General features: G+C 35.1%; 1 protein-coding gene and 1 pseudogene across 5 annotated transcripts; one reads left to right on the top strand and one right to left on the bottom strand.

Annotated features, from left to right (window-relative positions):
- Positions 1-26,404: 26,404 nt before the first annotated feature.
- LOC8278006 lies at positions 26,405-32,805 on the bottom strand (annotated as a pseudogene).
- A 7,781-nt stretch (positions 32,806-40,586) lies between these two features.
- LOC8259919 (65-kDa microtubule-associated protein 3) lies at positions 40,587-46,152 on the top strand. Of its 5 annotated transcripts, none has more exons than XM_002513233.3 (13): positions 40,587-40,854; positions 41,389-41,477; positions 41,586-41,792; positions 42,422-42,664; positions 42,747-42,956; positions 43,042-43,197; positions 43,307-43,466; positions 43,551-43,702; positions 43,795-43,882; positions 44,320-44,393; positions 44,470-44,544; positions 44,653-44,944; positions 45,472-46,152. In XM_002513233.3, exons 2-13 carry the CDS (start codon positions 41,406-41,408, stop codon positions 45,915-45,917), a joined length of 2,175 nt encoding a protein of 724 aa, XP_002513279.1. In that variant the 5' UTR covers positions 40,587-40,854; positions 41,389-41,405; the 3' UTR covers positions 45,918-46,152. The 5 variants fall into 5 exon arrangements, with proteins under 5 accessions (XP_002513279.1, XP_048233372.1, XP_048233371.1 ...); XM_048377415.1 differs by lacking the exon at positions 40,587-40,854 and adding an exon at positions 40,863-40,993 and having other exon boundaries at positions 45,592-46,152; XM_048377414.1 differs by lacking the exon at positions 40,587-40,854 and adding an exon at positions 40,865-40,993.
- Positions 46,153-56,888: the final 10,736 nt, after the last annotated feature.

Genomic DNA, 56,888 nt, shown 5'->3' with positions numbered 1-56,888 from the left:
TGGTTAACACTATGATATTCAATTGAGGCCTACACACTCCTTTGTGCATTTCTTCTATTACCACTTATGCTTCCTTTTTGGTCAAACATATGAGCTGAACATCTAAAGCCATCCTTCTGTAGAACACCCCATCGTGGCTGATATAGTTCCTAGCTTAGATTTGCAATGCATACCTATCCCTTGCAGACGCCTTTTCTAGATTTTCCTTATTTTCTACAAACCTCTATAAGTCGTAAACAAAGGCTTTTGTTCTGGTCCCATATGGACTTCTATTATTCAGTCTCTATAATAGCAAAGGACTCTAGACTTTATGATTACCAAGGGCTTCATCAAGAGCGGAGTGGGGTTGTCCCGTATAGATAAAAGGGTAGCCAACGCATCTGCCATCTGATTCTTATCTAGAGGCAAGTGTACATATGAACACTTGGAAAAGTTACAAGCCAAACTTTTAAGATAGCTAATGTATGGTTTTAACCTTTCCTTTTTTACTTCCCATTCTTTAATGGCTTGTTGAATCACTAATATGGAGTTCTTGTAGACCATCAACTGCTTCGCTCCCGCTACTATGGCCGCTTCTAATCCATATAAACATGCTTCATATTCCACCATGTTATTTGTTACCTTAAAGTCCAATTGCTTGGCCATTGGCAGCATTTCTCAATGAAGTGTGATCAAAACTACTCCTAACCCTACACCTCATGCATTTACTGCTCTATCGAAGTAATTCCATTCTTGAATCTCGATTGCCCTTAGATTTCCATCAGAAAACTCTAGATCCTAAAGGTTGTCTCCCTCGATCACACTCTGAGCTGAGAATTCTGGTACAACTCTTCTCTTGACTACCTTCTTTGTGCCATACTCGATGTCGAGTACAAACCATCTAGCCAGCTTTCTTGTAAAAGACGGAGCTTCAAACAGATACCTTAGCAGGTCTATCTTTAAAATTGCTTGAACCCTACAAGAATGCAAATAATGTCTTAATTTTCATGTAGCCCACATCATAGCCAAATAAGTCTTCTCTATGAGATTATGCTTCGACTCATAGGGCAGCAAACTTTTACTGAGATAATAGACTACATGTTCTACGTTATTAGGCCCACACTATGCCACAATTGCTCATATAGCTTCTTCCTCTAAGGCCAAGTAAAGAATCATAGCTAAACAAGTCTTCTTTATGAGATTATACTTCGACTCATAGGGCAACAACCTTTTATTGAGATAATAGACCACATGTTCTACGTTATTCGGCCCACACTATGCCACAATTGCTCCTATAGCTTCTTCCTCTAAGGCCAAGTAAAGAATCAATTGCTTACCATCCTTAAGCCTCTTCAATACCGATGCCTTCATCAAGTACTCTTTAATCATATCGAAGACTTTCTAAAAATGGTTACCCCACACAACAGTTTGATGTTTCCTTAAAAGCTTGAAGAAAGGATCATAAACCATCTGAGCTTACAGATAAACCTATTGATTTATTATAGGCATCCTAGAAACCCTCTAACCTCTTTTCTTTTTCTTTGGTGCTAAGATTTCCTGACTAGCCTTTACTTTGTTCGGATCTATCTCTATGCCTCGCTGACTCATTATATGCCTCAACAGTTTTTCTGATGTTACTCTGATTGCTCTCTTCTTTGGATTGAGCCTTTAGGTTATACTTTTCCACTCGTCCTAAAAACCTTTCAAGAGCCTGGAAGTGCCCTTCCCTTATTTCAACTTTTACCATCATATCATCCACATATACTTCCACCTCCTTACGAATCATGTCATAAAACAAGATAGTGCCTGCTCTCTAATAAGTTACCCCCACATTTTTTAGTCTAAAAAGCATAACCTTATATTATTATGTTCCCCATTCAATTATAAACGTTGACTTCAACTTATCTACTTCTGCCATCATGATCTAGTTGTATCCGAAGAACCTATCAGTAAATGAACACATTGCACTTTAGGGCAAGCCTTATTCAGGTCCCAATAATCCACACATCCATACTTTTTCATCCTTTTTCAAGATCGGGACAATGTTCACCAACCATTCATGATAGTCGACTACATCAAGAAAGTTAGCTTTTACCTGTTTAATGACCTTTTCTCGAATTTTCTTTGCAATTTCAATCTTAGCCTTCTTATCTTCTGCTTGATAGGCTTGATGTGCGGATAAGTCGGAATATGGTGCTCTGCTACTTTTCTGTCTAACCCTGGCATGTCATCATATGACCAAGAAAATACTGATTTTCTCTTTTTTATTTGTGCCTAAATTAAATGAATCAATTTGGGATTTATATCAAACGTGCACATGTTATGATTATTAAAATGCACACTACCATTAGGAAAGCCATCACACAAGTAAGCAAAATCATAGTTCATATTATTGATCTTAGAAGCAAAATAATCATCATCCTCATAATAATCAGATGTTATTACATCAGTTTCTTTTGCGGACTTAGATTCTCTAACAGGTAGATAAACTCTTCCAGCTTCAGCTCTTCAACCTTGGTTGTGACCTTCTTTTGGACATCCTTGATGCTAAGCTCTAACATCCTATCGATGATCAAATTCTTGAAAATCTCAAACCCTGGCACCTCAGTCTCAGCTATAGTAACAAGTTTGGGGTCTCCAAAATATGGCTTGTACTCCTGGACAAAAACATCTTTTAGAGTCTTACCCTTTGGTTTTCCCTCATCCTCATCCTTGTTGTATCCCAAGTCATGTCAAGTCTTTTGTCCCTTGAAGTCCGACAGCTCTACAATCCTTTGTTGATTCTTTTTCAGTCCCATTTTAGGCTTAAAGTTCATCTTCTTGAACATACTCGCTACTTCAAGATCCATAAAGTCCTTGTAGAAGATATCAACTTAAAATTCTTTTGGGGCTTAAGCTTCTTGAATAGCCGAGACGACCTTATCACCTTCAGCATTGATGGTGATTATCACTCCTTTGTGAGGAAATTTGTGTAACACCCGGAATTGTTATATATTTAATAATGAGTTTTTATTTAAGTTAATTTTAGCTTCATTATTATTGGGTTTAATTTGAAATGATTTAATGAAAAATTTAATATTAATCAAATAAATGAGTTATTTTCTATACGCAATTAATTTGAAATTTTAAGAAATTATACAAGTAAATTATTTGAGAAATGATTATATTTTGGTTATTCAAATTTTCCCAAATGCATATTTATATAAATAAAATTATATATTGGAAAATTATGATAGAAATTGTAAGGGATGTTTTTATAAAAGAATTTTGAGAAAATTGGTATTTTAATTGATTAGTAGTATTAAATTTTGAGTTGGAAATTGATTATTTAATTTAATTGTGTATAGGATTTAATTGGAGGATTATTTTGGAATAAGGATTAAAAGTATAATTTTATTTTTGTGAGGGTTTAATGGAAATTTGTGAGTTTGGTATTTTCATAAATAAATATGTCGGTCAGGGGTATTTTTGTAATTGTGTATTTTCAATAATTCCGATTTGGCCCAAATTAAATAGTTAGGGGCTTAATTGAAAGGCTAAAAAGAAGTTTGGGGGTCAAATTGGAATTCTGCAGGATGAAATTGTAAGTAAATAAGAAAGTTGAGGGACCCAATTGTAATAAGAAAAAGTTCAGGGGTCAAATGTCGATATTGAAGGGAAAGAAATCGGGGAAGAAGAAAGGGGGAGAGAGAGAGTCGTGGGGGAAGAGAGAGTGAGGGGCCGCAGTCGGTGGCGGCCGTCGGGCGTGGGCCGGCCGAAGCCAGGCGGTGTCTTGTTGTGCCAAAAGCCTTGGCTTCAGGCGTGTTCAGCCGTTCCGTTGTTGGCGGCGAGTTGGGTGGCGATCGGCTCCTCTCGGCGAGGCTCTCTTCCGGCGTGGCGGCGCTTTGGGGTGGCCGGAGTTGTAAGATCCGGCAAAGTGAAACTTAGAGTGGCGGTAGCGTTTTGGGCTTTTCCGTGAAGCTCCGTGGGAGGATGGATGATCGGAGGGCGTATCCAGACTTTCCTCTGCTCAAGCTTCGCGATGGCACCGGTTTGGTGGCGTTCGGGCTTCGTTTGCGAATCGACGGTCGAGATCGTCCGCAAATTTCTCCGGATGATCGGGTGTCAGATCGGAAAATCGGAAGCGGGGATCGTCATCAGCGCGTCGTTGTGAGTCCGATGGTGTGTTCGGATCGTCGATCGGACTCCGTGGTGGGCGAGTCAACCGGCGATCGGCGTCTCGATCATGCATTTGGCTCGCTCCAACCGAGGCACCGGAGCAGAGCTAATAGGTCGCCCAATCCTGTGAGTTAAAGTCATTTAATCTTTGCGCTATTGCTAGTCTGATTTTAATATGCTATTTAGAATTTGTGCTTAATATGATTATTAGTATCGCAAGATAAATGATTTCACTTGATTATTAATATTTGAAATAATATAAATATTATTATTAGTATGTTATAATAAGATAAACGTTATTATTTTTCCCCTCACAAATTGCACGTTGTTTTACCTTAAATCTTTAATCTTTATTTCGATATGTGTTGGTTGAGTTCATCAGATAATGATATTTATTATATGTGATGATTGTGTCTTGGAAAACGTGGCTTGTAGAACATGCCGTCTGATGGGTTACATCGGGACCGTGTACACCGGTAATGATCATGGACATGTAATAAGATTTTCATGGGTTTGCCACGGTCGAGCATGGCTCTGCAGGGCTGATTGTGTAAATTCTGGGAGGTAAAGTCCCTGGTCGAGCATTGCTCTCGGGGCGGCTTATTTGGATACTTAAGTGACCCGGTGGAGGTAAGGTCCCCGGTCGAGCATTGCTCTCGGGGCGCCCGATCTTATTGGATTAAGAGAGCCGAATGGCTACTAGATTTCTTATTTGGATACTTAAGTGACCAGACTGGAGGTAAGGTCCCTGGTCGAGCATTGCTCTCGGGGCGCCAGTCTTATTGGATTAAGAGAGCCGAATGGCTACTAGATTTTGGGGTTTAGGGTTCTACTGAGCCACTCGTCCCGTAAAAGTAAAAATATATTTTTATTTATTCATTTATTTATTTATTATGGTATGATTATAATATGGATTGTATTTACGTGCATGGTTGATATTTTGATTCGAATGATTAATATTTTATGTGAAGGAAATAGTAGGGTATGATTATAGTATGGTTTGATATCTTGATTTGAATAATCTATGTTTTCCGAGAAGAATGCAATAGTCCCCAGGGTTATTTGACTTTAACTCACTCTCGGTGACGGTCTCCATTTATATTTTGATTCGTGACTGTTAGTTCTCCGCGACTCTTATTGACCCGACTCCTTCATCATCGGGTGATGTATTTGATTTGGTATGTAAATTGGTAAATCTTAGATTCTCCGTGAGTAGTAATAGTAAATGTATCAGTTGTAAATTTTCTGAGCTTCGGGTCTCGCCTAGTTTTTCTGGTAGACCGAAGTAATTTTGTAAAGTGTAACTATTAAGATAATTTGTGGTTTTAATAATATTAATTTGAGATGAGATTTGTTTAAATCAGTGAGTGTCAGGCTTACTACGGGTTTCGGTGGCCTTAAGCCTACCCATTCCCTAGTGCCGGTCACGGGCCCACGGGTGGGGTCATGACAATTTGAATTTTTAGTGCACGATGAAAGGGACTCCTCCTAGGGCATGAAACCATGACCTACCTAATAATAGAGAAAAGGTTATTAGGATGTCTAAGAAAATGAATTCAAACTAAGATTTTATGAGACCCATTTTTGCCAGCACAAAAAATGTCCCTCGATACGAAGTACCTCACAAGCACAACTCAAATAGTCCACTACCTCTTAGGTAATCAAATCACCGCCTTTTAGGCCAAATTCACAAAATTAATCATTCATTCCCACTAACCCAAGCCTAAGATACCACTTTTGAGGCCAAGTTTTCTTTGTTCAATTTTACTTTGTTCACTCTCCAAAGCAAGAGGGCAAAGCCACGCGCTACCCACAAATTCATCATCCATAAGCAATTAACAAAAGGCGAGATGGTGTCTCTCGTAATAAGTGCAAAGAGTGAGGTGGTGCCTCTTATTCTACCAAGCAACTCGAGCAAATAGCGAAGTAATACCTCTTATCCTAGGAGCAAGATGGTGTCCTCTCTATAAGGGCTCCTCTATCAATGCAGCAAAGTGATGCTTATTGCCTCAACAAGTAACGAGATGGTGTCTTCTACAACTTCAACAAATCAGTGAGATGGTGTCTCCCATAACTTTAACAGATGGTGAGATGGTGTCTCCCAGAATTCATTTAGGTAGCGAAGTGGTGCTTTTTTTCCTACCACTCAATCAAGGTAGCGAGATGGTGTCTTTTGCAACTTCAATAAACGGTGGGATGGTGTTTTTCGAAATTCTTTTAGGCAGCAAGGTGGCACCTCCTGTCCTACTAACTAATCAAAGTGGCAAGATGGTGTCTTCCACAAAAAAGTAGTTCTTTTTATAACATGCACAAGATAGAGAGGTGGTGCCTCCTACCTCGAGGGTAAGATGGTGTCTTCCTTATAAAACAACATTCATTACAATAGTGAAGTGGTACTTCTTGCTGTAGTAAACGAGACTTCAAATCCAAAGCTCATTATCAGGTAATATCTAACTCATTATTGATTTGATTCAAACTTAGTTTTTAATAATTGATTTTACATGTAAAACCAATTTTTAAAGAAATCATTTTCCAAGTAGCGGGAAATTATTATTACCTAACTTTTGCTCATTCGTTATGTAAGCCCAATGACAATACTAGAACAAGTTTGATAGAGTGAACCACGAGTAGTGAGGGGAAGAAAGCTCTAAAGAGGCACCTAAAGACATTGGGAACCTCCGACATGGACTATCGCGATAGAAAAAATCCTTAGAAACCCTTAAAACACAAAACTGGAGCCTAAAAGCCTCACTTGGCTCAAAACCCTAAGTCACTTACCTCAAATCCACAAGTTGAGCTAAGCCCACATACTAAGCCCACGTGGAGTAAGCTAAGCCCATATGGGTTAAGCTAAGCCTAGATGGAGTGAGACTAAGCCCATGTGGGTTTAGGCTCTAGAATGCTATCAACCTCAAATTTAGTGCCTTTGACGATGAGAATCCACCTAAGGATGCATGCCATTATCCAAAAACACCTCTCAACTCTTAAAAATTCATCCTTCACCATTCATCTTTCTAATGAATCAAAAACACACATTCAAAACCCTAAAAAACCCCAAGTTTTCCATTTAAATTCATATTTTTCCTAAATAAACCTTAGCCACAACTAGCCACAATTACTCTCAATCGAAAGAGCATAAACCCTACACTATAATAACAACTCCAGCCACCCTTCTCCTTCCTCAACATAAGAAAAACCCTAAAACACCAACTTTGATCTTCTTTACAATATTAAAACACCTTTTCACCTACCCATCTTAAACTAACATCAAGACTACTATAAACAAACCACTTGACCTTCATCAAAGCTTCTCTGTGCTAGGAGTGAGCTCGCGCGGGGTCAAGGTTGTCATCGAGCAAGTTCAAACATATCCTTGCACCAGCTTAAACTGTCCTCATGTGAGGTCAAGGCTAAGCTTGCGCAAGATGAGAAGGGCCCCAACAGCCTATATAAAAGCTTGACATTACCATCATATGTCATATTCACTTTGCTCTTAGCATCTCCTTTTGTCTCACTTTCTAATACTTCCTTAGGTACTTACTTTGTGAAGATTTTCAAAAGAAAATTATGCGTAAAGCTCAAGACGCTAATAAGCTTCTTGTGGGTAAGGGCCTCGAGTTGACAACTATCAAGGTCATGCGGGCATCTAGTGGTTATCCTAGGAAAGCTGATTGTGATACGATTAGAGCACGATTGTTAGTTCCCTCATGATTGGATGGAGACTTTAATTATGGCGACCCCGTCTACGCACTATAGTGCGAAAATGTAGGGCCATGTACGCTTTTAATTTTTTATGCTTTTACTTGAATATAAGATAGCTAGTAAATATATGCATGTCTGTAGGATAAAACTTAGCAATATTGGGAAGCCCTAGAATTTATAGTAAATTATAAGAAAGCATGTGATAGAATTTTAGAAGATATAGGGAAATATTTTCGAAAAAATATAGTAGATCATCTAAAAAATGTATGAGAATATTTTAAAAAAATATGTGAGAACATTTTTACTTCAGTAAAATTTGTAAAGTGCCTGAATGATAGTTTAGGTTAGAAACATACCTAGTTCTAACCTGAGGATCTTGGCAAGAGGACACATTGTTCCACGTTGACTGGCAACATCACTGGCTTATCAGAGTAGTAGGTGTGCATTCCGTCCCGAGTGAGAGACCTCGTGGAGGCGACCATCTTCCATTTGTTCTTGGGCATCCTACCAAGATTCAAGCTTAGAAATGATGCCACCGCACTAATGGTGTTGCTAAAAAGGTGGTCTGACACTACCCATGCCTTCATGCTTCCCTTCGAAGATATGACCATCACTCCTCTAGACTTCACATCTCTAACAAGGATCCGGTTCGGCGAGGTGCTAATGCCCATGGATGATAGACCTACCTACAACTTGGCCCTCGTCGCTCAACCGCTTGGTTTCTCGCCCTTTATTAAGGATGAGAAGAAGCTATGGTACAGGGACTTGAAGACGCACTAAGTCGAGGCATGAGACAGCTGCAGCACTATTCACGGATGATGAGGTGGACCAATATACTAGGAGCTTCCTAATCTTCTTGTCTGGGGCCAGCATTTTTGCAGACGCTGAGTCGACCATTCACTTGAGCTTCATATGATCCTGGTAGACCTGAATGTCATGGGCTCATTCACTTAGGGTTGGGTGGCTCTTTGTCAACTCTACCATTTTATGGACCGTGGCTGCCGGGGTGGTGCAAAGGTTTGTGGCTTTGCCCACTTACTACATGTGAGTTCTTTAGTGTGATGTTGTTACCTTCCTATAACCTTTTTACGACCTATTACTGATATTGTCTATTGTGTTTCCTTTGTAGATCTGGGCACATGAGGACCAATTGCTGAGGATCGGTGCTCTAGCTAGCACTATGGATACCTGTCTTTAGATTGCTAGGTGGATTCGCGATTGGAGTTTGAGAGTTCGCATCACCTGGATCAGCATCGCTAGAGGCTGAATAAAGTCGCCTGGCTAGAGCTAAAAAGAAAGTTAGTTATTTTTCATTTGTATTATACTTTATATGTACTTATATGTCTGAATTGCAATGCTACATAGGTGATGGTGGACTTATAGGGGGGAGTTTGCCTCGCGGTCCACTAGTATGGTTGATGCAGCGGCATTTGACGAGTGTCGGTTCCTAATGGAGAGATCTATGTACCGATGGTGGTACTTTAGCGATAGAATTAAGGACTGGAGAGCTGGTCTGGCTATGCACCCCATCCCACATACAGTACCACTCCAAGGAGACTGGCTGAAGAGGAGCTGGAGAAGGCCCATACAGTGACATTCTTTGAGAGTGCGGGGAGCCAAGCACTCTCCTGTGCTGAGTACATAGTTGCTTTGCCCCTGAGATGGGTTGGCCTAGGTGGTGGGGCCCTAGTTGATATACTGATTCGATCCGAGATCTCTTATTGATCGAGGCCTCCGTAGGGAGGTCGTAAGAGGGCCCGAGGCCTGAATGGCAGCTCATCCTCACCTCTGAGTGCTTAGTTAGAGGGCATGTGTCACGACTCTATCTGCAGGCCTGTGAACGACACTAGGAAATGGGTAAGAGTAAGGCCACTGAATCCTGTAGTGAGCCTAACCAATGTTAAGAACCTCCAAGGATTAGAACCACGAACCCTAATGATTATGAACCCGTGAATTACTATCTTAGAAACCCAAGAACAAATTGAGTTTCAAAACCCAAGAACCGCTTAAATCAGATTGCAAGGAATGGTTGATCAAGATCGGAACCTAAAGAAAACTAAGTTCTTTAAACCCTAACCCTTAACACGCCACAAGGATAGATCAATTCCTTGATAAGTGGTTTATGCATTCAACAAGAATTCAAGAATTCAAGGAAATATGCAAAGGAAATAACTACTATATTTTTTATCAAAATTCAAATTTTCCAAAACACAACTTAATGGGCGTTTTTATAGCCACCTAACATAATAAACCCTAGTAAAACTATTAACCCTAGCTGCCACATAAGAAAAATAGGCAATAACATTGTTCTGAACTTAAAGAAGAGATTTCAAATTTGAAATATTAGCCCACATTAGTCTTCATGTATTTGGACTTGCAAAACATTAAATAAAGCCCATTCAGATGTGTCTTTCCTTGGGCCTATCCTAGCATGACCAATTGGGCTTCCTTGACTAGCCCGATCTTGCATATAGCCAATTAAGGCTTCTTGTAGCTTCTTGGACCTTGACCTTGTAATTGGGCCTTGTAGCATGCTCAATGGATCCTTAGCTTTATCTTTGGTTTTCTTGTTGTCCTCTCCATCAAGTCCATCTTTAAGCTTGGCCATGTCCATATCATTCCCTCCTTCTTTAGGATGATTCGTCCTCGAATCAAGTTGATCACCTTGCACTCTCTCATTTTCATGCATTTGTCATGGGTATTAGGTAGTTGGCACATTATTACCTCCACTAGAACCACTTGACATGCCGCAATAAAAGTTAGTATGCAATAATAATAAAAAAAATAAATCGAAGGAAATTAAGGACCTCACCAACACTCCCTCACGTGTTTACTCTCAATTAATGGGGATGGTCACTCGTGTTTCGCCTGATCAACAATGATCACACAAGGCTGAAAACTCACACCACTCGACTTGTTTTCAAGGATTCTTATGTGAATCAATAACCACACATCAAGTTATTTCACTATGCTTGTAATGCACCAAGAATTATGATCTAAAAAGCTTAGTTGAGGAAAAACGCAAAAGTCAAGAAAATTAAACAATTAGTCACGCTTTCAATAAAATTAGGATCGCAAACAAGCGAAAACATCAAACGGATGCAAATGACATATGAAGAAACAATCTAGATGTAAGAAACAAGAAAGATGCAGGGAACAGTTTAGGAAGCAAAAATCATAAAGAAGGTTGATCAAGAAAGAAGTTTACCTCTTTATGCTTTAAATGTGTCAAATCCGCCCCAAACTCAAAAGACACACAAAGAGGACAAAAACGAATTTAGAGCTCGAATCAATTCAAATAAGATGGTATGTATAGGGCTCAGTCATTGGAATTTAATGTCCCTTTGAATCTTCCCCGAGCCCACTAAATCCTTATTTATGTAGGATTGTGAAAATCTCCCTAAACCTTTTAACAACCCTAATATCTATGTAATCACCCCAAGAACAATGATTTCAACACCAAATACGTTATTTCCACTAACAAAGACAATCAAACCAATCAGACCTATTCCTTTTTTTTTCTTTTTTTGCTAATTCGGATCTGATATTTTTCTTTTCTTGTTTCGTTTTTTTTTTGAATTAGAATAAAAAACTACAAGAATCAAGAACTAAACAATGTAGATCTCAAGAATACCAAGAATACTTCAAGAACAATATCAAGAACTCAAGGAAAACAAACAATAACTTAAAGAAAAGGGATAAATAACCTGATTTAAGAGCCAAAGCTCTGATACCAAATGTTAAGAACCTCCAAGGATTAGAACCACGAACCCTAATGATTATGAACCCGTGAATTACTATCTTAGAAACCCAAGAACAAATTGAGTTTCAAAACCCAAGAACCGCTTAAATCAGATTGCAAGGAATGGTTGATCAAGATCAGAACCTAAAGAAAACTAAGTTCTTTAAACCCTAACCCTTAACACGCCACAAGGATAGATCAATTCCTTGATAAGTGGTTTATGCATTCAACAAGAATTCAAGAATTCAAGCAAATATGCAAAGGAAACAACTACTATATTTTTTATCAAAATTCAAATTTTCCAAAACACAACTTAATGGGCGTTTTTATAGCCACCTAACATAATAAACCCTAGTAAAACTATTAACCCTAGCTGCCACATAAGAAAAATAGGCAATAACATTGTTCTGAACTTAAAGAAGAGATTTCAAATTGAAATATTAGCCCACATTAGTCTTCATGTATTTGGACTTGCAAAACATTAAATAAAGCCCATTCAGATGTGTCTTTCCTTGGGCCTATCCTAGCATGACCAATTGGGCTTCCTTGACTAGCCCGATCTTGCATATAGCCAATTAAGGCTTCTTGTAGCTTCTTGGACCTTGACCTTGTAATTGGGCCTTGTAGCATGCTCAATGGATCCTTAGCTTTATCTTTGGTTTTCTTATTATCCTCTCCATCAAGTCCATCTTTAAGCTTGGCCATGTCCATATCACTAACCATTCACTAACTTAATCAAATTCCTATCCAATAGCACTAATCTACAATTAACCTTACCCGCCAAGTTCCACATATTTAGAATTTAGACTGCCAGCATGAATAAACAAGATCAGAATTTACATGAAATTACAAAAGGATAAATCTGAAATTTCTACTGCAAAGATTCTAGAATTATAAAAGTCAACATACCAATAAAATATCAATTACATTAACCCAAAGATGAAAGAATCGGGCTGCTAGATGAAAAGAACTGCAGAAAAACTAATCGCGCCTGAAAAATAGTTAAATTGAGACTATCAGTCTCGGGTATATCCAAAAATAATTACAAACACTTCAATAACACATTTACTTAATTTAAAATAAAATATTAAGTCATGCAAAAATATACGTGTCATGTCATGCTTCTATAAAATAAATTTCACATACTACGGGATGGAATACTTCAGTAGAACCCTAATCCCCATTATTAAACAGTCTTAGCCCTTCGGCTCTCTCGTTCTAACAGAACTGGTGCCCAGAGAGCGAAGGTCGACCAAGGTCCTTAAATCCAATCTGGTCACTTAACTTTCCAACTAAGCCAGCGCCTAGAGAGCAATGCTCGACTATGGACCTTTACTCTGACAACTCACTCTACTAAGCCCAGAGAGTTAAACTCGACCAGGGCAAATCCTATTACCTGACTCAAATTCATACCAGTACGCACGCGGTCCTGATGCAACCCATCAGGTGGCATGTTCTACTGCCGTCTCATCCCGAGTCAACATGCACTTACAATAACATTATGCAGAAAACTATACATATATGAATAGTAATTAAATGAATAATTTAAGTCTAAAATCAATTAATCACAATTGCTATTTAAAATCTGCACATGACACATGTAAACAGATATATGATTTTAACTCACAGTTCTGACGACCTCCTAGCCCTGCTCCGATGCCTTGGGTGGAGCGAGCCTAACTGACGGGTTTATCTAATCACGGGAACAATCAAGTCAGAAAAAGTAAAACATTTAATAATTAACCCTAGGCCTAGACTCCTAGAATTAACTATCTAAGAATCTCGTCTCGAAAGAATTCTATCGAAAATTCTGCAGAAATTTCCCTAGATTACGGACATTTACCCCCTGTATAACGGGTTCAGGACCTGCCAGAAAACACTTCAAATATATAATGGTTAAATAACGGGAGTCAGGCCACCAAAACTGTATTATCTTTCCCGACTTCGCAACACAATAAAAAACACGATTATTGGCAGACAGTCTGACAATTTTTTATTTTAACTCACAATAGTTTTCTAATACTCAACACAATTAATTAAATACATAATTTATCAATGAACTATAAAATCAACGGCTAGAAATATTACCCAAATGCTTGATCTCTCGGTCGACTCGCCTTCCACCGCCGGAGTCAGATTGACAATCCGAACGTGCCTACTAACTCGAAACAATGCGCTGATGATGATCCCAGCACCCGATCTTCCGATCCAATCCCCGATCATGAGGAAAAATTACGGACGATCTCGGCCATCGATTTTCAAATGGAGTCTGATCGCCGCGAAACCGGTGCCATTGAAAAGCTTGAGCTGAGGAGAGTCTAAATATGTCATCCAATCAACCAAAGCTCGCCGAAACACGCTGGAAAAGCCCAAAAACTCCGGCTGCCCCCCAATTCTCTCTCCACCGTGAACTTCCAACTCTAGTCACCATTTGCGTCGCCGCTGCTCCCAAAAGGAAGTCCACACTCAGGTGAGTCGATCGCCATCTGACTCGGCGAACGCCACGCACGGCGTTGACAGCCGGCGCCACTCTCTGTTTTTTTATTTTGTTTCTACTGCACTCCGCCGCCCTAGACGGCCAGCCACGGACGCCGATCCTCCCTCTCCTTCTTCTTCTCCTCCTTCCCCGATTTTCCTTCTTCCTCCTTCCTTTCTTCCTTCTTTCTTTTCTTTACTTTTCTTCTCCATATTGACTTTTGGCCCCTGAACTTTTAATCCCTCAACTTCTTAAATTACAACAATCACCCTCCGAAATTTCTGATTAATCCTTAAACTTTTCTTTAGCTTTTCAATTAAGCCCCTAACTATCTAATTTGTGCCAAATTAGAATTATTGAAAATATAGAATTACTTATTTACCCTTGCTTTTTAAATGTAAAATTACCAAAATGCCCTTACCGGCACATTTAATTATAAAAATACCAACCATACAAATTTTCATTTAAAATCCAAATTAAAATAATTATATTTTCAATCGTTATTCCAAAATTAATTGCCAATTTAATCCTAACACTTAATTAACTTAATTAATCAATTTACTAATTATTTTTCAATTAAATCAACACCATTAACTAATTAAAATTCATCATTCTTAAATAAATTCTTTTATAAAATATTATTTATTAATTCTTTCATAACTCCCAAATATAAAATTTTAATTCATATATTCATATTGGGGAGAAAATTAAATAACCAAAAACATAATTTATTGCCCAAGGAATTTACTTAATTAATTTCTTGAAAATCAAACTAATTTGATATAGAAAAATAACTCTCTTATTTTTTTTTCTAGCATTGAAATTCTATTTTAAATCATCCCAATTAAATTAATTAAAAATAAAGTAATATTAATTTAAATAAAAACTCATTATTAATTATTACTAATATTATTATTATTAAAAAAGAAAAATTTTGGGTATTACAGCATGGTGATCGAGGACTTCGCTACCCCTCCTTCGGTGATCATGTATGTGACTTGTGACGGGCATATTCCCTCAAGGATGGCCCCAATAGACCCAGACCTCATGTCATATCCTACAGCCCTACGGGGACTGCTCATGTATGTCTTTTACTTATTGAGTTCTTTCGTTGCACTTTTGGACTTTCCTAACTTTTATCTTTTATATGCAGGTGCTTCAAGCGTTTGTAGACCAATTGTACTAGATCATTAAGGATTTTCGTGCACTTGTTTTAGGACGGCATACAGACTAGCTAGTATGTATGCGTGTTGTGAATATTATTTATGCATGCTTTGGTGCATACATATTTCATTAATTCTTATACATGTTGTGAATGTTATGTATGCATGCTTTGATGCAGAAAAATTTCATTAATTCCTTTTGCTTTGGGTTAGGCGGAGCGTCAGCGTAGGGAGGAGATGGACGTGGAGAGCGCTCAGATTATTGAGATGTGGCGGATGATCCTTCACAAATAAGAACCTGTTCGAGGCGCCTAATCCACCACCAGCCGATCCTATTGCCCTTTGTCCCAGTCACCACTAAGCCCGCTGCTTATTCATCTTGTCTTTTTCTGCCTTGCATGGCAGTTATTTTATTTTCCTAACCTTAAATATAGTTTTTAATTATTTTGCATAGTTTGGTACAGTTTGGTTTTTTTCCTTTAAGGTTTCATACAATTTGTTTTCCATTATTTTTTAGATCTATTGTACTTATTATTGCTTTCTTTCATTGAGTTATTTCTTTTACTTTTGCATGTCACTTTGGATTTTTTAGAAGAGAGACTAATTTGTGAGAAAATAAAAACATATAAAATTATAGAATAATGACTTTGAGAAAGAATAAATTAAAAGAAAGCCATACACCTAGGCCACCATCACGACCACACTAATATGAGAAAATGTTGATCCAGGTCGGGCACCTACTGATCACAAGGCTATTCTATCGGGTCATATCGAGACTTGCTTTTACTTTTGGGTCCACCGTTCCAAGTCATGGCTGAACTAAACTCGTGCAAGATCAGCCTAAGCTCGTGTGAGTAGAGGGTGAGCTCACACGAGGATAGGGATGACCTAGCGTGAGATCTGACATGATGCCCTCTCCTCTATTTAACCCAAGGTGACCATTCTTTATTTGCTCAAATACCAACTATCCTATCACCATCACGAGTGAAACCATTAGAGGCGTCTTGCAGCCCTTAGTGAAGTAGATTAAGATGAGCTCCTAGGCTTTATTGGAGCCACCTTTGACCAGTCTGAGGTACCTCTGAGATGTCAGCATAGATCCTCCATTTCTTAATACGGCCGTTAGCTTTTGGGATCCTGAGGCTCACATGTTTCGATTTAGGACCTCTTAGGTATGCCCTTTGTTTGAAGAGTTCTTGTCCATCCTCGATTTCTGCCCGAAGTAAACTAATAGGCTTATCTTGGCCCCTCTAGAGTTCTCTTTATTACATGATGTCTCTAGTTTATTTGACTTGGGGATGCCTGTCATCCAGAGCCATATCAAAAGACCCAGTCTCGACCTCTCATCTTTTGCCGGTCTTCTAAACCGGTTTCCCCCCAATTCTTGCACCTGGCTTTAAATTTTGCAATTTTTCCTAATGGACAAGTTTCTCTTTGTTCAGGAGAGTGCACTTGGGGACCTGAAGTTAGTTTTGCTCCTCTCCTAGATATGTGCTTTTACAACCATTGTTCCACTTATCATGGCAAACACATTGACTACGCTGGACTGGGTTAAAAGACGTGAGATAATCAGCTTAGCGGCGGTCTAGCCGTCTTGTAGGTTAGTAACAACACCTTCCATTTTTTCTTTTATTTTTTATTGCTCTAATTTTTGCTTGAATTGCCCTTTTCATTTTTCAGTTCAACGAGTGAATTATGCGTTGATAGTGGCCTAAGCCGCCTTGTTAGAGGTTTTCAACTTAGTAGGCCAACCTTAACTTTTACCTAAGCCGCCCTTTTCGGGTTTTCAACTTAGCAGGTCTTCTTTCCTTTTTGTATTTTATTTTCATTTTATTGTTTCTTTTACGAACATGTGGCTATAAGATAGGTTGAAACTATTGGCTGTGTCGGGCGTTCCTCTAAGATAGTATGGTTCCCAACACCTTCTTAGTCGAGCCCATTCCAAAACCCATAAATTCTTACATTGAGTGGTAAGAGGTCTTGAGTGTTCGGGACATTGACATACATTCCTTACATAGTCTTGCTCGATCTCTATCTCTGCTCTCTCTACTATCTTGCGTAGGTGACCCGCCAGTATGATCTTCCTCAAAGGCTTTCCTAGATTCTAATTGATTTCGGCCCCGACCCGATCTTTGCCAGGTTGGTTGAGAAGATTGCAACCACTTGGCCCTGTCGCCTTCTTCACTAGGATGTCCATTTTGAGGGTAACTTCTCCGCTGATGACGAATACCACTAATGGGTTACCAATCAATAACCTGGAGTACATTCTATTTCCTCCTAATGTAGCAAAAGAAATTATTAGCAACTAGAAAGCATCAAATTATTTGAGTAATAAATGATTCTAGCTCGCTTGCATTTTAATTCTATCTTTTAGCAATTATGCAATTTGAGAACCATCGTGCATACATTTCATTATTTATGGAATGCCATTTACACAATTTAGGCTTAACTGACTCTCTGCAGGATCTAAGACTAGATTCTTGTTGATGTTCGTCCCTTTTGGGTTTCCTGACTAGCCATTTTCTCTCATTAAGACCCTTATTTTTACCTAGACGACCATTTACAGATATTTTAACTAGCGGGTCGCCCTAATTTCTACATAGGCTGCCCTTTATGGGTTTTCAACTTGTCAGGCCATTTTTCTTTTTATTATTATTTTTACTTTCAGACATAATATAGCTTTAGCCTGTAGCGATTAATAGGTTGGGTGAACTCATTCCCGTTTAGATCAGAGATCTTTATTGCCTCTCGGGAGAATAGCTTAGTGATGATGTATGGTCCTTCTTGTTATCCCTTGGAACCAAGAAGGGAGTTGAATTGGTGACCTCAAATCACAAAAATAAATGGAGATAGGAAATACACAAGGACTTCTAAGATGAATAAAGGGAATTTAGAAGAGATTTAAGGTTAAAGAGATTCACACAAAGGTTTATAGTGGTTCGGGAGAAATCCTCCCTATATCCAGTCCTCAACATCACACTTGAGTATTCCATTATAATCTTCAAGATTATAACCTTTGGATTTTTCAAGTTCACCCAACAATTTGGTATTTTTCAAGGCTAATACTAACCCTCTTCCCTTAGTGAACCAATCCTCACTAAGTCCATTAACCCTTGAGTATTAAGTGGTTACTCAACAACCAATTCCTTATATTTTGATACCTATGCTCACTCAATAACCTTTTAGAACAATTGAATATAGAAATTAAACTTAATACACATTAAAAAGAAGAGAATTAAGTGTAATGAGATGAGAAATAAAATTGCAAGAGTTTGGGTATATTAAAATTCACACACACTTATGTCTTGAGTCTTTATGAAGGGTATATATACACTTACCGACCTCTTAGAGACGTTATAATACTCACAAAGTTCATTAAATGCAAATTGGGTGACTTGGCAGGAAGTGGCCTATAGTCATGAAAAGCGCTCCCCCCCTTTATAAAAAGAGTCGTTGAGACTCCAACGGCTCTAGACACATGGCTCTGACTTGGTGCTCAAGTTGCGACAGTCACTAACATTACATTAAATGCAGGCTTCGTGCCCATAAGTCATGCTCACACTTGTCAAGGGCACGCTCAAAAGTGCCTTCGTGCTTCTCATCGTGTAACTGCCTGCCATGTTTGAGCTTTTGCCTCCAATTAAGCCGCCTAGCGCTTTGAAGGACCCTAGTGCTTTTGGAGGGGTTAACTTATTGACTGCCAGGTATCTCTTCATCCTTGGAGGTTTGCCAGAAGGTCTTCTCTTCAGGCTAATTAACTTTGACCATATGAAAAGTGTCATCGGACTTTTCAGGTCTTTTTGTAAATCTTACTTGAGAGCTTAAGGAAACCTTGCCTTATGAATGAACCCTTAATATACTATCACATAGACACTCAAACATGATACTAGTCACATTCAATTTGGATGTTAAGATCAAATAGAGATCATTTGACCCTCAGGTCAACACTTTCCAGTTTGGTTGAAACTTGCCTGTGACGTTTGAGTGGGTTGCCTTGACTTCTTTCAGAAGTAAGTCCCCTTCTCTTAGTGGCCAATCCTTTACCCCTTTATTGAACACCCTGGTAACCAACGAAATTCTAAAACAACCCAGAAATTCCAGATTTCATGCTTTTGATATAACAACAATCATGAAGTCATTTATGATTAAGTTAATTAATGGATGCTCTAATACCACTATTAAGAATTGATTTGAAACATCAAAGAGGCAACATAAGCAATTTTAATTTTTTTCTCAATTCCTAAGATGGATCTCATTGATTTAGATAATGATAATATACAAAACAAGCACATAAAAAGAGATCCTTACAATGGGTATATCAGCCATGATTTGATCTCTTTTGATTTCTTGTTTGTTGATCTTGGCAAGGTTGATATAGACACCAAAGCTACTTAAATGATTGACCTCTAATGATAATCCATACAAGCTTCAAAGTTAGAATCTCCTATGAACAATCCTTCATAAGAGAGAGAGTGGAGATGATGAGGAGTGAATACTAGTTTCAAGCTAGGTTGAATCTTAATTAACTAATCAATTAAGTGTTAATGGCATTTTTAATTAACCCTAGCAGTCCATTATGCTCCTTTATATATACATGGGACTTAACCTAGTCTCTTAACAAGCGAGGTCTTACTCTTAAGTTGGGCCTTAATTAAGCTTGTTTAGATTAAGTTAACTTAAATAATACATGAGCATAGTTATAGGGCCCTCATAGCCGAATATCATAGCCTAATATGTGTTAAACTAACTAAATTTTAATTAAGCCCAATATATATAAGCGTAAGCCCAATCTTAAGCCTTATTTTAATCTCAACTTTAAGCTTATTTATGTGTGATCCAAAAGGTTCCTAACATATTGGCAATGAATTGTGAATTATGAATTAAACCCTTTTAATTCAATGTTAATTCTCTAATTAACTTAATTCATATTTTATAGATCAAGATTGGCATCTGGCAATGCATCATGACTACCCAAATATGTAGAAAGGATTAGTGCCAACTAATCAACCCTATTGTAAACGATTTTTCCAATGTAATTCAATCCTTTCATTATCTTTATATCCCAATTAGATTATAGAGTATGATTTCAAGTGTCAACTCTATATTTGATCCAATCATATTTGTTCTTTGATACAATGCCATTAACTTGTGAACTTGATCTGTGAATCCCAATTCATAATCAATATGTTCAACTACCTTGCGTAAGGATTTGTATAAGTTAATGCATCGTAAAGAAACTATAGGAGATGATCCCATGTAATAATTACCTTAGGTAATGAATCCTTTGTTGATAATCTCATTATCTCCATATGACTCTTATTATATCCAATTACTATCCCTTAAGGACCTCATGTTCATGGCAGCTGGTCAAATTCATTTAAAAGAAAGAAAAGAGAAAAAGGGGGGCAGCTAGGGTTAGAACGTCCAAAACTCATCTTTTTCTCTGTCTAAGGGTTTTCTAAGTTGAAACTAAGAGAAAAGGAGACTTGGATCAAGGTTTCACTTAGATTCTCTTCGAAGATCAAAGATTGGCGAGGATTGTCGATTGGTTTCAATCCGAGTAAGAGGAACAAGAATCGATCCAAAATTGAGCACGAGGAATTGGAGCTATTTACTCTCATCCAATAGTGTATTCGGGTTCTTCTACCTTTACTCATTTTTTCTAATTGAATTCTTGTTGGTTGTGATTATGAACATGATTAGCTAAACTTATAACCCATTGGGGTTCTTTATCTAGGGATTTTTGTACTTCAATTTTGAATTGAATGTATTGATTGTCAATATTGGTTTGCAATGGAAGTATTTATTGATTTGTTCTTCATATCTTGTTGAATGATTTTTGAAATTTGAATGATCTTGAGAAAGACGTTTAGGTTTGGATTGTCCTTTGCAACCTAGAATTGAATTCGCCTAGAGATAGGGTGTTCGTTCTACTGGATTGAGAATTAACAACTCTCAATAGTGTTAAATGGTACATAATGCTAATTTGGGTAATTATAGTTAGGAAGAGATTTCAACCTAATTAATCTAAGTTAAGATGTTAGTGTCCTTGAGAAAGGCATTAATTGTGTAGAGATTTTCCCACGGAAATTGGATTCAATCAATCAATTCCACCCTTAGTTTCCATTCCTTAGAGACAAGAATTCCCAAAGGGTTATTCCTTTACTTGAATTAATCATTCCCTAGTATATGTAGTTCGACAACAATTAGAGTAGCTATTAGTTAATTTAGGAATTATTCATTAACACCAATTATTTTCTGTGATTAGATAACAGAGAAGATTAAGTAGATTTAGGTTCACACGTTCTTTGGGGAATACAACACTTGGTACTCGCCGTTAGCTATACTCCACTGATAGGTACACTGCCTTAGGTCATAGTCTTGCTTGACTTAGCAAACATCAGTAGCATTAAAGTATAATAGTCATCACATGAGATTAATAGATTATCTCAAGTCTAAGGATCATAGCTTACATAATCGTTTACTGGAGTAGTTATCCATAGACACATGGGTAATGGCTTTTGTATGGATTACTCTAGAGGGGTCTTATTCAATGTACTTATTCTTGTAACAAGCATCCACATGTTTTATCTCAGTATCCCTATACTTCAGTCATATGAGATCGATTGCTTACTTACAAAGTAAGATGATAAATCTATTGTGGTACTCTGAAGTGTTTGATTAATATCCACATGATCAGGATCAATATCTTGATCAAACTTTAACTATGAACTAGTTTTAGGAACAAGAATTTGTTATGATGAGAATCTTACAATCATAACCACTTTATGATTTCTTTTACATCGTATTATGCATTCCATGGAATTCATATCTATTAGTTTAAGTATACAAGTACAAGAAAACATATAGATTTGAACAAATGCTTTTAGTAAATAGAAGGTATGCCAACACAATTTGTATAGACTATCATAGATAAACCAAAACAACATATTGTCTTTAGGGCATACACTAACAATCTCCCACTTGCACCAAAGCACACTACAACCAATCTCCATGATACTTCACATTGAATCCTATCATATATTAATCATGTTTCTGTTAAGATAATGGCTTAGTAAAAGGATCTGTAAGATTATCCTCCGTGGGTACTTGTTCTATCTTTATTTCTTTTATCTGTATGAATTCTCTTACTAAGTGGTAGCACCTCAATGCATGTATAGATTGTTGATGAGACCTTAGATCCTTTGCTTGTGCAATAGCTCCATTATTATCACATACAAAGTAATAAGATCAACAATGCTAGGAACCACACCTAGTTCAGTAATGAACTTCTTGATCCAAACTGCCTCTTTCGCCGCCTCGGATGCAGAGATATATTAAGCTTCATTTATGGAATCGGTAGTAGTGCTCTTTTTGGAAATTTTCCAGCTAATTGCCCCACCATTAAGAATAAAAAAAAATCCTACTTGCAATTTGCAGTCATCCTTATATGATTGAAAACCAGCGTCATAATAACCTTGAAGTATAAGTTCTTTTCCTCCATAAACTAGAAAAATACCGTTAGTCCTTCTTAAGCACTTAATGATATTTTTAACAACCTTCTGGTGACCATCACCTGGATTGGCTTAGTATTTGCTCGTAACACTTAGAGCATAAGATATATTTGGTCTAGTACATAACATGGCATACATGATATAACCTATTGCAGATGCTTAAGGAATTCTATCCATCTTGTCTTTCTCAATTTTTATCTTAGGACATATTTATTTGGAAAGAGTTATCCCATGTAACTAGATTGGGATATTCCAAGCAGTCTTTTAGATGTATCTTTATTGATCTTTATTCCTAGAATATAGAATGCTTCTTCCAAACCTTTGATGGAGAAATTCTTGGATAACCAAGCCTTTATAAACTCTAATGAAGGTATGTCATTTCATATTAACAAAATGCCATCGATATAAAGTATTAGGAAAGCAATTGCACTCCCACTAACCTTCTTGTACACCAAGGTTCATCCGAATTTTTGATGAAATTAAACTCTTTAATTATCTTATCAAAATGAATGTTCCAACTTCGAGAGGCTTGCTTTAATCCATAAATGGATCTTTGTAGTTTGCATACTTAATTGGAATTTGTGAATTCAAAACCTTTGGGTTGTATCATATACACATCCTTAGCCAAATTTCCATTAAGGAAAGTCATTTTGACATCCATCTGCCAAATCTCATAATCATAGTAAGCAGCTGTGGCAAGTAGAATCCTAATGCACTTAAGCATGGCAATATGAGAGAAGGTCTCATTAAAGTCAATGCCTTGTCTTTAGTTGAAACCTTATGCCACTAGCCTAGCCTTGTATGTTTGTACATTGCCATCCATGTTGGTTTTTCTCTTAAAAACCCATTTACACCCTCTAGGTCTAATACCTTCGGGTGGGTCCACCAAAGTCCATACTTAGTTTCATACATGGAGTCCATTTCATATTTCATAGCTTCTTGCCATCTCTTAGAATTAATTTCCGACATTGCTTCTTAATATATAGTAGGCTTATCACTTATGAGACATACTTCATTATCCACAAGAAATCCATATTTCTTAAGGATATGACATATCCAACTAGATCTACGAAGTTTTGGTGTACTTTGAGCTTCCGATTGTGCATCCAATCCATCTGCCTCTTGCTCTTGTTCCATCTCAATATTAGTTTGTGTTTCTTGAACTTCTTCAAGTTTTATCTTACTCCAATTGCTTCTTTTAATCAAAAACTCTTTTTTTAGAAAGACAGTATGTCTTAAAACAAACACCTTTTGTTCAAGAGTATGATAAAATTAATATCTGATTGTTTCCTTTGGAAATCTAAAAAACTTACATTTTTCGAATTTCGCTTCTAGCTTATCTGATGAAATGCACTTCACATAAGTATCACATCCCTAAATCATGATATGGGTGTTTTTTGGTGTATGACTGTCCATATCTCATATGGTGTTTTATCAACTCATTTGGATAGAACACTGCTAAGGATGTATGTTGCAGTTTCAAGTGCATATCCCTAAAAGGATATTGGAAGACTTGCATCACACATCATATATCGAACGATGCCCAACAAAGTTCAGTTTCATCTTTTAGAAATGCTATTATGTTGAGGTGTTGCTGGTAGCGTCCATTGAGAAAGAATTCCATTGCTTATTAGATAATTTTGAAACTCCTGGCTTAAGTATTCACCAGCTCAATCAAATCTTAGTGTTTTAATACTTTTTCTAGTTCTGCTTTTCAACCCCTTGTCTAATTCTTTGAAAGTTTCAAAAGATTCAGACTTGTATTTCATTAAATATGTATAACCGTATCTCGAATTGTCATTAGTGAAAGTGATGAAATAAGAATATCCACCTTTAGCATGAGTTATCATAGGTCCACATACATCTGAATGTACTATTCCTAATAACTCATTGGCACGGTCACCTTTTCCTTTAAAAAGGCGATTTGGTCATCTTACCAAGTAAACAAGATTCATAAGTTGCATATGATTCATAATCACAAGAATCAAGAAATCCTAATTTATATAACTTGTTGATTCTAATATCATTGATATGACCTAATCTACAATGCCATAAAAAGGTGGATTTAAGGTTATCTAATTTAGCCCTTTTCGAATTGACATTGAGAATTGGTTTTCCTAAATCTAGGATATATAAATCATTTGCATACTCTCCAAAAGCATAATAAACATCATTTAATGAAAAGGAACAACTTTTTCCTTTAAGCTGTTCATGCGCATGGCATAGATTTCGAACGCCCAAACCCTAATCAAATGAGATCTAAAAATTTTGAAACTTTTCAGATCATAACTTCTACCCCTTAGGGTTCATATGCAATAAGAATCACTCAAAAAATTGAATTATAGATATGGCAACGAATGAAATTTCTAAAACAACGTAGAGATTCTATATTTTCATGCTTTTGATCTAACAACAATTATGCAATCCTTTATGATTAAATTAATTAATGGAGGCTCTGATACCATTATTAGGAATTTATTTAAAAATATCACAGAGGCAATGGAATCAATATAAAATTTTTTTCTCAAGTCCTAAGATGGATCTCATTGATTTAGATAACCATAATACACAAAACAAGCAAATAAAGAGAGATCCTTACAATGGGTGTGTCGACCATGATATGATCCTTTTTGATTCCTTGTTTGTTGATCCTGGCAAGGTTGATATGGGTACCAAAGCTACTCAATGACTAGCCTCTAATGGTAATCCATACAAGCTTCAAAATTGAAATCTCCTATGAACAATCCTTCACAAGAGGGAGAGTGGAGATGATGAGGAGTGAATGCTAGTTCCAAGCTAGGTTGAAACTTAATTAATCTAATTAATTAAGTGTTGATGACATTCTCCATTAACTTAGCCGCCCATCATGCTTCTTTCTTTATACATGAGATTCAACCTAGTCTCTTAACAAACAAGGGTTTACTTACTCTTAAGTTGGGCCTTAATTGGGCTTGTTTAAACTAAGTTAACTTAAGAGAAATTTACATGATAAAAGTTTTTCTTTATAATGTTTACTTTTATATCATACCTTTTAAAATTTTCCTTTTTTGCTAATCCTTCTTTTCTTTTTTACGCTTTCTGAACCTTTATTTTTCATTTCTACTTTTGGGCGTGGTTTTGGAGCTTTGTATTTGATTTTGAACTTTTCATCGCTTTTTTTTACTATTTGTTCTTTCTTCTTTGATTTATTTTTAGAATAGCTCTTAACTATCATTTTCTCTCTCTTGTTTGCATTACTACTTGCAAACATGATCAACCTCCTTTAGTTGATCATTAATAATGAAAATTCACAAAATTCAACTTAAGACAATTCTTGATCCAAACTCTTAAAAGATTGCAACAAATCTAACAACTATCTCATTAATAATTCATAAATTAACATCATGAAATAAAAAAGGAAGAAGGCTCAAATTAGCCTCTAAATTTTAACCTCAGGTACAGATTGACCTTCTATGTAATTTTTTAGCCAATTATACACAATATCTCGCTAAATTAGCTACTTAAGCCCTTATTTAGAACGGAGTTGAAGAATGGAAGAAACTTCTGTTAAATGCAACAGAGATGGCAAATGAAGTGGGATCTACAACCAACAGTAACTATATAATAACTACTCTCTACCACCATCTCCTCTTCTCTTTCATCACTTTCCTTTTCATACAACACAGGAACCCTAATTAACGATGAGGAGAATAGCATTATGCACTGCTTCAAGGATAAAATTGCCAACAATGAACTCTATGACAAAAAGTAGAATAAGTGACCACAATATTGGCTTTGGTTTTTGAAAGAAAACTCTGTCAAGCATGTACGAGTAGTGAGGGTGAGGAATGTCATAGCTTGATTGTAAACAATAGTAGAGCCTAGAATTTTCATCGACCACATAGATTCTAGAGGACCAGATACCTTCTGGGGAGCGCCAGATGAATTTAGTGGACCTAAAGAGATAGGTCTAGATGTAATGAGGCCAGTTGCAGGAAGAACATGTGGAAGGGGACCAGAGTTCTGGCGGCTAATGTAATACTCGGAAATTCTCTTTAAAAATGATTTTATTAACAATAATTAATAAATGAGATTTTATTTAAATCAATTTTATTTTATTTTTATTTGGCTTAATTTAGAATGATTAATGGAAATTTTAATGTTAGACAAATAAATGAGTTATTTTCCATATCCAATTAGTTTGATTTTTAAGGAGTTAATTAAGTAAATTATTTGAGGAATAAATTATATTTTGGTTATTAAATTTTTTTCAAATGAATATATTTAATTAAATTATATATTGGAGAATTATGGAAGAGTTTGTAAAGAATATTTTTATAAAAGAATTATTGGGGAAAAGGATATTTTAATTAGTTAATGGTGTTAAATTTAATTGGAAAAATATTTAGCAATTTAATTAATTAAATTAATTGTGTTAGGATTTAATTAAAAATTTATTTTGGGGTGAGGATTAAAAGTATACTTTTATTATTATGGGGTTTTAATGAAAATTTGTATGTTTGGTATTTTTGTAAATAAATGTGTCAGCAGGGGTATATATGTAATTGTGTATTTTCAATAATTCTAATTTGGTCCAAATTAAGTATTTAGGGGCTCAATTGAAAGGCTAAAATGGGGGTTAATTGGAATTTTTGTAGGGCGAAATTGTAGTAATTAAAAAAGTTGAAGGACCAAAAGGTAAGAAAGAAAACTTCAGGGGCCTAATGTTGATATGGAGAAGAAGAAAGAAGAAAAGAAATCGAGAGAGAGAGAGAGAAGGGGGGAAGAAGAAGAAGAAGAAGAAGGCGTCCGTCGATGGCGGCATGGTCGATGCCTAAAGTAGTTCTTGGCGTTGGCGAGGAAGCTAGCGGCCAGGAAGGAAAGGGGCAACAGCTTTCGGACGCTATTTTTGCCATTTCCGGTGGCCTTGTCGGCTGATCTCGGTGGCAATCGGCTCCCTTCGGAGAGAGCTTCCTTTTGGCTGTAGCGGCGTTGACTTTAGTGGCCGGAGGAGGGAGTTCCGGTGAAGTGGTGGCAGCGGCATTTTTGAGCTTTTTCGGTGAGCTCTGGCGAGCTATGGACGATCGAAGGGCATATCCCGACTCTCATCAGCTCAAGCTTCACAATGGCACCGGTTTCGTAGCAATCGAACTTCGTTTGTAAATTGACGGTTGAGATCATCCGCAAATCTCTTCGGATGATCGAGGGTCAGATCGTAAAATCAGAATCGAGGATCGTCATCAGCGCATCGTTTCGAGTCTGATGGTGTGTTCGGATCGTCGATCAGACTCCGGCGGCTAGAGGCGAGTCGACCGAGCGATCAAACGTCTCGGTAATTTTCTCTGACCCATTGATTTAAGAATTCTTTGATTTAATTTATGCTTATTGATTTGTATTGAGTATTATATGATATCTGTGAGTCAAAATTAATAGTTTGTCGGACTGCCTGCCGTAGTCATGATTTTTGTGCTATGTGGTAGAGTTAGGAAAATAGTGAAGTCTTGGGGACCCGACTCCCGTTGTATGAATTGTTGGATATTTGTAGTGTTTTTTTGGCAGGTCCTGGACCTATTTTACGGGAGGTAAACGTCCGTGTTATAGGGGAGGTTCTACCGAATTTTCGATAGAATTTACCCGAGTCAAGATTCTTAGACAGTCAGTCCTAGAAATCTAGACCTAGGGTCAATTGTAAATTGTTCAGCATTATTGATAAATTGTTTTCCGTGATTAGATAATTTATCTATTCGGCTCGCTCCAACCGAGGCACCAGAGCAAAGCTAGGAGGTCGCCAAAGCTGTGAGTTAAAGTCATATTTCGATTATGCACGTGTCATGCATAAATTTTTGATTTGCAATTATTCATTTAATTATCATTCATTTGTATCATGCTTTTGATTACTATTCATTTATATATCATTTCCTTTATCATTGATTTTATTATTGCATGATGACACGGGATGGGACGACAGTAGAACACATTAGGTTGGTGAGTGTACCCGTATATGTCCGAGAGTGATGGAAAAGGGTAAATAGGTAAATTTGAAAAGTAAAGATTAGGACTTGCCCTGGTCGAGCATCGCTCTCTAGGCTTAATAGAGTGTGGATGCCAGAGTAAAGGTCCCTAGTCGAGCATTGCTATCTGGGCGCCGGCTTATTTGGAAATTTAAGTGACCAGACTAGAGGTAAGGTCCCTAGTCGAGCTTTGCTCTCTGGGCGCCAGTCTTATTGGAATAAGAGAGCCGAAAGGCTAAGGCTGATAGTGAACATTAAGTGACCGGACTGGAGTTAAGGACCCTGGTCAAGCTTTGCTCTCTAGGCGCCAGTCCTATTGGAATGAGATTAGTCGGGATGTTAGAGTTGAGATTAGTGGAGATGTCAGTATGGAGATTGATCAAGATGTTTGTGTTGGGATTAGGGTTCTACTGGAGTACTCCGTCCCGTAGCGTGTGAAAGTTATTTTATTTAATTTAAGCATGACATGACACGTTTATTTTTGCATGACTTATTATTTATTTCAAATTAAATAAATGTGTTATTGAGATGTTTATAACTATTTTTAGATATATGATTTTAACTCACTTTCGAGACTGACAGTCTCATTTTCACTATTTTTCAGATCCGTGACTATTAGTCTGCCCGTGACTCTTATCTAGTAACCCGACTCCTTCCTCATCGGGTGATGTAATTTGATTTGGTATGTTAATTTATAAAATCTTAGATTCTCCGCAGTAGAAATAGTAGATGTATCAGTTGTAATACTTTATAGTTTCGGGTCTAGCATAATTCTTTTGGCAGACTGAATTAATTGTGTAAAATTTAATGGTTATCAAATTTTGGAATCAGTAAAATGAGATTGAGATTTATTTAAGTCAGTGAGTGTCAGGCTTATTATGGGATTCGATGGCCTTACGCCTACCCATTCCCTAGTGCCGGTCATGGGCCCACAGATGGAGTCGTGACAGCTAGAGGGCGTTATAGCACCAGACTGAGGTCCATATGACTTCTTTATAGGATCTCCATGTCTATTTAAGGGTCCAGAATTTGATTTTTTTTAATGAAGCTGAACTAGAGACACCTCTAGAAGATGCAGTAGATGATGTGGTGTATGCAGCCCGAGCGATTGCATTAGGCATGATTGGTCCTGAATGTGAAACGGCACCTCCAAATGATCTTGTCCTTGAAGGAGCACCAATTATAGGTTCGGATTTTCTAGACTTTGAGCCATCCACAGGGATATCAAATATTTTACCCAGTTCTCCTAACTTCTTGATATCACCACCAGTGTATGGCATGGCCACCGAGCTCATTGTTAGAGGTCTTTCCTTTGGCTGCTCAGGTCGGCTTGAGACATAAAGGCCATTGCTGAGCTGATAGATGGGGATCGAGAACCCATTTAGCTATTTTTAGAGGCTGCAGGAGGTAATATTCAAGAAAGCTACTATGTAAGATGAAGCAGTGGTCAAAGCCCTCTTAACAACAGAAAAGAGCTCAACATTTAGATAAATGCTCAACACGAAACAAAAACCAAATTATGCAATTATATTATCTAAAATCAGTCTTGATATAAGATTAGACTAAGAAAGGAATCTAGCATTGCACACAAGCATGAGAAGCAAAGAACTTCTAGAACTTTAGTAGCTTGTGTCATCTTAAATTTTAGAATAAGCTAAGATAAAAACACCATGAGTTCAATAATTGGTTATACTGAAATCTGAGAAATAGTCTTGCAAGTTGTGAATAGAAAAAACAATACACACTTCTAGTGAAAATGGGTGCGTACAATTCTTAGTGACTTTCTTTGGTTCATCAATACTGTATTGTAAATTTCAGTGAAGTTGAGCTATAAAGAACGAAGACTCTTGGATTTCTTTTCGCTCCTAGGAATTGTTGCAAAGAGAATTCAATCTGAAACCCATTTCAAAGATAGACTCTAAAAATAGTAGATCCAAAACACCCAAGACTGCTAAAAATCAATGAAAGAAAAATACTTAACCACGCACAACTTCATATCATCAAATCAAATCAGCTAGAGCTCGAATGAAACATCGAAAGCACCAGGAATCAATTGGATAATTTAGGATTTATGTGTTGTATGAAAAGGAAAGTGATGAAAGAGAAGAGAAAATGGTGGTGGAGAGTAGTTATTATATTATTACCGTTGGTTGTAGGTCCCACTTTATTTGCCACCTCAGTTGCATTTAACAGAAGTTTCTTCCATTTTTCAACTCCGTTCTAAACAAGGGCTTAAGAAGCTCATTTGGCGAGATATTGCATGTAACTAGCTAAACAATTACATAGAAGGCCAATCTGTACCTGAGTTTAAACTTTAAGGGCTAATTTGGGCCTTTTTCCAATAAAAAAAACTAAAGATCATAAACTTTTTGAAGATAAATTCATTAGTTCTTTAATTTTAAGTCTAATTTCAAACTTTTATTTAGTTGATCTTGTGTTATTTTAAATTTTAATATATTAAAATGCTTTAAAAACTATCACATTATATGATTTATTAAATATTTTAAAGTTATAAAAGATGAATATTGAATTTCAAAACTCAGATCTATAGATTACTAAGTACTTAGATCTATTTTGCAGAAAATCCAAAAAATATTATATATCGAGTATATATAAGTATAGCATAAGTATATATTTTTAAAATTTAGTAAATTTGTGTTTATATTATATGTGCTTGATATATTATAAAATTTTTGTATATCGACTATTATATGATATAGATAAATAAAAGGAATAAATTATTTTTACATTATATAGAAAAGAATTATTTTTCTAGAAATATAAAATAATTTTTTAAGTATACAGTGAAAAGTATATATTAAGTATACAACGAGTTTATTTCAGGTATATGATACTATGATTTTCATTGTTTTTTTTCTCAATTCAAATTTTTAAAATAATTTTTTATATGTATATATATAATAGATATTGAAAAGAAAATATGAGATACATAGACTTTGATGCAAAAAACATTTAATGGCTATAACTTTTAAATTCAATTTATGACTTTGTTTCATGAATTAAAACTTGTGTAACTAAATATTTTTTATAATTAGTTAATAGCTATTATAAGTGATTAAAATTATTCATTAGAATCTATAGTACTTACTCAATAAATATATAGGTTTTAATGAATTCAAAAAATGACAGTAGACACTCATTATATATTCATAATATAATTAACATATATTATATAGTGTTGAAGAAATAAAATGTAAATATTGTTCTAATTTTTTATTAGATTTACAAAATATAGAACTTGTAGCTTTTCTTTTTTAGTATTACTAGTTTTAAGTATTACGGTTCTTTTTATGAGAAAAAATCAAGTATAACTATGGTTTTTAATCAACAAACTTATGAACATTGAAAGAGGCTTGCGATCATGTAATCTCTTATGCAAAATCCAAGGAAGATGAAGATTCTGATAGTAAGTCTGAATCATGTGGCAAACTTAAGAAGATGGATAGATAAAAACGAATTTGGGGAAGAAATTTTATGTAATTTTTATGTGAATTTTTTGTTGACGTATTGTACATGATGAACTAGTTTTATGGTATTATTAATAGGTTTAGTGATAGAATTATTGATTTTGATACTAAGTAGGTATTATTTCCTCATTGATATATTTTCAGTTGTAAATTTTATTTGTTTGACTTTGTTATGAATGATTTGTATATATGCAAAAATATTTATTGCTTCAATTTAAATATATAAGTGTTAGTCCTTTTGGCTATTAAAGGCATATTTACATATAAGCATGTTTAAATGTAAGTTAAATATAATCATAATATATTATGAAGACATCCTTTATATACTCACAATATACTTTTTTATAAAATTATTCGTATTTTGAATAAATAATGTGTGTATCTAGTATATTAGTGACAGGAAATAAAGTCTAAAGCTGGAAAAATACCTCTCTGACAGTAAAAAATGCTCGGTAAATATTCAGTTTCGCTAAAAGGGGGATGTCATCTCCTTTCACAAGCCCTAGGTCATTTTGGTGAGAAATTGGTGGTAAAAACTCCCAGTTCAGTGTGATCAGGGAGCATCCTGAGAATCTCGATGATGGGGCTGCCATTTCAAAACTAGTTTCACGAGATTTGGTCAAGAAACGGGTTAAAAATCAAAGAGAAATTAAGAAGGGATTTGAGAGGAAGCAAAAGGACAAATGAAGATAAAGTGATTTGTGAATGGATGTGAAGGCCTTGTATAGGTCTAAGGGGAAGGCAAATGTGCCATTTAGGCCCTCAGCCTATCAAAATTATATTATAGTCCTTGAATGGACCAAGTACCATTACAAGTCCCTAAAAAACGTATGGAAGGCCAGATTGTATCCCGAGGTGGAAATTTTCAAAAAATTACAAAATTGGCTCCTAACCTATCAAAATTACATTTTAGCCCATGGACAGACTAAGTGTCAACATATCCCCCTGAAAAATATCAAACGAATCATATCACACCCCGAGGCCAAAAATTCCTAATTGAAAGCACTTAAAAGTGGAAAATTACCAAATTGAGCTGAAGTGGTGAAATAGCCAGAGGGAAGTCTCTGCAATCATGATATCAACGGGCATGGTTTCTATATCAAGCAAGCATGGTTACCATTTCAACGGGCATGGTTATCATTTTAATGGGCATGGTTCCTATATCAACAGGTGTGGTTCCTATATCAGTGGGCGTAGTTCCCATATCACTAGGCGTGGTTCCCGAATTCAAGTAGGCGAAGACCTCAAAACTCAAGTGTGGTTCTTACATCAAACTAAAAATCTTTTTCTAGCTTATGAGGCATGGCTTCTACAGCTCATCAAGATATTCTTTTTACTGTATCATTGATGTTTATGATTTATCTTAATTTATTTAATTACATTACATGCTTATAAATTTTAACAAACTGGGGGCAGCTGTCAGCACCCATTTTCCGGATCTAAATATCGAGGGAATTATGGAAAATCCTACGATTAAAGTTACTGCCTTTCTCGGGTCTCAAGAGTCAGAGGACAGGTGAATCCGAGGTTAGAATTGGGTTTGATCTAATAAAAATTACCTTTCTAAAATTAATTTGGATTTAATTGTTAAGAAAAGTGAAATTTGAGGGTCAAAAAGATGATTTTTGCAAGTTCAGAGACTAAATTACAAACCTTTTTCAAACTTTTGCTATTTAGATCCAATCATCATAGAACCGAATTGGCTCTATATAGAGCCGACCGGCTCTACATAGTACTGATTCGTGGTTTTCTTGATTTGACGTCATGTTTTAGCATTTTAACATCCAAAATGGAAATGCATAATTTTATTTGATTTTATCAGAGATAATCTCTAAAAAATCAAAACATATTGATCTATTCCTAGGGTTTCCCAAACCTAGCTCTATAAATATATGCTTAACTCTTAGGTCTGAGAGGAGGTTAAAAGAGATAGCTACATACTGACTCTTAGAAATATTTAGCAGTCAATATACCTTTTTTATAAAAAAGAAGAAGAATACACTGAGGAGACACTAAGAAAGAACTAAGAGAATTAGAAAGTTTTAAAAAGAACAACAAAAGCCTTTCATATCCCAAGTAGCACTAGATCCTCAACCGGTCTTCGATTCAACTGCATCATCGTCTCTTGAGACTCGCAGAACAACTAACTACGGTGATAAACAACTACCCGTGGACGAATTCTTAACCGAATTCGGTTTCTCTCTCGAGATAACCGAATTCCTAAACCTAATAACCTAAAGTTGGAATCTCTTCCTAACGATTGATTCTTAAATTAGCATTAAGCTTTAATCCGCCTCTATTAAGCTTTGTTAATTCTTAATCCGGCTAGTTAATTATCCTTATCTCTAAGTGATTATTAACCAGTTCTTGCTATTCAAAATTCCAATTGCCAAATGGACTTCTCAATCACACAAAGCAATCTAAACACACAATTCACAACGTCTCATGAATAATGCATTATCTTATTAATATTGAAAACAAGAAGAATACAAAATTAACCCAAGCAATCCAACAATATAATGTCAAGCCAACATAGTAAAGAAATCCCAATGGATTAAATCAATCTAGCTAATCATGTTCATTATCAAAATCCATAAGAATTCAATTACAACAATGAGTAAAAAGGTAGAGAAAACCCGATTACTCCCTTGGATGAGAGTAAACAGCCCCAATTCCTCTTGCTCAATCTTAAATTGATCCTTGTTTCTCTTGCTTGATTGAAAACCAATCAACGAACCTCGGCCAATCTTCAATCTTTAAAGGGAATCCGATTGAAACCTTGATCCAAGTCTCCTTTTTCTCTTGGTTTCATCTCAGAAAACCCTTAGAGAGAGAAATATTAGGGTTTTGGGACGTTCTAACCCTAGCCGCCTCCTCTTTTTTCTCTCTTCGTTCTTTTAATTAAAACCCTCTGTCGCCACCAATAGGGCCGTGTTCCTGGCCGTGTTAGGGACACGTGATGGCGTTCCTAGCCGTGTTACTCTCTGTGGTCGTGCTCCATAAGATCTACTTCTTCTTTGATGTCCAACACGGCGTGTTGGTAACACGGCCTGTGTTTGTGACCGTGTTGAGAACACGGCCAGTGTTGAGACCAACACGGCCATGTTCAGCTTCCTCATGCTCGTACTTAGCTCGTTTTGGCAGCTTTGACGTCCAATTATGCTCCAATTCTTTCCTTTTTCATTATTTGACTTCTTTTGGACCTAATGCACACAAACATACGCATAGGATGAGCGTTGGTACCAATTCACATCCAAATATCCATAAAATCGATCTTAAAAATCCCATTTAGATGTGTGTATTTTACGCACATCACCTATACATATGGGATTGGCTCTAGGGCGATTGAATCGAGGAGGAGGTAGCCAAAAAGCCAACCAAAACCCTAGAACCGATTGGTTCAACACCCTAAAGTTCTAATTTTCGAACTTTTATGGATTTTTATGTAATTATATTATGTAATTAGATTTTTGGCATTTTATTTCTTCATTTTTAGTTGTAGGCCGGTTATAATAGCTAGATTTACTTTTTGCATTTTATTTTTTACTTATTTTTATTTACTGTATAATTAAAAAAGTGTAAGATGATTAATTAACTAAAATTATAGATATAGACTTAGGCCTTAAAATTGGACCTGGCATGAAAACTGTAGTCTATTAGCTTAATTCAAATGGTAATTGGGTTTTAATCTAAATCTATATAGACCTAACGGGCTTTACCATGCTTTAGTTAAAACAATTGGGCCATATTTAAATCTACGATCACCTAATTGGACCTTATCATAAAAAATAGCTAATTAAGTTTAAGAGGCTTGGTCATTACGCATAACTTGTAATTGGGCTAGACTAGGTAGACCTTGTACATAAATAACTAGTAAATTAGGTTAATACCTTTAAGTATTGGGTTGGACTTTAATAAAAAGGGATAGACTTAGGCGGACCTCACATGCTATAGTGCTTGATGTGTAGAAATATTATGTTGCATTTGTAGAGAATAGCCTGCTAAATACTAAGATTAAAAATAAATATACACAAATAAGAAAGTTGGCTTCCGGATCCATCTATAGATTTGTGACATAAGCTTTCTTGTGGAATCGAGAAACGTCACTCATTAGTAAAAATGTTCTGGTCATCTGGGTGGCAACTCCCATCTCCGCACTAGTCTTTGAGACTAGTTAGTGCATTTCCGATTAGATTGAAAAGCCTTGTATCGTAATGGCTAAAAACACTTGGGTGCCACTCGAAATTGCCACCCACACTTAGTAATCAAAAGCTTAATTTATAATTAGGCTAGGCTAGCCGGGCATCTTAAACATAACTAAGTAGTAAATCTAAGCTAACAATATAATTGGAAATTAGGTTTAACTAAAATGTGATAGATTTAAATGGACCTCAAATACTATAGTGATTGATTATAAAATTATATATGTATTATTTATAGGGAATATCTTGTTAAATAATAAAATTAAAAATAAGGATACACAAATAAGGAAATTGGCTTTCAGATCCATTTTTGGATGTGGCGAAGCTTCACTCAATTACTAAAAGTGTCCTAGAGAATTGATTGGATGGCGACTCCTTTTCTCCGTGCTAGTCTCTATGACTAATTAGCATATTCTCGATTATGTTAAAAAGTCTTATGATGTTGTAGTTGCTATAGACACTTAGATACGCATCTGAAACTGCCGTCTACAACTATTTAGAAGAAATGTACTAATTACTTAAATATCATTTTCCATACTAATTTTTTATATATTATTTTTTACAGTATTTTATGATTGAAATGAATAATTTTTTGCAATTAATTTTTAATTTTTAAATTGTTGAAATTAAAACTCATTTAAAATCCTAACTCATTAAATTAATAATATTTATCGTAATTAAACTAAACTGTAATATAATATATAGAGTCTAAATAAATTTTACATTAGTAACGCAATATATTTTATAAATTAATTTCATTTAATTTTTTCCAATTTTTCTAATATCTTTTATTTCCATGATTTGTTTTCTTACCGTAAACCATTCAAAATAGAGTAATTTTGTATGAAGTAAATTTAGGTACTTAGCCATAAAATACATTCATTTATAAATAAAATAGCTTCCTATATATAGTTTAAATAAAAATAGTATTAGTGTTTATTTTTTCATATTTTTAATAGTAAATGTGAGATATTAATAATTACCAAATATCAATTTTTAACAATTTATTAAATACGCATCTTTTTATATAGGTACTGACAAAAGAAAGAAATAAAATAAAAATTATATTATATGTTAAAAAAAGGCGCATTGATTATGAGATATTTTAAAGCATAAATTTTTTTATGGCAATTATCAGGTATTGAAAATTATATATTTAGCTTGTGTTTTAGTAATCAATTTTTGTATATAATAACTTATTAATTTTAAGTTTATGCATGTAATTTACTTTCAATATATTAATCTTATATCATTTTATAATTTTCATTGTGTACTTGATAAATTAATAATTTCAATATTTAATAATTTTCTAATTCAATAAATATATTAATTATAAAAGGGTTGACAATAAATAGATGACTTAAATTCTTTTCCCATATGCAAATGAAGGATTAAACTATTCTGTAAATTATATCATGGACTCACATACATAATGCGTCATGGTTCTAGATCCAGACACGTGAGTTTTATAGGTACCACAAGTGTGCAATCTTTTTTTTTGGAAAAATGCTCAAATTTGCCCTTAACGTATAACTACTGGTGCAGATTGGTCTTCTAAGTTTTTTTAGCCAGTTGCACATAATATCTCGCCAAACGGAGTTCTTAAACGCCTCTTTAGAACGGAGCTGAAAAATGAAAGAAACTTCCGTTAAATGCAACTGAGGTGGCAAATGGTAAACTCTCCATCACCATCTCCCATTCTCTTTCATCTCCTCACTTTTCTATGTTTCTCTCACCCCTTCGCACTCAAAATCTGTCTAATTTGATGAAATTTCAAACATAAAACCGAGAGCTGTTAATTAAAAAACAAACAACCCGAAAACTCGAAAGCAAAGACGATAACCCTAAAAATAGAAACCCAGCAAATCCCAAAGCTATAGCAATATACGATTGCACACAAAACGCGTTACTAGTCGCACATGTGCCACACCATGAGAAATCTTTTAATAGTATTTTATTTCTAAGTATTGTACTTAATATTCAGATTTGATTCTGGTTCCTTTTTGCATTCAAATACAGCACCCTCAACCTAAATGGGATCCCTACTATCCATTTTCATATAATTAGGACTTTTTTTTTAAGAAAGTATTTTCTTGTACAAAGATATGTTATAGCCTGTCATGTTGAGTCCATATTTTCTGGTTCTGTAAAGCTCTTGGTTGCTTTCATATCTCAGATTAGATATTTCAGAAAAGGCTGCTATTTGAAGTTTTGTTTAGTTGGATTAGCTGAGTTTTGTGGTTCTGATATATTTCTACGATCTTTTGTTACCTTTTTGCACTAGAATATTCATAATTGTTTCTCCTCAATTTGAATGGAAGTAGATGTCCATGTTACCATTTTGTTTCCCTGAGGTTGTTATTTCACATTTTCACTGCTTATGAATGGATTAGAGATATGGATTAATATTCTTGCTACTCTTTAGATTCAACGAGTGCAGATATCTTTTGATTGCTAATCGACCTGGCAATTACAGCTTTTAGCTGGTCGAAACATGAGAGTTTTTGTGAAACCGAATTCTGGAGGAGGAGAAGACAGTCTATCTAAAATGATAATTACTTTCATGGCTTATTTATTAATACTTGCTGGTTTATAGTCTTATGCAGGAGTCAGATATCACACATCAATATAAATCTGAGTTTCTCACTTCAAGCTGTGAGTGTATATTAGGCATTTTATTTTTTCTTGTCTTGGCAACTGCATCAATTTTTTTTTTTTTTTATATATCTGTCTTTTCTGAGTACTATGAGTCAACAACAACGACATAGATTAAATTCTAAAGTTTAAAGTGGTAATCTTCGAGAAGGAGCGATTAGTTTTGCCATTTTAGTGCTATCCTGAGAAGTCATGAGAGGGGAGCGGAGATGGTAATGAAGAGTTTACCATTTGCCACCTCAGTTGCATTTAACAAAAGTTTCTTCCGTTCTTCAGCTCAGTTCTAAAAAGGGGCTTAAGAACTCTGTTTGGCGAAATATTGTATGCAACTAGCTAAAAAAAAAATTGGAGGGCCAGTATGCACCAGTGGTTATACATTAGGAGCAAATTTGAGCCTTTTCTCTTTTTTTTTTTCTTAATGCTTTGTTGCTTTATCAATAATTTTATAAGTATATGTAATAGGGCCAACACCAAATTACAAGTATCAGATATGCATGTTTTATAAGTAATTCTTTTATTTTGTTTCTAATACTGCAATTAAATTATGTTAGTTATGTTTTATTTTTCAGTATTAAAGAGATAATTAGTATTATATTAATATTTATTTATTTAACTCATCTAATTAATATAATTTTAATTAGAAGAATAAACAAACAAATAAAACTCAACCATTAATGTATCTTTCAAAATAGGAATTCAAATTTTATTTTGCATAAAATGTAATTTTTATTTATGATTTTTAATATTTTTATGAGTATCATTATTACTATTAAATTTTAATAGATTAAAATATCATTATATAATAATAACAAATAATTAGAATTTAAATTCTAGCGAGATAAGATGTAATATAATTTAAAACATAAATATATTTTAAAGTATGATTAAATTTTAGATTTTGATACAAAAAATAAATAGTTAATAAAGTTTCATATAGATGTATAATTTTCTAATATATGATTTTTAAATATATTATTACTAAAAGATAATCTTAAATTTATATATAAAAGAAATATAAAATATATTAAAAATATAGAATTGAATTAAGATTATAATAATAAATTTTTAATTTAATAATAAAAAAATAAAAAAATGAGACATGGTAGAAGAAAAGATAATAATTTTTATAGTGCAATGAAGCAAAGAAAAATAAGTGGTGTAATGAAGCAAAGAAAAATAAGTTACACATATATTACACTTTTGGTACATAATTATAAATTGTCCATGAACTATCCAGTGTTAGCATTATACTGGATTGGACTATCCATCCTTTAAAAGGTCCCACAAACTGTTTATGGAAATGAAAGGTCCCACTTTTGCTCTTTACTTCAAATGCTTGGCAGTTGGTACTACACCCAAAGTCCAAACCGCGAGATGATCTGGACCGTCCAAACCACAGGAGTGAGTGTGTAGATCCAAAACATATAAAATAAGAAGGAGCGCAGAGAATAAAGAGCCTTGGGCTAATGGATATTTGAAATTCAAATGAAGTTTGGTTCGAAAAAGGGATCAATCCAATCGCTCAAACTCTCGTTTAAAACAAAATCCTTAACAGCCGCTCTTCTAACGGTCCCTTTTTTTTCTCTTAAACGGCTCTCTCTCTCTCTCTCTCTCTCTCTCGCATCAGGTTGCGTTCCTTATTTTTCGCCTTTAAACCTAACATTTTCCAGGAAACAAAACCCAGTTTTCTCGAGAAAATTTTACATTTGTTCTGCTAAGAAAGCAAACAGAAAAGGAAATCTTATCTAGGAAAGCACTCTGCCGCATTTCTGTTTTGTTATTCAGGTTTTTCCACGGATCTCATTCTCCCTGTTGTTAATTATATGTTTGGTGCCCAGAAAATGTTGCGAACCTGAAGAAATTGCAAATCAAGGAAATGTTGTGCCGTTTGTTTGGTAAAACAAAGAGATGACAAAATTTTGCAGTAAATTATTAAACTTCATGTATTATCTTTCCTTTTTGTTTTTAAATTTCAAAATTTCACATCTGAATTGTGCGTGAGCTGGAATTCGATGCCGTTTACTATGTTGCCGGTAATAGTAGGAGTAAATACCATACTTTACTCTTATAAGAATTTGAAATTTAAGGAATTTTTGTTTAATTAAAGTTAAGATAAACCTAAAATCATCAATTTTTCAAAACCCCGCATATAATTGAGCTTTCTGGGCACAAAACTAGTTACGACTGTAGCCTAAAAATATCAATAACAAATGTATTATTCACTCAATCCACTGATGATTGGGGAAAAGTACCAATAACAAATGTATTATTCACTCAATTCACTCTATTTTTCTTAATTAGATTTTCTATTATGTGCAGGGACAAGGTTTGTGATCATGTCTATTATTCAGAATGACCCACTTTTGCAAGTGGAAACGACATGTGGAACTCTTCTGTATGAATTGCAGGTTTGTACGAAACGACTTTTAAGATAAAAAGAGAAGATTTTAAAGTAATATGTTGTGCTTAATGCAGCAGATGCTGAAGTGAACTTTGGTAATGAAAAAAATTGACAGATTATATGGGATGAGGTTGGAGAGACAGACAAAGAAAGGGATAAAATGCTGCTTGAGCTTGAACAAGAGTGTCTTGAAGTGTACAGAAGGAAGGTGGATCAGGCTAACAGGAATAGAGCTCAGCTCAGACAAGCTATTGCTGATTCTGAAGCTGAACTTGCTGCTATCTGTTCTGCCATGGGGGAGCGCCCTGTGCATATTAGGCAGGTAGGTTGGAATTAAGTCAGACATCCACTTAGTTTTTCATTTGTTATCATGTTGTATTGATGTGGTTTTCTTCTGACTAAATTGTTTAACGGATCATCAAGTAGAAATGATGTAAATTTATTCAACTTATTATGTGAGAAACGATATGTGAATTTGAATACCCATGTGAGTTTGAGAAATGATGTTGTAAAGTTACTGCTGGACTTGATATTTAGTGCATAGAACAATTTTGTATTACTGTTATTTATAAATTCTTGTAGGTAATGTTGGAAATAATTTTTTTATGGTTTACCATAACTTTGTAACAGTATCATAAACCAATATGAAGCATGCAAACAAAGTTAATGCTGGGCTTGGATTTTTAGTGGATCATATTATGAATCTTAGGACTAGCCACTTGATGCAAACAAAGTTAAAGTAGGAACCTTACTTGGGTAACAGAAAAACATGAATACCATACACCTAAATATCTGAATTTTGGTCAGACTAGCTTGCTGGTCTGGTTCTGTTGAAGAAACATGGTTTAGTGATGATTGGAAGATTGCAACTTGTTTTAGTGCAGATTGAAAATTACCCTGGGAATAGGGGATTCTCTCTCTCTCTCTCTCTCTAAATTGGTATTATTTCAGGCGGATCAAAATGCTGGAAGCTTGAAGGAAGAACTTCGAAAAATTCTTCCACAACTTGAGGAGATGGGGAAGAGGAAATCAGACAGAAGAAATCAGTTCCTTGAAGTTCTAGAAGAAATAAAGGAGATCTCATATGAGATATATGGATCTGCTGATCATCATTTTTTTATCGATGAAACTGATCTTTCCCTGAGAAAACTTGAAGAATTGCACAGACAGCTGCATACACTTCAAAAGGAGAAGGTTTGGGATTATTTCCTTTTTCTTCCATTTAAAATTCACTTCTTATTTCTTATGTTACTGATTGATCTTTTCTTTGTTGCAGAGTGATCGCTTGAAGCAGGTTCAGGAACATCTAGACACTTTAAACTCACTTTGCTCAGTGCTTGGTATGGATTTCAAGAACATTCTTACGGAAGTTCACCCAAGTTTTGGTGATACTGAAGGATCAAGGAACATAAGTACTGTTTTAATTCAGAATTTGAGTACTGCAATAATCAAATTGAGGGAGATCAAAAGACAAAGAATGCAGAAGGTAATGTTGGTCTAAGTTCTAGACTATGCTTGATCCAAAAGGTTTTGCTTTTCAATTGATCATATTGTGCCTTAATTGATGGCAGCTCCAAGATCTTGCAACAACAATGTTGGAGTTATGGCATTTAATGGATACTCCAATTGAAGAGCAGCAAATGTTTCAGAATGTTACTTGTAACATAGCTGCTTCAGAACATGAAATTACTGAACCAAACACCTTATCTGTGGATTTCATCAACTATGTGGGTAGCAATCATTTCAGACGTGTTTGTTTTCATTTATTTATGTTGGTCTTTTGGTATTCTAGTTCTTAAAGTTTGGAAGATAAGCTTATCAGAATTTGATGTGCAGGTTGAGGCAGAAGTCTCTCGGTTGGAAGAGTTGAAATCAAGCAAGATGAAAGATCTTGTTCTAAAGAAGAGGTCAGAGCTAGAAGAGATATGTCGAAAGACGCACATGGTTCCAGAAGCAGACACTGCAATAGAATATGCCATAGATGCCATAGAATTTGGTAACAGTCTTGATTAATATCATTGCAACTTTTATTAATCATATATCTGTCATCTCAACATTTATTTTGTCTGTACTGTTCCAGGGAACGTGGACCCTGCCAGTGTCCTTGAGCAGATTGAACTCCAAATTGGTAACGTTAAGGAAGAAGCTTTTAGCAGGAAGGAGATACTTGAAAAGGTTGAGAAATGGTTGACTGCATGTGAAGAGGAGTGCTGGCTTGAGGAGTATAATAGGGTTAAGTGTCCAAATTGTCTCTGCATATTGTTAGGCCGTGGCTCGTAATTTCTTAATTTTTTCTAAATTGTCTCTTTGTGGCTATTGTACAGGATGAGAACCGATATAATGCTGGGAAAGGAGCTCATCTTACTCTCAAGCGTGCTGAGAAAGCTCGTGCTTTGGTTAATAAACTTCCAGGTATATCCCCTTCCTGTGGTTGGCAGCTTTCATCTTAAAAGGTTGATAACCTTCGGTTTAGTTTTGAAACATAATATGTGGCTTTATCTATCTAAGAATGTTTCACTGTTGGGATACTAAATGTGGCTGCATTTCATATTCATCTGATATTGGCTACTGGTTGGCAGCTATCGTCTCAAAAGGTTGATAAAAACACCTTCAGTTTATTTTTAAAACATAATATGTGGCTGTATCTGTTTAAATATGTCTCATTGTTGGGATATTAAATATGCTTGCATTTCATATTCATCTGATATTGGCTACTTTACATTAAGTTTGTTCTCTTAGGATTCATGAAGACACATATTGGTTTCCACTGATTTGATTATTTTGCTTACAATCATCATCATTGGTTAGCTTGGTTATATCTCAAAGCAAGTTGCTTTGTGTCTGTCCAGGTACGGTGGAGGCATTGGCTTCAAAAACCATGGCATGGGAAAAGGAGAGAGGCATTGAGTTCTTATATGATGGTGTAAGTCTAGTACTTAACTTTTAGTCCCTCACTTTCATGCCGAAAAATTAGCTGAGCCACTTGACAAAATTTTCAGATTCGCCTTCTCTCCATGCTTGAAGAGTATACCATATTACGGCAGGAGAAAGAGGAAGAAAGGAGGAGGCAGCGGGTACGGACCTACCAAATGTCTTTTTAACTGAAGTTTTCATAGGCTTACTGCATTGGCCTGTATATGATGTTCGAACTTAGAACCACCTTGGCTCTGTGTCTGTTATAGGATCAGAAGAAATTGCAGGGACAGCTGATAGCGGAGCAGGAGGCACTTTATGGGTCAAAACCAAGCCCTTCAAAGACTCAGTGTGTCAAAAAAGCTTCTAGAGTTTCAACAGGAGGTGCAAGCAACAGAAGACTCTCCCTTGGAGGAGCAATGCTCCCAGCGCCTAAACTTGATTTATCCAACTCCAGTAAGGCTACAACCCATTCACGTCCTGGCAAGAAACTTGACCGAATGCACCAACATGACCCTCTAAATCACCGGCAGGATGATGGCTTTGCAGCGTTGTCAGCTGGTAAGCTTTTTGAAAATGTGAAGATACAGATTTACTGGAGTTGCTAAATAAATTTGCTAAATTTTTTCATTTTCCTTTTCTTTTTTGCCTCTTCTTGTCCTTTGTTGAAGATGATATATTTGAAACTGAGCAATAACGGCTCGCCAATCTTCCTCGGGTCCTGGGAAGAAGACTAACTGGTTCTTCACATTTTTCTAATTGTTGATTGTTGAAAAAGTAGGTTCCGCCTCTTTAAATTTTTCCGTTGACTGTCAACTAATGTTTGCATAAAAATCACAGCAGGAACCTTTAACAATACTTGATAATAATCTATTCAAAGAAAACCATAAAACTTTCAACTTTTTGTATTTTTGTGCATCTTTTGACCACCTCTAAATGCAAACGACTGATTTTCAAAGGAAGGGAAAAAATAAAATTAAGAATGCGGATAGTCAGAATTGTAGTATTATGGTTTAATACAATGTTGTGCATGCACAAAGTTTTTTTTGTTAACTTTTACTTATTGTTCTGTTTCAACTGCTGTATAGGTAGGAGAGGGTTGGATATTGCTGGTCTTCCTGCAAAAAAACATCCTTTCAGTACTGTTAATGCTCATGAACCAGAGTCACCAATGCTGCGGAAACCATTCTCACCTATTTCTTCCACAGGATCATCAAAAGCCAATATATTAGAAGACGTGACCACAGCACACGGTGAGACCATTAAGAAGATAGTGACAACTACTCCTTCGAAAACTACGATGGCAGATGAAGAGAATTGGACCCCTAAGACAATGCCAATCCCTGTGCCAACAACGCCTTCAACACTGTCTGTCCCAATGCAGACAGCTATCACGCCAGCCCATCCAGTACCAGTTCCATATGGTGGTGCTACTCCAAAAGAAGAGGTTCCTGAAGAAGTTGAGTATTCGTTTGAGGAAAGAAGAGCTGGTTTTGTTCTTCCCAGAACTCATATTAAGTCCATACAAGTATGATGTTGTTTAAACATTTGGAAGAACTTGAATAGAACAAATGTTTGCTTTTCTCTTTGGTTCTTCTTTCCTTTGCCTCCCAGTTTTTTGGGCATTTGGTTTGGGATAAGTCAATTGTAATTGGCTTTTACCTTGTTGTGTATATCTACGAGTATTGAACGTGGATTAGGTCGTTAAAAAAAAATTGTTTCCTACAAATTAAAGTTAGATTCAATATAATTTTAAATTCCTATTGTCATTTCTGACCCTTTCTTCTTCTTCTTCTTCGTCTTCTTTGCACTAGTAATGTTGGAGTGTTAAAGAAGCAGAAGTTCTTGCTAATTTCTATTTAAAAGAACTCTTTAATTGGTGCAATACAGTAAATATAAAATTTACTGAAAAATTAATTGAGTTAAAAGGAAAAGAAGAAAAAGAAAGAAAGAGGAGAGATGAATAACAGCCTTTACATTTGGAAATTTACTTTGAGGAAGTGTATATTTTTATTTTAGGTAAAAAAAAAATATGTGTTTATAAATCTTGATAAAATAAGTATTTCATTATTAAAAAATTTTGATTCACCATAATTTAATCGTTTTTATTCCGATCGGTCATTATTATCATGTGCTTGTGATAACATGATTTTAGAATTAAATAATTCATAAATTTGTTATTTGATTGTCAGATTATAATGTAAAGAGGCAATAATATGATCAAATCTTTTTAATAATTAAACAATAAAATCAAGTTTGTTAAGTTCTAAACTCATAGTACAAAATATGGGCAATATGATAATTATAGCTAATTAGAGTAAAAACGGATGAATATTTGTGAATCATAACTTTTCAACTATGGGATATTTATTTTTATCATAAATTGTAATCACATACATTTTTTTATTTAAAATAAAAATACATACTTAAAATTTTCAAAAAATTAAACCACGTATTACTTTTTTTATATATTTATTCCTATATTTTATTCTAAGAATCTAATAAATTTAATTATAAATGAATCTCATTTTAAACTTACAAAATATGAATTTAGTTTTAATGAAATTCATTTACATTAAGCACAGTATAAAATCATTCTAAAGATACTTTTTATATATATCAGATTTTATAATATAAAAAGTTATTTCGTATTTTATTTCGTACTTTTATAATAAATGCCTTATAAGTTTCTCTGTATTTTATTAATTAATGTATGATATGATATATTTTATAAAAATAAAAGGTAAAATGGAAAAAAAATTATTAATTCTTATGAAAAGATATTATAGATTATAATATAAAAATTTTATTGGATTCAGATTAAAAAAATCCATTCTTTATATAAAAATATTTTTAAAATAAAATACATTTTTATTATATAAATGATATTCTTTGAAGTAGAGAATATCATAAGATATGATATAATAGAATTACTTTTTTTTTTATAATAGTATATTAAAAGATGAAATATTTATCAAACTTGACATTCTTCTGCTTTATGCTAAAAAAATATAGTAGAGAAAATGTGCTTAGATGAAGGAAAATAGATGAGAAAATCGGCACATTAGCAACTTATTATTAAATCAAATCTAATTACTCAAATCTAATATATATGTGTGTTAGAGTATGCTTTAAAGATGAAGAGTTGTGAGGTAATTTGTGTTAATTTATATATTATAATTGATAACATACAATTATACTAAAGGTATTGTTCGACTATAATGGCATGAGTAATCGAGTATTATCAAGGAATAATCCAAATCATTAGAGATGAACACTATGGAATATAAACACAAATGTAAGAGAAATTATAAAACAAGTTTATAATGATGAGGTTCCCATTACATACGTTCCTAAACTTTATTTATAGTCAATATTTTGGTCAAGAATTAGATATTGATAAAATGCTTGAGACTATCATAATGTGTTATCACTTACTTGTGAAGTAAGCAATCTGTCTCATATGGTTGAGGAATAATGATTCTGAGATAAGTATATGGGTGCTTGTTACAAGAACAAGTTTATTGAACATGATCCCATTGAGTAGTCCATATGGAATTTACCCTAAGTGTCTATGGACAATACTCTTGTGACAATCATGTAAGACATGATCCTTAGACTTGAAATAACAATATATTATCTTATATGAGGATTACTATATTTTGATATTATCTTATGTTCTTCTATTCATGGAATGCTCAAGGGATATTCATTAGGTATAGTAAGAGTAATATAAAGATAATAAGTTATCAACAAAGAATTCATTGCCCAAGGTAATATGTCATGTGACCTTATCCTGATGATTCTTAATATGCTTTAACATGGAAATTTTTGGCCAAGGTTGTATGAATGAAGATTATGAAAAATGTTTTATAGATCTTATTCAAAATGTTATATGCAATTATTAAGAACAAATATGATTGGTTCAATTATAGAGTTGGCACTTGCATCCATGCTCTATGAATCAATTGGGATAAAAATATAATTAAAGGATTGAATTACATTGTAAGATTGTTTACTGCAAATGTTAATTAAAGCAGTTTAATCATTCCTACATATTTGGGTGGTCATATGATGCATTGCTAGATGCCAATCTTGATCTATGGATATGGATTAAGTTACATTAGAGAATCAGCATTGAATTAAAAGAGTTTAATTCATAATCTATATTCGTTGCCAATATGTTAGGAAATTTTTGGGTCACACAAATAAGCTTTAAGTGAGGATTAAAATGAGGCTAAGCTTTAGGCTTAAGCTCATATATATCGGGCCTAATTAAAGGTTAATTAATTAAGAGCTAATGGGCCTCGTATAATCGGCCTATGATGGGTTTATTATCCATGAATTAGTTCTTATATTAATTAAAGTCCATTTAGGATAACAAAGCCCAACTTAAAGTAAGTTAGGATTTTATAGAAATCCTAAACCTTTAAGGATTTTGAATAAAAGGCCATATATGTAGAAAGAGATGCATGGGGGGATGAGGGGGGGCAAGGGTTGAGGAAGAAGGTTGGTGGCACATCTAAGAAAGAAAAATATTTTCTTTAAGATATATACCCTAGGTAAATCAATCAATAAGATTAATTAATTCCCTCTTAGTTGGAACTAGCATTCAATCTCCTAAAAGTTGTTTAGTGAGATCTTTGCTTAGAAGCTTGTGTGGATCACCAAAAGGAGCTAGTCGCTTGAGTAGCTTTAAAGTGCATCAATCAACCTTGAAGAATCAAGAATCAAGAAGCTTCTTAGATTGGTCAAGGTTGAGCACGACCTGGACTCTAGCTGTGCTGATCAACACTTAACCTTTAAAAGTGCTATTTTGGCACGGTTTCTGAGCCACCACAGCCTCCATCACAGCCTGTGATGACTCAGCACCGGCGAGGGCACGACCAAGAAGAAGCTCTAATTTACGGGACTCGAAGGTCCAACACGGCCTAGACTCCGCCTGTGCTGATCAGCATGGGCTTGACCACGGCAATGCTAAGACATTTATATAAGCAAATGCGAATTATTAAGCTAGGGTGCGATTCTCTAACTTGATTTCATACATACATGCAAGAGCGATCCTTCTCCAGACTTCAATATTTGACTTTATGAGACTATTTCGCCTGTTGAAGGAAGGATTACATTAGTCTAAACATCACATTGAACATCAAGAGTGGATTTGGAGGTATTCAAGAGGCAGTTTAAGGTTCATCATTTAGATTTAGGGATTTTGAGCTATTCATCCAATTCGAAGGAAAAAGGTGTATCTTTTTCATTTTCTTATTCTTTCATTATTATTAAATTCCTAGTTGTTTTAGACATGAACATGTGTAGCTAGATCAATTAAACCTATTGGGATTTCCTACTATGTTGGCTTAGTACTAAATTATTGGATTGTTTGAGTTCCTTTTTGTATTCTTCTTGCTTTCAGTATTAATAAGATATCGCATTATTTATGAGACGTTGTGAATTGTGTTCCTTAGATTGCTTTCTGTAATTGAGAAATTCATTAAGTAATTGGGATTTTGAATAGCAAGAACTGGTTAATGATCACCTAGAGATAAGGGTAATTGACTAGCCGGATTAAGAATTAATAAAGCTTAATAGATGTGGATTAAAGCTTAATGCTAACTTAATAATCCATCGTTAGGAAGAGATTCCAAATTTAGGTTCTTAGGTTTAGGAATTCGGTTATCTCGAGAGAGATATCGATTCAGTTAAGAATTCGTCCACGAGTAGTATAATTGGATTCATCAATCTGTTATCTTTTGTTTGATTGCCAACTAGTTTATGTTTCCTTTAGGTTTGCTTTCTTGTCTTGATTGTTTCATTTATTCATTCATTCTTGTATCTCATTTAGAACTCAATTTTCAGTTATTGGTAAGTTTAGAATTCATCCATCATATATTTTAGGTTAGATAATAAAGAACGAAGTAGTAATTCTGGGTTTTCACTTTCCCAAGGATACGACCTTGATACTTGCCATTAGTCCTAGACTGCATCATAGGTTCACTGCCTTAGATTATAGCTACATAAATAGCCTATCAAGTTTTTGGCGCCGTTGTTGGGGAATGTTTGAGAACTAGAGTGAAATTTGTTATTTGTTACTTTAACCATTTTTTATTTCTTTTCTGTTCTTGTCATTATTTTATTTATTTATTTATTTATTTTTTTGGGTTGTTACTACCTTGTTCATTACAGGTAGTGTATGACCAGGAGGTCTAATTCTGATCGAGTAGACCTTTTAGAAGTTGCTTCACCAATGGAAGATGGGCATGAGCTGTCAAATGAGGAGGTATTGGAGCAGCTTGAATTTTGGTTAGCACACGAGCCAAGCGACAATACTGGGGAGTTTCATGAGATTGACAAGGTAGGTGTGCATCAGTTGAGACCATCACTTGAGGAACCACCAGTCCTCGAGCTAAAAGATCTTCCACAGCATCTCAACTATGCATATCTGGATGAGGATATCAGGTTGACTGTCAGTCTAGTAGCGGACTTGACACTTGAGGAGGGGGAGATGCCTTTACCCTTTCTAAGGGAGTACCTACAGGGGTTCGCTTGGAAAAATACTGACATTCCAAGAATTAGCCTCACTTATTGCTCAACCCAAATTATTATAGACGACATCAATAACCTGGCGATTGGACCGCAGAGCAAGCTAAACCCGCACACGAAAGGAGGGGTTACCGAGTCCAGCTAAACGACTTGAGATAAAAAGAAATGCTTTTGGGAGGCACTCTAAATTTTATTTTATGTTCTTAACATTTTATTTTTTTAGTTTTGAAACATTTTATTAGTTTTAGTTTTTATATTATATTTAATTTTTATTTTCAATTTCTATTATTTTTTTATTTTCCATTTTCAGCTCTTGTCGAGGACCCATCGAATTTCCACTCCACCAGCCTCAGCGGATGATCAGGGCAGTCCCCCTATATCTTCTTTTTATTTTCTGTGTTGATTTACTTTGTTTTTCATACATTTCATACCTAGATATTATTGATTTTGCTTTCTTTATTTGTACATCCCATATGCGAGGTGCCCACTTCGTTTTACACTGAGGACAGTGTGTTCTTCAAGTATGGGGTGGGTATGGGTAAACCGTATATTCTCTTATCTTTCCCATGACTTTTGGATGTGTCTGAAATTGCTATCACTGGTGTTGTCTATTTTTAGGATGTTAGGACCTATGTTCTTCATGTCGTTTAAGCTTAGTTTGTTATTCTGTAATTAATGATTTGATTCACATACTTGAAATTGATTATCCCTCTCGATTTTTGTTCTTGGAAAGAAATTTCATTGTGTTCAATATGTCATTTTGGCTTGGTTAAACCAGTGTTGCTTGAGTTCTTTGCAAATTTTCAGCCTTTATCTTTGAACTTTGATTATGCCAATCTCTTATACCATTTGTGTGATGATTCAATTGATAAGTTTGAGAACCATTTGCAAATTTTAACCACTTCAAATGTGAGTTTTTAAACCAAAATTTGAGCATCCATTGCAAATTATGCTCATCATTTTTCTTATTTGAGTGTGCGCTTTACTTAATTTTATTTCTAGAACTTGCTTTGTAATGCTTGTTGAAGTTACATGAATTTTTGAATACCATTAAATGATTTGGGTAACTTAGGATTCACCATATCTGGCCAAAAGCCTACCCTTTGTTTCCATTAGTCAGCCAGTTTTGAGCCTTAACCTTTTCTTCATGATTTGCACCTATACACTACACATACACCATTCTATACATTTATCTTTTCTTTCACCCTGCATACTGAATAATTATGTGTTATGCTTCTTCTTTTATGAAATCATAGTGCCTAATTTTGTTATAAATTCACTTAGTCTTTTTTTTATCATTCTTTGTTGCTCCATTCAATCCAAATTGGATAACTGTTCTCGTTATTTTTGTCACTAATCATGCAGCCCCTGTGTAAGCTGTTGTGGCATATATATATGCTAAAAAAAAGGAAAAAGAAAAAGAAAAAATTTCTGACTTATTTCTTAGCTCTTAGCTCTTTTGGATTTAATTCTTGTGAGCATCCTTTAATTTAAATAAGGTTTAGTGAGTATTTTTATGTTTTGGCATTCAGCTCTTGAAGCATGCATTCTAAATAATTGCATGATTTTTCAGTATACTTTACACTTCTATCCAAATATTCTTACCTTTACCTTAGCCACATTTCAACCCTTGCAAAGACTTTTTGATTTTGGTATTCTTTTATTCGCAGTAGCGAAGATGAGATTTATGAGCAAGCTTATGGTAAACAGGTTTTGTGCAGCTGCGTTGAAGGAATTTTCTTGTTTACCTGTAAACACTATGAGTGATTTGAGAGATTCTTGTGAGGTAATGGTTTCTGGTCTTTAATGCTGAGTTGTTATAAAAGTTGTATTTCGAGATGGTATTACTATAGTCCTTCTTTGAAAGGTGTATGATTTGTTTAGCTACTCGAGTTTCATTCTTTATATATTGAATAAGGTTAAGTTGTGAACTTTAGCATAGATTTTGAGGGGTGATTGTTGCTTGTATATGTATTGAGTTATTGATTGCTTGAGGACAAGCAAAAGCTTAAGTGTGGGTTGATTTGATGTGCATTATTTTATACATGTTTATATGCCCAATTACTTCCATATTTGTGCATAGTTATCTTGTTTTATGCCAGAATCACCTGTGTTTTGGTTCCTTTCATATTTCAGGTGATTATCGATGGGCATTATCAGTAGTCGAGGAAAATACGTGCAAATATGGACCAGAATCCATCAAAATTGAGCAAGGGCTACCATTTCAAGGTTGAGCACGGCCTGGACTCTAGCCGTGCTGAATCATCAACACTTGACCCTCAAGAATCCCATTTTGGCATGATTTTCGAGGCCACCGCGGCCTCCATCACAGCCCGTGGTGGCTCAGCACTGGTGAGGACACGACTAAGAAGAAGCCTTAATTTGCGGGACTCAGAGGTCCAGCACGGCCTAGACTCCGCCCATGCTAATCAAGACGGGCTTGACCACGGTCGTGCTAAGACATTTATATAGGGAAATGCGAATTATTGAGCTAGGGTGCGATTTTCTGACTTGATTTTATACATACATACACGAGCCATCCTTTTCCAGACTTCAATATTCGACTTTAGGAGACTATTTCGCCTATTGAAGGAAGGATTACATTGGTTTAAACATCACATTGAAGATCAAGAGTGGATTTGGAGGCATTCAAGAGGCAATTTAGGCTTCATCATTCAGATTTAGGGATTTTGAGCTGTTCATCCAATTCGAAGGAAAATGGTGTATCTGTTTCATTTTCTTTATTCTTTCATTGTTATAGAATTCCTAGTTGTTTTAGACATGAACATGTGTAGCTAGATCGATTAAACCTATTGGGATTTCCTACTATATTGGCTTAGTACTAAATTGTTGGATTGTTTGAGTTCCTTTTTATATTTTTCTTGCTTTCAGTATTAATAAAATATCGCATTATTCATGAGACGTTGTGAATTATGTTCCTTAGATTGCTTTCTGTAATTGAGAAATTCATTAAGTAATTGGAATTTTGAATAGTAAGAACTAGTTAATGACTACTTAGAGATAAGGGTAATTGACTAGCCGGATTAAGAATTAACAAAGCTTAATAGAGGCGGATTAAAGCTTAATTCTAACTTAATAATCGATTGTTAGGAAGAGATTCCAACTTTAGGTTCTTAGGTTTAGGAATTCGGTTATCTCGAGAGGAGATTCGTCCACGGGTAGCATAATTAGATTCATCAATCTGTTATCTTTTGTTTGATTGCCAACGAGTTTAGGTTCCCTTTAGGTTTGCTTTCTTGTCTTGATTGTTTCATTTATTCATTCATTCTTGTATCTCATTTAGAACTCAGTTTCCAGTTATTAGTAAATTTAGAATTCATCCATCATATATTTTAGGTTAGATAACAAAGAATGAAGTAATAACTATGGGTTTTCACTTTCTCGAGGATACGACCTTGATACTCGCCATTAGTGCTAGTCTGCATTGATAGGTTCACTGCCTTAGATTGTAGCTACATAAATAGCCTATCATAAACCTTCTCCATCTTTTGCTAGTTTGTGTGTTATGACTATTTTAATCAATAAGATCCTTGGTGGGAATTGTGAAAAATTTCCAATTGCTTATGTTGCACATTTTCTTATGCTTTAATTTCAATTCCCAACACTATATATATATATATATAGGTAAGAGAAAGTATGTATAGCTACTCTTGTAGGTCCAAACAAGTCCATATGAAGTAGTTGAAGTGGTCTAAAAGTACTTACAATGGTTTTAGACTTAAAAGATGATAGATGTTGATTTTCCATTTAACATGGTTCACAAGGTTTGTCCTTGATGAACTTCACTTTGTGGAGTCCATTTACTAGTTTCTCTTTGGCTAATTTGTATAGAAACTCCATACTTTCATGACTAAGTCTTCTATGCCATAGCCAAGATTTATTACTAATATAGATAAGACACTTGAAAGATTGATTAACAACTTTGTGTAGGTCAATTGTGTAGGTGTTGCCACTTCTTTCTCCTTTGAATATCACTTTTTCATCTACTAGGGCATTGATAAAACATCCATTGGAGTCAAAAGTGACTTTATTACCTCTGTCACACAATTGACTTATACTTAACAAAATGTTATTTAATCCATCAACTAAGAAAACATCATTTAATAAAAGATTTACCATCCTTATAAATAGAGCCAATGTTAATTACCTTACCCTTGGCATTATTTTTGAATGTGTGATGGTTGCTATCTATGTTTACAATCTAAGCGGTGTACTATCGATGCGATCTAGCACTAATAAGCGAGTATCGAAGGTATTCCTCGGAAAGTGAAAGCCCGAGTTACTCCTTTGTTCTCTGTTATATTAGTCCAAAATGAATGATGAATAATTCCTAAATTAACTAATAGCTACTCTAATTGTTATCTAACTACTAGGGAAGGATTAATTTAAGTTAAGGAACCGAATTCTTGTCTCAGGAATGGAAACTAAAGATGGAATTGATTGATTGAATTCAATTTCCGTGGGAAAATCTCTACGCAATTAATGCCTTTCTTAAGGACATTAACATCTTAACTTAGATTAATTAGGTTGAAATCTCTTCCTAACTCTAATTATCCAAATTAGCATTATGTACCATTTAACACTATTGAGAGTTATTAATTCTCAATCCGGTAGAACGAACACCCTATCTCTAGGCGAATTCAATTCTAGGTTGCAAAGGACAATCTAAACCTAAACGTCTTTCTCAAGAACATTCAAATTCCAATAATCATTCAACAAGATATGAAGAACAAATCAATAAGCACTTCCATTGCAAACCAATGTTGAAAATCAATACATTCAATTCAAAAGTTAAGTACAAAAATCCCTAGATAAAGAACCCAATGGGTTAACAAGTTTAGCTAATCATGTTCATTATCAAAACCCATAAGAATTCAATTACAATAATGAGTAAAGGTAGAGAAACCCGAATACACCCTTGGATGAGAGTAAACAGCTCCAATTCCTCTTGCCCAATCTTGAATCGATTCTTGTTCCTCTTGCTCGAATTGAAACCAGTCAACGAACCTCGCCCAATCTTCAATCTTCAAAGAGAATCCAATTGAAACCTTGGTCCAAGTCTCCTTTTTCCTTAGTTCCAGCTCAGAAAACCCTTAAAGAGAGAAAGAATAGTGTTTGAGACGTACTCACCCCCTTTTTCTCGTTTCCCTCTTTTCTTTCTTTTAATTAATTCGTCCAGCTGCAGCGAACATGGCCGTGTTGATGCCCGTGTTGGGAACACGGTCTGGTATTGGTGGGCGTGTCGAATCGGACCCGTCTTGATGGGTACATGTTACTCTACATGGTTGTCGCCCTTACACTTCTTTTCACATTGTCAAATACCCAATGAGCCGTTTGGTGCCCGTGTTAGGAACACGGCTTGCTCTTTAGAATGTGTTGGGAACACGGCCAGTGTTAAAACCAACACGGCCATGTTCAGCTTCCTCATGCGTGAACTTGACTTGTTTTGGCAACTTTGACATCCAATTCTGCTCCAATTCTTCCTTTTATCACTCTTTGACTTCTTTTTGGACCTAATGCACACAAACAGACGCATAGGGTGAGTGTTGGGACCAATTCACATCCAAATGTACATAAAATCAGCCTTAAAAACCCCATTTAGATGTGTGTATTCTACGCACATCAATGTGACTTTGCCTTCATCATAATTCTTGACATTTACAAAAAGGCTTTTGTCAACCGACATATGCCTTAAGCATCCACTATCAACATGCCAAAGATTTTTGCTTGTGGATTTAAGACACACCTATAAAAAAGAATTAAATAACTTGATTTTAGGTACCCAAACAAGGCTGGGTCCTTTGAATTTAGCTTTGGAAGATCCATCTACAAAGAAAGGCATTTTCCTTTGTTGACATTTATATTGATATATCCAACTCTCATGCAATAATGGCAAGTGACATTGGAATTTGATTTTGTCTTCTTTGCCACTTTTGCTTGAGGT

This window comes from Ricinus communis, chromosome 7 (genome assembly GCF_019578655.1).
Source record: "Ricinus communis isolate WT05 ecotype wild-type chromosome 7, ASM1957865v1, whole genome shotgun sequence".
Classification (NCBI taxonomy): domain Eukaryota; kingdom Viridiplantae; phylum Streptophyta; class Magnoliopsida; order Malpighiales; family Euphorbiaceae; genus Ricinus; species Ricinus communis.
This window is presented reverse-complemented; position numbering and strand designations above follow the sequence as displayed.

Excerpts from the sequence above, each read along its gene's own strand:
- LOC8259919 (XM_048377414.1), top strand. Across the intron at positions 44,545-44,652 it reads AAGAAAGGAGGAGGCAGCGG|GATCAGAAGAAATTGCAGGG; the intron begins GTACGGACCTAC and ends TGTCTGTTATAG. Across the intron at positions 44,945-45,471 it reads CTTTGCAGCGTTGTCAGCTG|GTAGGAGAGGGTTGGATATT; the intron begins GTAAGCTTTTTG and ends ACTGCTGTATAG.